At 46.9% G+C, this 71,928-nt stretch overlaps 4 protein-coding genes across 6 annotated transcripts in view; all 4 read left to right on the top strand.

Annotated features, from left to right (window-relative positions):
- Window positions 1–3,644, top strand: part of LOC135388980 (endothelin-converting enzyme homolog) — a 21,812-nt gene extending 18,168 nt beyond the window's left edge. For both annotated transcript variants that reach the window (XM_064618874.1, XM_064618873.1), the window contains one exon: window positions 1,359–3,644. In XM_064618874.1, coding sequence (XP_064474944.1) covers window positions 1,359–3,611 — 2,253 coding nt within the window. In that variant the 3' untranslated portion in view covers window positions 3,612–3,644. The remainder of the gene's footprint in view (window positions 1–1,358) is intronic.
- Window positions 3,645–19,363: 15,719 nt separating this feature from the next.
- LOC135388981 (neprilysin-1-like) lies at window positions 19,364–47,121 on the top strand. Of its 2 annotated transcripts, XM_064618875.1 has the most exons (3): window positions 19,364–19,573; window positions 36,032–36,309; window positions 44,828–47,121. In XM_064618875.1, exons 2-3 carry the CDS (start codon window positions 36,217–36,219, stop codon window positions 47,084–47,086), a joined length of 2,352 nt encoding a protein of 783 aa, XP_064474945.1. In that variant the 5' UTR covers window positions 19,364–19,573; window positions 36,032–36,216; the 3' UTR covers window positions 47,087–47,121. The 2 variants fall into 2 exon arrangements, 1 of the variants encoding a protein (XP_064474945.1); XR_010421553.1 differs by lacking the exons at window positions 36,032–36,309; window positions 44,828–47,121 and adding an exon at window positions 31,287–33,563.
- A 2,401-nt stretch (window positions 47,122–49,522) lies between these two features.
- Window positions 49,523–56,224, top strand: LOC135387543 (endothelin-converting enzyme homolog). The gene is made up of 2 exons (XM_064616695.1): window positions 49,523–49,854; window positions 53,940–56,224. Exons 1-2 carry the CDS (start codon window positions 49,762–49,764, stop codon window positions 56,187–56,189), a joined length of 2,343 nt encoding a protein of 780 aa, XP_064472765.1. The 5' UTR covers window positions 49,523–49,761; the 3' UTR covers window positions 56,190–56,224.
- A 2,141-nt stretch (window positions 56,225–58,365) lies between these two features.
- Window positions 58,366–64,659, top strand: LOC135387541 (endothelin-converting enzyme homolog). Its single transcript, XM_064616694.1, has 2 exons — window positions 58,366–58,579; window positions 62,374–64,659. The coding sequence occupies exons 1-2, from the start codon at window positions 58,487–58,489 to the stop codon at window positions 64,624–64,626; spliced, it is 2,346 nt and encodes a 781-aa protein (XP_064472764.1). The 5' UTR covers window positions 58,366–58,486; the 3' UTR covers window positions 64,627–64,659.
- The last annotated feature ends 7,269 nt before the right edge of the window (window positions 64,660–71,928 follow it).

Raw genomic sequence — 71,928 nt, 5'->3', positions numbered from 1 at the left:
CACGGGCGAGATATTTTGGACAACCATGTCCCAAACAATACGTTCAGGTCTCAGTGGCGATGCGTCTAATGACTACTCACAATTCTGCTATCTTGTATTTTCTAGAAGGCACGTAATTAATGAATTAATTCATAAAGATTCATAAATTTTGCCTTATTAGAATGGGTTGCGCACGCTGTCGTATACACGAGTGGTTCACGAAATATGAGAAGTAATGGAATGGGTAATCGCACGCCACATAGCAGGATTGGATAGTGTTGCCAGTGGTGACCGGTAACACAAAAGAACTGGAAGTAACATAACGACAAAAACAGAAAATCGGCGCGGGGCCTGTCCGCGCAGGGAATAAAGCCAAAATGCTAGTCAGGAATGTGGCTAGTCTTCGTTCAATGATCGTACGCTCGGGGGCGCCACCATGATCCGACGATCTTGGCGCGTCATTGGCGAGTCCCACGTCGATTTGTTGCAATCCCGAGAAAGTTTCGTGTCGTTGCATCTCCCAACCTTCTGATTTACATTGGGGCTCTAAAAGATACGAAACTGGCTAATTTCACTAGTCAATTAATTACAAAATAAAAATGTTTGCGTATTCCACGCACCGCTGGTAACACTATGCTGTTCGTGTTGTTGGTGTGCCATGCACCATTTGTTAGCAAATTAAGAAAACGACAACTTAGGTGCGTCGAGCACGGTCCTATTGTCACTCTGCGCGGGAGAGTAGAATAAACCTAGTTATCTGGTTCCCTGTCACTGATCTGATCTGCTAGCACTTACATCACCATTCTGTTTTTAACTTTGGCTAACTTTTCGTGAGCTCGCCATACACTCGCCATACCTGCCAGTCTTGTCGCATGACACTGCTGCGAAGACCAAGTCAGCACTGCTCTTCTCTGTATTGAATAGCAACTTGTACGCATGGTTGGTGTGTAGATGTCACTTCAGAGCAATAAGAGCGAATGTCAGCCGAGCGTCGATTCTGTCACCATGAAATAACTTAACGGAACGAATGATATCGTGCATGGCTCAGAATCCCGCCAGTTGATCCGGTGCGGTAGCCGCAGTACTGCAGGAACCATATTATCCACGGTCTTCTCAGACACGCTAAACTATCAGTCGCACTTGATTTCACATCATCTGGTGTAATTGCACTCTGTTATTTGCAAGCAATGCGTGCTCGAGCAAATCATTCTTGGATGGAGGAAATAATAAATTAATAAAAAAGTAACCGCGTATCTTTCAATAGCTCAGAGTTCAGCGAAATTACAGAAACAGGTCCTTACGTGGGAAAGACATTCAACCCGAAAAGGCCAGGTGCTTATTATATTATGATGAACAAAGTATATTTTTCTTAATTTCAGGTGGAGGACGAAACTTCTTACGCCTTGCTGGGAAAGGTACTCCTTGTGACTCTTGTTCTGGGGACGTTTGGAGCAGCATATTGGGTTGCACGTCATGAATGGAGACACACGCCGGACGGCGAAGATATCACCACCTCCACCCCTGTGTTTGTCGGGATACCCAAACTTCCGCCCAAGTACCCATTTCCCGATGCCAGTTATGAAGACTATGAAGACACTCCTCACTGGCTCACGACGTCAACGGCAGAGATACCTCAGACGACGGCGGAGGCGACAATGTCAACACGCATCACGCAACATCCATTCACTGACAAAGAATGTGATACGGAAGATTGTCAATACATGCGTTGGCTTATTGGCGTGTCCGTGGACACAGGGAAAGATCCTTGCGAAAATTTTTACAGTTACGTCTGTAACGGAGCTCTGAGGTCTTTATCTCACTGGTATGATGTGAATACGAATTTCAATTTGAAAGTCATCCAGCGCAACATCACCTTAAATATGGCCAGGAATTTACAAGACGTAAAGGTCCCAAGAAGAGGGCAAACGGGATATCAAAAAGTAGCGGCCTTCTACCAGGACTGCATCAATGTTGATAACGTTAGGACGACTGAAGCAATGCGACAGTTTTTAAAGCAGCAAGGAATGACTTTTGCAAGTGACATGCAATTCGACCTACTGCATGCTATGGTGAAATTCAGTTTTTGTTTCAACATTGACCTGATATTTAGAATACAAGCCCGCTGGGTAGGCGAACAGGTTGTGCTATACATGGGGCAAGATATCTACATAAGATTCGCCGTCCACGAAGACCGAGAGGCGAGGAAAGAGACGATTACGCAAATTTTATCGGCAATCCTTTCCATAGACCTCCGCGATCTCGCAAATGAGATTATTGCAGTGGAGAATAATTTAGCCTATCTGTCGCAAGTTCAGTACACTGGCAACGAAACCTCAGGAAGAAAGAAGCTTATGTTCCTCTTCTCGAAGTTAGGCCTTTTGGTAAACAACGACACGACCTTGTCAGAACGATGGAATCAAGCCCTGGAGGATAATACAGACTCGAGACTTCCGAAAGACGTAAAAGTCAGTATGGCAGTGAACGATGTTCATTTCTTCCACAATTTATTCGGCAAATTCAGGAATGCAACGGCAAATGAATTAAGGATATTCTTTGCATGGAGGACTGCCCGTTACCTCTATCAAGAGTCCTTGTTCAACCCATCGTATCGCGATCGGTCTAGTGTTCCGGATGTTATTATGTGCCTGGACCGAACTGTGGACATGTTCCCGAATACTGCAGGTTCGGGTTTCCTGTTTCCCATAGTGAACAGTTCGAGGCTGTATCTCGCTAGGGACATGATTCAGACAATTGTCGACGAGATTAAGAAGTCCTTCGAATCTTCACATTGGTTGGACGAGACAACTCGCGTTGGAGCTCTGAAGAAACTTTCTGTGGTGAAAAAACATATTGGTTACTTGCCGGAATTTAGCTCCGCCTTGAAAATAGACGAGTTCTTCAAAGATCTCCCTGACCTAAACGGACCTTTCATTGAGAACTACATTCAGGTTCGGAAGTTTTGGACAAAGCAGAACTGGAATGGAATATTGAGCGACTCCTCCTCCGTGGATTCACCATACACGTTTCCTCCACACGTCGTCAATGGTGCTTACATAGCGACGCTAAATCGCATATTCATTACAGCCGCTCTATTGTTCACGCCTATCTTTTCGTATGGTGCTCCTCCAGAAGTGAACTATGGAGCCCTAGGCAGCGTAGTGACACATGAACTAATGCACGGCTACGATACTTTTGGCAGGAATTATGACGGTGCTGGGCATTTCAAACCGTGGTTTACCGGAAAAAGTATTGCGGAATACGACAAGATCATTCGTTGCCACAACGAGACTATTGAGAATGCTCCGAAAGCTAGAGCTTACGAAGATTATGACATAGAGTATCTAGCAGACACGATGGGTACTACGTCCCTGTTGAGGGCATATAAAAAAGCTTCGGAAAAGTCGCATGTCACTCTAGGGAACGTGAGGGATTTCACGAAGGACAAGATCTTCTACATTTCCAGGTGTCTGGTGTGGTGCGGAAAGGAATTCCCAGAAGTGAGGTCGCTAACTCATCCGCCTTTGGATGAAAGATGCAACGTGCCTCTTATGAATTCACAACATTTCAGCGAAACCTTTTCTTGCCCAAAGGACTCGCCAATGAATCCCTCGCACAAATGTGTCTTCTGGTAATAGCTCACTTCGTTATAAAGGAACTCTACACAATATGATGCCTGTGTCGTGCTTGGGAGTAAATTTCCTACATGTCACCTCAGCCACAACAAGCGATGACGAATGGAAATACGCTGCATTCCCTGCCATTCGCGGTGGGCGTTGGGTGGGGGGTGTACAGCTGAAATGTTAGGGGGCTGTAAGGGGGGGGGGGTCTAGATAAATCTGCTGCAACAAACTCCCACAGTTCACGTCGGCTGCTGTAACGCTTTGGATATTGAGAGTTACGCGTAGTATTGAGTTGCTGAGCGTTGCGTTGTTATTGAGTTGCGAAGGCGGACAGTGCAGTTGATCGTACTATAGGTACAGCGGGTATTAGACGAGCTGGCATGTTGTCTCTGAAGCGCCGCTTGTCTCGTTATTGAGGAGGGAAGAGCTGTGCGTGGTGTCGTGGTGGCGGTGACAACTACGGACAGGGCAGGAGGGCCTGGCCTCTCTCTGATCTTCTGCCGATGTCGTGGAGCCTATGAAACATTGGATGGAGCGTATTTTGACGTCAAAGTCTTACTGTAAGTAACCGTAAGTAATGCTGCGCACCAATATGGTGGCGGAACGCTGCATCGACGAATGCTGCTGCTGCTCAGGCAGTATTTACTGATGTAACACATCGTCGCCGGACTTTAACTGTAATTTGAACATTTACGTGTATTACTGCGTAGCGGACACATCAGTAACTGAGTACAATACGAAATATCCAAACTATATCCAAATACAATTTTTTAAAGAAAATTAAGTAATAGTATGGCCACTGTAAAATACGAAAAGCGTGCAGTTTAAAATCTTACCCGGTACCATCTCAGGTACCAGTGGAAGCTGCTGTGGTGGTGGTATTTCGGAGAAGCGGCTGTATGGTATGTACCACTGCGGCCATACACCATGTTGCAAGTCCATTGAGCGAGACTGTGCCGCGTTCCGATTAGTCTACAATGTTTTCAAGTTCCAACTTCGTTCCAGTGTATCCGCAACGCATTGGGCTTGTACGCACAATGCACCCATGTATCAGATCCTTGAATCAGTGATTTGTGTCAAATAAATGTTTTGTTTTAGCCAAAAATATGATAGTCGATATGGAAATGGATGGATATGGATAGTAGTTACGGATATAGTTATTTTGACTACTGAAACTGTGCCGGTGTGAAATCCAGTAGAAATCGATGGTATAGCCAAGACCGGCCGAAAAGGTAGCCGAACATTGAAGCTCCTGATTGGTTATGCATAACATCTAGCATATTGGACATCTAGCATATTATCTCAAACAATGGGCTGTACACTCTTAATAATGAACTTCACCGCATAGCACGCTCCTAGCCAACCATAATCTCGAATGATATCCTTATCTGCCCTGATTTGTTGAAAACGGGAGGCGTACGCCTTTTCTGTGACAATTATGAACAGCATAAGTGTCACAAAAAAGGCGTACGCCTCCCGTTTTCAACAAATCAGGGCAGATAACGATATCACTCGAGATTATGGTTGGCTAGGAGCGTGCTATGCGGTGAAGTTCATTTTTAAGAGTGTATGGGGAGCTGTTGGAGCCTGCACTCTTACAAATGAACTTCACCGTATAGCACGCTCCTAGCCAACCATCTCGAATGATATCGTTATCTGCCCTGATTTGTTGAAAACGGTAGGCGTACGCCTTTTTTGTGACATTATGAACAGCATAAGAGTCACAAAAAGCACGTACGCCTTCCGTTTTCAACAAATCAGGGCAGATAACGATATCATTCGAGATTATGGTGTGCTTGGAGCGTGCTATGCGGTGAAGTTGTTTTTAAGAGTGTGGTATTACGGAAAGTCTCTGAGCTAGCGGGAACCTGGTGGTGGTGATGAACGGTGCTCACCGTTGTCTGTCTCAGAGAGGTGCACTCTTAAAAATGATGTCCTTTGAGATTATGAAAGCGTCTGAGGAAAACACAGGAAAAACCCTAAAAACAGAACTTCACCGCATAGCACCCTGTGAGCCAACCAGTGCCACGAATGATATTTATCGCTTCTAATTTGAAGAGACAGGTGGGCGTACGCCTTTTTGTGGCAATTTGGATATGTGGAAATTGCTACAAAGAGGCGTACGCCCCCCTCTCTATTCGAACCAGAAGCGATAACCCAATCATTCTTGGCAATGGTTGGCGCACAGCGTGCAATGCGGTGAAGTTCTGTTTTTAGAGTGTAGAAAGCACAGCCGGCACAGGAATGCAAACACGTGTACCTCGTCGTCCGTCGTAGTAGCAGTCGTCCTGTCTTCCTTCTTTGTCCGCGTCTTTGTGCTGCTTAATCACGATGAATGTACACCAACTACCCCGCCTCCACACACTACCTCCCCAGTCTCGACGCGCCATAGGAAGAGCATGCTTTCAAGACCGCAATCCGATAACAGGCGACCCATGGACCAATCCTACACTCTAAAAACAGCACTTCACCTCATAGCATGCCAACCGTGCCAACTATGTGCCAACCGTTGCCGCGAATGATAGGGTTATCGCTTCTGATTGGAAGAGAAAGGGGGGCGTACGCCTCTTTGTGGCGTACGCCAACCTCTCTCTTACACTCTTAAAAATGAACTTCACCGCATAGCATTCTCTTAGCCAACCACTATCTCGAATGATATCGCTATGTGCCCTGATTTGTTCAAAGCGGTAGGCGTACGCCTTTTCTGTGACACTTATGCGGTTCATAATTGCCACAAAAATGGCGTACACCTCCCGTTTTCAACAAATCAGGGCAGATAACGATATCATTCGAGATGATGGTTGGCTAAGAGCGTGCTATGCCGTGAAGTTCATTTTTAAGAGTGTAGAATGAGAAGCGATAGCCCTATCCCACAGCGTGCTATGCGGTGAAGTTCTGTGGAAGTTCTGTGCATGCTGCTATTTTTACCCTTCTCATTGCTTTCACCTCATGAAGGGTATTTGTAAAAGTGCCCTCCCTCGCTAGATCATTCAGTGTGGGTCTTCTATCCCGCTGGACAGGCGTCTCAGTGGCAAAGGTGGGCGTTCGTCCTCACTAGCCTCGCCCTCACCTCAATTTTCTGGGAGAGAAATTTTCCTCACCTCACCTCAAAATTTTTCTTACAATTTTTTCTCACCTCACCTCATCTCAATTTTTTATTGAAAAATTTTCCTCACCTCACCTCAAAAATGTTTTTCGAAATTTTCCTTACCTCACCTCAAATTTTTTTGAAAATTTTTCTTCACCTCACCTCAATTTTTTCTTGAAAATTTTTCCTCAGCTCACCTCACCCCAAAGGAATTTCCTCACCTCACCTCAATTTTTTTTCGAAATTTTCCTCACATCACCTCACCTAAATTTTTTAAAGCTATTTGTGTATTCGATGTGAAGATTGCGTATTCGACGCGCGTTGGCTTTGAGTGACTACCAATGTAAATGCATATACCTCAAGCGTGAGTGCACACAGGGTGCGGCACGAAACGTGTCATTTGACCATTATAAGAAAACGGCTTAACGGAAAAATATGGGGTAAACAACTTTCTTCTGCACATTTAGTTTGCCACCAAATACAAATAGTTTCATCACGAGAGGATAGAGGGGTAGCAAGCGAGCTGGTGGTATAGATCCATAACTTAAAAACCCGAGACTAGGCGACAAAACACGACAAACACAGACAAGGTCTCAGTTTCATCAATTTGCCATTGAAATACAGTTTCGAAATTGAACTCATTAAATTGCTTAGTCAATGTAACGTTCTTTTCTTTTTTTTCTTGCTGGAGGATTTGGCCTAGTCAATCGCAGAAAACGCTTCGTGGAACGATTGTTATACCGATAAAAGTTGCGCGGAAATTGAGGTTCAATTGCGGGTATGCGAATGGCGCGCAAAGTCGGGTGTCAGAACAGCAGCGAGAGAGGAGGGCAGTCCCCGCCCAGATGAGAGACAGAAGCTGCGGAAAGAAAGAAAGATATCCCGTGTACGCACAGGAAAAGTTTTCAAAAAGTGTGCGTTCATAAATTTTTCCTCGCCTCACCTCAAAAAATTTTCCCATAGTGTTCCTCAGCTCACCTAAAAAATTGCAAAACTTCCTCACCTCATCTTACCTCAAAATTTTTTGAAAAGATTTTCCTCACCTCACCTCAAATTTTTGAAGATTTTCCTCACCTCACCTCACCTCAAAATTTTTGAAAATTTTTCTCACCTCACTTCACCTCAAACATCACCAGAAAAATTGGCCCTCACCTCACCTCAAATATTTTGAGGTGAGGGTGAGGAAACCCTCACCCTCGCACGCCCTCGTGAGGATGCCCACCGCTGCTCAATGGTTTACCCAGAAAAGTGCTCAAAGCCTCATTCATCGTTCCAAGCACGCTATCCCTCCAGAATTGCGCCTCCTTAGGCAATTGCACATGTCCCGTCTCCCGTCTGAAAGAGAAAGACAGTAAATAAGGTGTGTGGCTGTTTGAGCTGTGTGTGTGAGAGAGAAGTAGGGACAGAGGAAGGAACAGAGAGAGAGAGAGAGAGAGATGGCGAAGCCTCACTGAGACATGACACAGAAATTTGTTTCTTTGTTAGGATTTATTTCATAAAGGGCTGCCAACAGGTGGATAACGGCCTACATAGAGTAACGACCTACATATACAGGGTGCTCAAAATTAAGCTTTCACTAGCACTTTATAAATACGCGAACAAAAGAAAACTGGTGCTACTTTTTCTGTTCCTTGAGCAAGAAACAGGTGCTACATAATTAGCAGCACCGGTTTCTTACACAAGTAGCGTAAAGTTATCATCCGGTTTCCTGTCATCGCTGTGTTTGCGTAGCGCAAACACAGTGTAGTGTTGTGTTGTGCAAACACAGCGCAAACACAGTTCTGTTGCGTAAGCTTAATTTTGAACACCCTGTATCAGCTTCCCCGTTTTCGGTGCTCAAATTTTCATAGAGCCGGTGGGAGAAATCGGTGGCAATTTCGCTCACCAGAAATCGATGGCTTTCGGTGGTAATATTTGGAAAACTGACGACACCCGGTGGAAACCGACGAGGAACATAACGGGAGTTCCCCATGCGTCCTGTGAACCAACACTTGATATCCTTGTGTTTTGTCTTTTAATTACAATGCCAACTGTTAAAATAAGGGTTTGTTATGTTTGTGAGGTACATGTCAGCGATGCAGGTGACATCGCACACCGCTCTATTCAGTGTAAGGAATTGGCACCGGAGCTTTCTTGTGGAAGCCAAATCTTTCAGTCGGTTCGTGTCCTAGTTTTCCGTGCTTGTGGGATAGGTCAATAGTTCGCACTGGTACACTTCGTGGTCTCTAGGCTCTAGCTGGGGCATTTTCTCACTGAACAGACCAGCTGTCATTATGCAGATCTATTTGTAACTGGCCTGGACCCTGACCATTGGCAACATTAAAGACGAGATATCTGTTCTCTCCAGGATGACCTCATGTCCACATTCCGCTGCCAACCAGAACTAAGGGAGGGGAATGAAATCAATACATCTGAAGGTCTACATTTCGACGACAATCGGCGAATAATTATTTCAACCAAACTTGTAAAAACATTACCGGCGTATGATTATCGGTGTTTTTCGGTAAATACCGAAGCCCAGGAGACCTAGTTATATAGATGAGGAACAGCGTCTGTTCGAAATATTGGCCGCTCTCGTCCTTAGGTAATTATAACTTACTACATAGATATGTAGGAAGGGAGTTGCCTCAGGACAGAAATCGCCGATATTTCGAACAGAGACTGTTCTTCTTCTGGGCACCGTCCTCATCATTGGCATGGTATTTATGCCCTTTAAATACCATGCCAATGATGAGGACGGTGCCCAGAAGAAGAACAGTCTCTCTTCGAAATATCGGCGGCTTCTGTCCTGAGGCAACTCCCTTCCTACATCTCTACCGGTTCGCTGGATTTCTACCCATCTACATAGATACGTAGGTATGTGTGGACATGTAAAGGGGATATGAAGGTACAGGTAAGTAATTGATGCAATTAAAGGATAATTAAATGGATTCACATGTAGCAATTAAAAGTGTCAAACCGAAAGTGAAGTATATACTGGAGGTGGACAACCGGCAGTGAGGTAAAACCGGAAGTGGGGGACCGGAAGTCAGCGTTACACTGCGGTGAAGTTCGCTTTTAAGAGTGCATGCCATTTTGGCGTGACTGTGCCGTAGAAGATAACATCTTGCCCCGTGAATTATTTCAACGAATGAGGCGAGGGCAGAACGACAGCGGAATGCAAGGCTCGGTTCCTCACGCGGTTTCTTGGGCGTACACCAGTTGTTGGATATAGACGTCTCACAAGCCTGTCTCGAGCTGCCCTTCCACGACCTCAATATCAGCGTCTTTCCCTTTCGTGGAACCCTAACCTCTGCAGCTCTAGGCAGACGGAAGTCTGGGTGATGCGAGCTCCATGGCTGGCGCTGCGTTTTTACCTTCATCATGCTGGACGCTTGTTATCCCCGGTTTGCTCCCATTGTGGCCGGGATGAAACAGCTGAAAACTTTTTGCTCATCTGTTCACATTTTGGCAATCTACGCCAGAGGCATGTCTGGGCCGATTAGCGTTCGTTAGGAATCCCACGTTCGTTAGCGTCAGTGCTGTCTCTCGGAGCATCTCATACTGCGCTCTGTAATAGGTCTGTGGTTGCAGGCCTCGTGTCGTACATTGTGCTCTCCAGCCGCTTCTAGGCACTTTCTTCCTAATGTCATACATCTTCACGTACGCGCATCTTACATACCTACTTGTCCATGCATATTTGTCTTACGCACATTCCTACATACATGCATACATACTTGCGGGCGCATGGTCGTCATACGTCATATATATGTCATTAGTACGCGCGTCTAACCTGGCCCTACATCCCATCACTACCACCCAGACATAATTACGCCCTTTTGTCCTGGCCAATCTCCCTTAGTGGCTGACGGCCATCATTTCATTGGAAGAAGACGGAACGGAAACTCCACGCCTACGCTCTTCATCTAGTCCCAATCGCCCTTAGTAGATAACGGCCACTGCTCCGAGGACGAAGAAGAAGATTTGCTGTATCCTGCCCTCGTGATCCTCCCTGACACTCTCGTTATGTCCGATGACGCTGCGATGGCCCAGCTGGAAGATATCGCCAGGGGCCTTGCTCTCCGCTTCCAACGCTCTACTTCCTGCGCGCGGCAGCCTCCCGTGACGTCGTCGTCCGGCTTCTTTGCTGTTTCTGCAGAGGAGCTTGACTCAGTGGTGCGCGCTCTCCCAAGCTCGGCTCCCGGTCCGGACAGTGTCTCAGGCAGAATGCTGAGGTCCCTGTGGGACGCCCATAAACAGGAGCTCCTGAACATTGCGAACATCTCCATCGAACACTCGTGGATGCCGGATGACTGGAAGGTGTCTAAGGTGGTTATAGGTAAGAAGACCGCCTCGAGGGGCTTGGCCATGGATAACATTCGCCCGATTGCCCTGACATCCGTCCTCTGCAAAACTATTGAGCGGATTCTGCACCGCCGTCTGTCTTCCTTCTAGGAAGCTTCTTCCGCGCTTAATGATAGCCAGATAGGCTTTCGCCCCCGCTGCTCAATCTGGATGGCGCACGCCAACCAGGAAGTCGAATTTGCCTTGCGCGCGAGTGCGGGAAGATGTCTGCCCTGGTTACCTTGGATGTTGCGAAGGCCTACGATAGCGTGGAACACAACGTCCTCCTCCATTGCATGGCTGCTCTCAACATTCCCCCGTACATCGTTTCACTGGTTTGCAGCTTCCTTACCGGACAATCATTCTTTTGCTCGGACGGTCGCTTTGTCTCCTCTTCGCATCCGCAGCAGAGGGGCGTCCCTCAGGGGTCCGTCCTTTCGCCACTGCTGTTTAACATTTTGATGAATTCCCTACCTCTCGACCCGGGCATCCTCACTTTGACCTATGCGGACGATATTGCCGTCTTCTCCTGCTCTATCACTGCATACGATACTTGAGAAACTACAAGAATACCTGCTCGCGCTGTCGTCCTCGATGCGCTCTGTCCACCTCACGTTGAACGTCCAGAAATCTGCAGTCCTGATGTTCGCCCTTACCAACTGGACTGGAGAAGCTTTGACCATCGTTCTAGATGTTGCCCCTTGCATTTCCCAGGATCCTGCTTTTCTCCGACTCCCTATCGGTCATCACCGCCCTAGCCAGCCCCTCCAGCGAGTGGTTCGAGCTCCTGCAGGCCCTGAGTCCTAGCCACATCACGGAAGTGGTCCTGACATGGATTCCTGGTCACTGTGGCCTATCTCCCAACGGGTTGGCGGACAGCCTTGCAAAAATTTCCCTCTCTGGCCGTATCATTGACGTCCTTCCGCCCCTGCCCTCTATCACGCGGGTCAGGCATAGAAGGCTGCTGGAGCTCACCGCTCTCCGCTCACTGCCAGTCCGGTACGCCCACCTTTCCCACGTTTGGCAGGCTGACCGCCGCGTCTCCCGTCATGTTGAAGTTTCGCTGACTCGACTGCGCTGTCTAACCCTTCCACTGAACTTTTCTCTGCACCGCGCGGGTGTCAGCCGCTCTCCTGCGTGCGTCCACTGCGATAAAGAGGAAACTGTGGAGCGCTTTCTCCTGCACTGCCCCCTCTACGACCTCTCCCGCCTTAGCTACCTTGCCCAGCCGCTGGCTAGACAAGGGGTTCCCTTCTCCATGGTCACCATCCTCTCATTTGGAGCGTCCCACACCGAGAAATGGCAGTTTGAAATAGCGTCGAGAGCCGCCGCCTTTCTTACCATCTGCGGCCGCTTCTGAAACATCTTGCACCTTCCGCCTCCTTCCTTCCCTCTGCTATGGCTTCCTTCTACTGTCATGCGGTCCTACGATCCTCCTTGCCCCGCGTGTGAAGCCGTGGGTCTCATGAGTCTTTAGAGATTACTCTGCACAAAACCCTGGCCAATCGCCCTGTGTGGCTAGTGGCTACTGTACTTAGTGGTGGATAAAGAAGATGATGATCCTGCCTTCTGTTGTGCCATTCGAATTTGGCCTTGGACTTCGTACCACACCCTTCGCCCTCTCGTCCATCCATTCATAGACCCTGTCCCGTTGCCTTTAGCTGTGTGCCACACCGGCGAGACGAGTGTAAACATGCAGGTCGTCGACTTCTCGGATGGCAGCCGCATGCAATACCAAGAGCAATGGCCCAGAGAACACAAAACGAGAACACACACAGAATTCTAAAGATTCGAGATTCGTAAGATTCGTGGATGATGGATTCGTGGAAGATTCTTAACCTTCCTAGGATTCTGATCCGGATACAGATTCGCAAAATTCTGATTCGTCCCACCTATAGTTTAAACCTTGTGCTGCGACACGAAGAAACGGCGCACGGAGCTCCTAGAAGACAGTTCGTAACACGCTAGGCCTACCGAAGCGATCATGGCGAGATGCCCCCTTTCGCTGGATTTGTTTCTATTGTTATGTGTGTTCTATGCCCGACGGCAACCTGACCACGTTCCGTGTTTGCACGACGTGTCATGCTCACTGCGCGCCGGCGAGGTTCCGGCAATGGGACAAGGCTATGTCTATCTGCCCATGCGAACCGATTTGCCAGAGATCCACTTGTGGAGTGCACGACTGATCTTTCTGCGAATGCAGTTTATGCAGGTCTGGCGAACGGATCATGCCTCAGGTCAATACAGCATGAAGGTGGAGTCACTCGAATAGATGGCGTCACAAGCGATCATGTAATGTGATCTTTCCTCGGCGAGAAATCGGAAGTGACGTGTGCGTCTACGTCATTCGAAAACATCAAAGTTGTAAACAGAGATGGGAACTCTCGTCCTGAGATGTTGCTCTCTAACCAAATTTCGACTTCCGTGATCGGATATCGGACTACAAACATCTGTACGCTCTTCAAGGATTGCATGTGTTGGGATTTGTCAGCTGAGTACGTACTGCCAAGAGGGTCGCTCCGAAAAGCCACTTATTATTTTAATGGTTCCGTGACTTAGTCCCACGTTTCTTTAAACAGCGTTCAAAAAGTAACACACGTGGAACATTATATTTTAAACAAGGGAAATTTAGCTACGTGATTTGTCAAGAGAATGTCGTCGAAAAGGAACCCAAACAAGTAGACTTCAAATCCCTGCCTGAAGAAGGCTACACGCTGGAAAAGAAACAAGTACTGACATACTTAGTTTTGTCTGTGCTGCTGCTAAGGCACCACTAAATTTATTCCCCCCAAAATAGTTCGGTAGCAAACACGAAATGTGGAGGTGAGCCATGATACAAAACGAGGGAAACATATCACAAACGCGGCGTGTATATAGCTTCAATGCCAAATGTTTCGTCAACGTCAGCAAAACCCGACCGTTACGTTTTATTTATTTATTTTATTTTGTTTATTTTTTGTTCCGGAAGCATAGTGATAATGATAGTGATAATTGTAGAACAGCGGCTTCCTTCTTTGGGCGTGAGAAATAACTATATTCGGTTATAAGGAAGAAAAATCATCGAAGCTCTTCGGCTGCTACCATATATTATACCATATACCAGCATATGCCGGCACAGTTCCACCAGGGCGGCAGTCATGACGTTGCCCTCCTCTGTGGGGCAGACAAGGGCGAGCCCTTTCACGACCACCACCCCAACCATTCCAGCATTAGACACCTGCTTCGGCCTTATGGGGTCCTTTCGTTTGTGTGGACCAGCTCCCTGAGACAGAGTACCGGACGCACGTAGTCCGAGAGGCTACGCACGCACCCCTCTGGTTTCGTAAATTTTCTCCCGATGAAGGTTCTCGAGCCGAACGCCACAGATCCCAACACTTCCCGGCGTTCCATTAAAATTACACGCCTGCGAACTATATAGGCACACGCTTAGCCATTGTGCCCGGATATACAGACACACATGTGTCTTGTCTTTAGTGTCTTGTCTCTTTAATTGCCACAAGTGACACTTTTGGGACGGATTCATAGGCTCATTCTTGCGGCAAGAGAATGTTTTACTAAAGTGGTCAGAATTTCTTAGAGGCACATTGCTCCTGTCTACAGGTGGTGGATGGGTTGGATCTGTACCTGCCACCCCGCACAACATTCTTGCAAATCATTCTTGGATGGAGAAAAAAATGAATTAACAAAAAAGTAACCGGGTATCTTTCAATAGCTCGGAGTTCAGGTCCTTACGTGGAAAAGACATTCAACCCGAAAAGGCCAGGTGCTTATTATGTTCTGATGAACAAAGTATATTTTTCTTAATTTCAGGTGAAGGAGGACGAAACTTCTTACACCTTGCTGGGAAAGGTACTCATTTTGACTGTTGTTCTGGGGACGTTTGGAGCAGCATATTGGGTTGCACGTCATGAATGGAGACACACGCCGGACGGCGAAGATATCACCACCTCCACCCCTGAGTATGTCGGGGTACCCAAACTTCCGCCCAAGTACCCATTTCCCGATGCCTCGACTGGCTCACCACGTCAACGGCAGAGATACCTCAGACGACTTCCCAGGCGACAATGTCAACACGCATCCCGCAACATCCATTCACTGACAAAGTATGTGATACGGAAGATTGTCAATACATGCGTTGGCTTATTGACGTGTCCGTGGACACAGGGAAAGATCCTTGGGAAAACTTTTACAGTTACGTCTGTAACGGAGCTCAGAGGTCTTTATCTCACTGGTATGATCTGTCTACGAAATTCAATTTGGAAGTCATCCAGCGCAACATCACCTTAAATATGGCCAGGAATTTACAAGACTTAAGGTCCCAAGAAGAGGGCAAACGGGATATCAAAAAGTAGCAGCCGTCTATACCAGCACTGCATAGATATTGACAACGTTACGACGACTGAAGCAATGAGACAGTTTTTAAAGCAGCAAGAAAGGACTTTTGCAAGTGACATGCAATTCGTCCTACTGCATGCTATGGTGAAATTCAGTTTTGGTTACAACATTCCCCTGATATTTGAAATAGAAGCACGCTGGGTAAAAGGCGAACAGGTTATAGTATACATGAGTCAAGAGTACTTGATAAAATACGCCGTCACGGAAGACAGAGAGGCGAGGAAGGATGAGATTACGCTAATTTTATCGGCAATCCTTTCCATAGACCTCCGCGATCTCGCAAATGAGATCATTGCAGCGGAGAATAACAAGTTCAGTGCACTGGCAGTGAAACCTCAGGAAGCAAGAAGCTTCTGTTCCTCTTGTAGAAGTTAGGCCTTTTGGTAAACAACGACACGACCTGTCAGAACAGAGGAATGAAGCCGTGGAGGGTAGTACAGACCCGAGACTTCCGAAAGACGTAAAAGTCAGTATGACAGTGAACGATGTTCATTTCTTCCATAATTTATTCGACAAATTGAGGAATTTTACGGCAACTGAATTAAGGTTATTCTGTGCATGGAAGATTGCCCTGTACCTTGTTGAACCCATAGTACAGTGATTCGCCTAGTTATCCGGATGTTCCTATGTGCCTGGACGGAACTGCGAAAATGTTCCCGAAAACTGCAGGTTCGGGTTTCCTGTTGCCCATAGTGCACAGTTCGAGGCTGAATCTCGCTAGGGAGATGATTCAGACAATTGTCGACGAGATTAAGAAGTCCTTCGAGTCTTCACGTATGCTGGACGAGACAACTCGCGCTGGAGCTCTGAAGAAATTTTTTTGCTGAAAAGAGATATTGGTTTCCCGCCGGAATTTAGCTCCGCCTTGAAAATAGACGCGTTCTTCAAAGATCTCCCTGACCTAAACGGACCTTTCATTGAGGACTACATGCAGGTTCGGAAGTTTTGGACAAAGCACAACTGGAATGGAATATTGAGCGACTCCTCCTTCGTGGATCCACGATACACGTTTCTTCCATACCTCGTCAATGGTGCTTAGATACCGACGCTATATCGCATATTCATTGCAACCGCTCTTTTGCTCACGCCTATCTTTTCGTATGGTGCTCCTCCAGAAGTGAACTATGGAACCCTAGGCACCGCCGTGACACATGAACTAATGCACGGGTACGATACGTTTTGCAGGAATTATGACGGTGCTGTGCATTTCAAACCGTGGTTTACCGAAAGAAGGTATTGTGGAATACGACAAGATCGTTCGTTGCCACAACGAGACTATTGAGAAAGCTCCGAAAGCTAGAGCTTACAAAGATTATCCCCAAGAGTATCTAGCAGACAAGATGGGTACTACGTCTCGGTTGAGGGCGTCGGAAAAATTCGGAAAAAATCGGAGAAAAAGCTTCGGAAAATTCGCATGTCACTTTGGGCAACGTGAGGAATTTGACGAAGGACAAGATCTTCTACATTTCCGGGTGTCTAGTGTGGTGTGGAAAGGAATTCCCAGAACTGAGGTCGCTAAGTCATCCGCCTTTGGATGAAAGATGCAACGTGCCTCTTATGAATTCACAACATTTCAGCGAAACCTTTTCTTGCCCAAAGGACTCGCCAATGAATCCCTCGCACAAATGTGTCTTCTGGTAATAGCTCACTTCGTTATAAAGGAACTCTACACAATATGATGCCTGTGTCGTGCTTGGGAGTAAATTTCCTACAGGTCACTTCAGCCACAACAAGCGATGACGAATGGAAATACGCTGCATTCCCTGTCATTCGCGGTGGGGGTTGCGTGGGGGGTATACAGCTGAAATGTAAAGGGGCGTCACTGAAATTTTGGGGCGTTAGGGGGCTGCAAGGGGGGGGGGGTCTGGATAAACCTGCTGCGACAAACTCCCACAGTTCACGTCGGCTGCTGTAATGCTTGGGATACTGAGAGTTTCGCGTAGTATTGGGTTGCTGAGAGTTGCGTTGTTATTGAGTTGCGAAGGCGGACAGTGCAGTTGATCGTACTATAGGTACAGCGGGTATTAGACGAACTGGCATGCTGTCTCGGAAGCGCCGCTTGTCTCGTTATTGAGGAGGGGAGAGCTGTGGGTGGTATTGTGGTGGCGGTGACAACTACAGACAGGGCAGAGGGCCTGGCCTCTCTCTGATCTTCTGCCGATATCGTGGAGCCTATGAGATATTGGGTAGAGCGTATTTTGACGTCAAAGTCTTACTGTAAGTAACCGTAAGTAACGCTGCGCGCCTGTACGGCGGCGGAATGCTGCATCGCGGAATGCTGCGGCTCAGGCAGTATTTACTCTAATGTAACACATCGTCGCCGGACTTTTACTGTAATTTGAACATTTTTTACGTGTATTACTGCGTGACGGCACATCAGTAACCGAGTACAATACCAAAGATCAGTACAGTACTAAATATAATTTTTTTTAAAGAAAATTAAGTAAGAGTATGGCCACTGTAAAATAAATACGAAAAGCGTGCAGTTGAAAATCTTACCCGGTACCCCCTCAGGTACCAGTGGAAGCGGCTGAAACATTCAAATCATTCTGGTACAACCTTCAAACATATTTAGGTTCAAAATATAGGACGATGACTTGTCTTTAGGACGCGGTTAGTTCTAAAGACAAGCCCTAAGCCTTAAGTCCTAAAGTCAAGACAAGAAGTCATAGCAAAGACAAGACAAGTCCTGATGACAAGACAAGTAAAGTTGTGCTCTGTACTCTCGCTATCAGACGTGCACTGAGGGCACTCAAGAATGAACTCGTTTTAATACTTATTTAAATAGTGAGCGCCTCGCACTCACTAATAAGGTGCGCAGCCTGAAGGTAGTATCGGGCAGCTATTTATAAAAAAACAAAGTTATTCGATCGGTGCACTCGTTCACGAATTATTTAGACCGAAGATTTAACTCAGACACCCGGTACATGTAAGTTCACCCCCGCGCCTAACCAGCCTTACATCTCATATCACACTGGTTATACCAACATCCCGCCATACATGTATGACGAACGTGTATAACAAACATCCCTTGTCACATTGCTGTTTGACAAGGTCACACAGCTGACACACACTGTGGTGGTCACAGTGCTGCTGGTCACACTGCCCGCACACTACCCATCTATATCCCGTCATACATGTATGACGAACGTGTATAACAAACCTCCCTTAAACATGTATGATCATACAGTGCTGGTCACACTGCTTAAACACCGGCAAAACATGTTTTAAAACACGTGTGTATACCCAGTGTGACCGTGCCGTCATACAAGCAAATGCTCTGACTATGTTTGACAACATGTTGTCAAACACACGACGATGTATTTGGGCACTGCCGAAAAACGGTGACGGACAAGTTGTATAAACGGGCGTATTCGCCACGACAGTTTTCGTTTGCACGAGTCAGTGTCAACGACATCGTGATGCGCGTGAGTTATTTTGCACGAGTAAGTTGTAAGTCAGTGTTCGCGACATTGTGTTGCACGTACGTTCAAAATGGCGACCTCTTTGGCTGCGCACATGGAGCATGAAACAATCGAAAATCAGCCAGTACAGGCCCGTCTTCGTCGTCTTCGTACATTTTGAATTGCGATGTCCGCGAATGGAAGTTATATAAACTCCTGGATTGGTTGCTGTGACACTGACGTGTGTCATACATCAGTGTTTAAGCCACTCCGACTGTAGTTGTATAACCAGTGTGACCGATGTTTGAACGACACATGTTCGAGGCGATGTATAATCATACAAGCGTTTGAATCGAACGATGTTGTCAAACAAGAATTGTATGACCACTGTGACAGAGCATTATACATACGCCATACGTGTTTGAGGACATGTTGCCATACATGTTTGGAACACCTGTATAACCAGTGTGACATTTGCTCGGACAGGGAAGAAGTAGGAGGTTGGAAGAAGAAGAAGATTTGCTGTATCTTGCCCTCGTGATCGTGCCTTCTGTTCTGCCATTCGAATTTGGCCTTCGACTTCGTACATCACCCTTCATCCTCTCATCCATCCATAGATCCGTGGCCCGTTGCCTTTGGTTCTGTGCCACACTGACAAGACGAGTATAAACATGCAGGTCGTGGACTTCCCGGATGACAGCCATACGCAATACCAGGAGCAATGGCCCGGAGAACAAAGAACGAGCGAAGAAAAGCCGACATTGGTGAGTTTCTGCACTGATTCTACAGAGGCATTATTCTACAGGTGTTTGGTCGTGGAATACAGTTACAGCTACCGAAACCTGTAGCTGTGCATAACCATTCAGTTCAGCATTTAAAATTATAATTTCCACAGTCTGTTTCATAAAGTATTAACGGAGCATGCGCGAAACGGTGGCGTATCCTATCGGGACTTGGCGTTTGGTTGTCACATGCCTCCTAAATACTGAGTCAATAGGACCGAGCATATTTTGTAAGGCTCTAGCTGTCATTCGGCGTCCGTCATCCACATTATATCGGGTTGCACATTTCTGCGATAAGAGGCAATATTCTGTGAACCTGTGGAGTGACTTTTTGATAAAGACGGTAGTGGCATGTTCGTTCCGCATTTGCAAATCAAAGTACAACAAGGGGGAGAATTTTAGCTTGTTCCGGTTTCGGTGTAGACGAATGAACCCGCAGCAGTAGTAGTAGGAGTGTAGTTTTTGCTCACTTCTCGTGCACAGGTACCGGTAATAAACCGGACGCTCCATAAAGTACAGGTTATGTCCACTTAAACCTTTAGGACAAACGGGGACAGCACGTACATGGCTTTAGTTCACACCGCTATTGACAGCCACTCCATTTCGCTGCTTCCCGCGCGGTGGCACCAGCTCTTTCTGGAAAGGCAGATTGCAAAGACAGTTACTTGTCAATCCAACCTGCCTTTACAGAAAGAGCTGGTTCCACAGCGGGAATATCCGGAGAGTATGTGTCATAATATGTATGATACATAGCCCTAGTCATATACTGGGTGTCCCAGAAAACGTGTCATTGAATTACAATAAAAAAACTACACCACCTAGAGTCATGCGGTCAATGGCATTTGTTCTTAGTGTGTTTTTGCCACCTCCTCGTGTGAATGTCATGTAACGTAAGTTTAATTATGTAAATTTTTGCAAGCTTAAGTCGGAAATTTGCCTAGTAAAGGTCACTTTTTTACCCGACCAATGTGAAGAGCGTGTCTAATTTAGTCAAATTAATGATAATTGAAAGGGATATTCAGGAGCTCTCCCATCGGAAAAAATAGCCGAACATCATGCTCTGCGGAGGTCGCACAGAATAGCGCACGATGAATTTTTCAGCGCAATCCTCGTCAGTCCGACGAAAGGAGGTTGGAAACCCAGCCCTCCCCGACATCGCAGAAAGAGATAAACAGGCACGGCTAATCACGTCCGACTCTCGCTGGGATAATTCTTTCCCTCCCCGAATTTTAGGAACTGTTACTTTCTCTACTATCACTCTGTGGGCTGGCTTCGGGACCTCCTTTCGTCGCACTGAGAGCGATTGTGCTCAAAAAGTCGCGCGATCGCGCGCTATGGTCCGGTTCTCCGAAAAGCATGATATTCGGCTATTTTTTCCGATGGGATAGTTCGTGAATATCACTGTGAATTATCATGAATTTGAGTGAATTCGGCACGCTCTTCATATTGGCGGGGTGAAAAAGTGACCTTTACTTGGCAAATTTCCGAGTTCAGTTCGCAAATATTTACATAATTAAACTCGCCAATGAATCCCTCGCACAAATGTGTCTTCTGGTAATAGCTCACTTCGTTATAAAGGAACTCTACACAATATGATGCCTGTGTCGTGCTTGGGAGTAAATTTCCTACATGTCACCTCAGCCACAACAAGCGATGACGAATGGAAATACGCTGCATTCCCTGCCATTCGCGGTGGGCGTTGGGTGGGGGGTGTACAGCTGAAATGTTAGGGGGCTGTAAGGGGGGGGGGGGTCTACATAAATCTGCTGCGACAAACTCCCACAGTTCACGTCGGCTGCTGTAATGCCTTGGATATTGAGAGTTTCCCGTAGTATTGAGTTGCTGAGCGTTGCGTTGTTATTGAGTTGCGAAGGCGGACAGTGCAGTTGATCGTACTATAGGTACAGCGGGTATTAGACGAGCTGGCATGTTGTCTCTGAAGCGCCGCTTGTCTCGTTATTGAGGAGGGAAGAGCTGTGGGTGGTGTCGTGGTGGCGGTGACAACTACGGACAGGGCAGGAGGGCCTGGCCTCTCTCTGATCTTCTGCCGATGTCGTGGAGCCTATGAAACATTGGATGGAGCGTATTTTGACGTCAGTCTTACTGTAAGTAACCGTAAGTAATGCTGCGCACCAATATGGCGGCGGAACGCTGCATCGACGAATGCTGCTGCTGCTCAGGCAGTATTTACTGATGTAACACATCGTCGCCGGACTTTAACTGTAATTTGAACATTTACGTGTATTAATTGCGTAGCGGACACATCAGTAACTGAGTACAATACGAAATATCCAAACTATATCCAAATACAATTTTTTAAAGAAAATTAAGTAATAGTATGGCCACTGTAAAATACGAAAAGCGTGCAGTTTAAAATCTTACCCGGTACCATCTCAGGTACCAGTGGAAGCTGCTGTGGTGGTGGTATTTCGGAGAAGCGGCTGTATGGTATGTACCACTGCGGCCATACACCATGTTGCAAGTCCATTGAGCGAGACTGTGCCGCGTTCCGATTAGTCTACAATGTTTTCAAGTTCCAACTTCGTTCCAGTGTATCCGCAACGCATTGGGCTTGTACGCACAATGCACCCATGTATCAGATCCTTGAATCAGTGATTTGTGTCAAATAAATGTTTTGTTTTAGCCAAAAATATGATAGTCGATATGGATATGGATGGATATGGATAGTAGTTACGGATATAGTTATTTTGACTACTGTAACTGTGCCGGTGTGAAATCCAGTAGAAATCGATGGTATAGCCAAGACCGGCCGAAAAGGTAGCCGAACATTGAAGCTCCTGATTGGTTATGCATAACATCTAGCATATTGGACATCTAGCATATTATCTCAAACAATGGGCTGTATGGGGAGCTGTTGGAGCCTGCACTCTTACAAATGAACTTCACCGTATAGCACGCTCCTAGCCAACCATCTCGAATGATATCGTTATCTGCCCTGATTTGTTGAAAACGGTAGGCGTACGCCTTTTTTGTGACATTATGAACAGCATAAGAGTCACAAAAAACACGTACGCCTTCCGTTTTCAACAAATCAGGGCAGATAACGATATCATTCGAGATTATGGTGTGCTTGGAGCGTGCTATGCGGTGAAGTTGTTTTTAAGAGTGTGGTATTACGGAAAGTCTCTGAGCTAGCGGGAACCTGGTGGTGGTGATGAACGGTGCTCACCGTTGTCTGTCTCAGAGAGGTGCACTCTTAAAAATGATGTCCTTTGAGATTATGAAAGCGTCTGAGGAAAACACAGGAAAAACCCTAAAAACAGAACTTCACCGCATAGCACGCTGTGAGCCAACCAGTGCCACGAATGATATTTATCGCTTCTAATTTGAAGAGACAGGTGGGCGTACGCCTTTTTGTGGCAATTTGGATATGTGAAAATTGCTACAAAAAGGCGTATGCCCCCCTCTCTATTCGAACCAGAAGCGATAACCCAATCATTCTTGGCAATGGTTGGCGCACAGCGTGCAATGCGGTGAAGTTCTGTTTTTAGAGTGTAGAAAGCACAGCCGGCACAGGAATGCAAACACGTGTACCTCCCCAGTCTCGACGCGCCATAGGAACAGCATGCTTTCAAGACCGCAATCCGATAACAGGCGACCCATGGACCAATCCTACACTCTAAAAACAGCACTTCACCGCATAGCATGCCAACCGTGCCAACTATGGGCCAACCGTTGCCGCGAATGATAGGGTTATCGCTTCTGATTGGAAGAGAAAGGGGGGCGTACGCCTCTTTGTGGCGTACGCCAACCTCTCTCTTACACTCTTAAAAATGAACTTCACCGCATAGCATGCTCTTAGCCAACCACTATCTCGAATGATATCGCTATGTGCCCTGATTTGTTCAAAGCGGTAGGCGTACGCCTTTTCTGTGACACTTATGCGGTTCATAATTGCCACAAAAATGGCGTACACCTCCCGTTTTCAACAAATCAGGGCAGATAACGATATCATTCGAGATGATGGTTGGCTAAGAGCGTGCTATGCCGTGAAGTTCATTTTTAAGAGTGTAGAATGAGAAGCGATAGCCCTATCACACAGCGTGCTATGCGGTGAAGTTCTGTTGAAGTTCGGTGCATGCTGCTATTTTTACCCTTCTCATTGCTTTCACCCCATGAAGGGTATTTGTAAAAGTGCCCTCCCTCGCTAGATCATTCAGTGTGGGTCTTCTATCCCGCTGGACAGGCGTCTCAGTGGCAAAGGTGGGCGTTCGTCCTCACTAGCCTCGCCCTCACCTCAATTTTCTGGGAGAAAAATTTTCCTCACCTCACCTCAAAATTTTTCTTACAATTTTTTCTCACCTCACCTCAAAAATGTTTTTCGAAATTTTCCTCACCTCACCTCAAATTTTTTTGAAAATTTTTCTTCACCTCACCTCAATTTTTTCTCAGCTCACCTCACCCCAAAGGAATTTTTTAGACTTTTCCTCACCTCACCTGCATTTTTTTTCGAAATTTTCCTCACATCACCTCACCTAAATTTTTTAAAGCTATTTGTGTATTCGATATGAAGATTGCGTATTCGACGCGCGTTTGCTTTGAGTGACTACCAATGTAAATGCATATACCTCAAGCGTGAGTGCACACAGGGTGCGGCACGAAACGTGTCATTTGACCATTATAAGAAAATGACTTAACGGAAAAATATGGGGTAAACAACTTTCTTCTGGACATTTAGTTTGTCACCAAATACAAATAGTTTCATCACGAGAGGATAGAGGGGTAGCAAGCGAGCTGGTGGTGTAGACACATAACTTAAAAACCCGAGACTAGGCGACAAAACACGACAAACACAGACAAGGTCTCAGTTTCATCAATTTGCCATTGAAATACATTTTCGAAATTGAACTCATTAAATTGCTTAGTCAATGTAACGTTCTTTTTTTTTTTTTTTTTCTTGCTGGAGGATTTGGCCTAGTCAATCACAGAAAACGCTTCGTGGAACGATTGTTATACCGATAAAAGTTGCGCGGAAATTGAGGTTCAATTGCGGGTATGCGAATGGCGCGCAAAGTCGGGTGTCAGAACAGCAGCGAGAGAGGAGGGCAGTCCCCGCCCAGATGAGAGACGGAAGCTGCGGAAAGAAAGAAAGATATCCCGTGTACGCGCAGGAAAAGTTTTCAAAAAGTGTGCGTTCATCCTCGCCTCACCTCAAAAAATTTTCCCATAGTTTTCCTCACCTCACCTAAAAAATTGCAAAACTTCCTCACCTCATCTTACCTCAAAATTTTTTGAAAAGATTTTCCTCACCTCAAATTTTTGAAGATTTTGCTCACCTCACTTCACCTCAAACATCACCAGAAAAATTGGCCCTCACCTCACCTCAAATATTGTGAGGTGAGTGTGAGGAAACCCTCACCCTCGCACGCCCTCGTGAGGATGCCCACCGCTGCTCAATGGTTTACCCAGAAAAGTGCTCATAGCCTCATTCATCGTTCCAAGCACGCTATCCCTCCAGAATTGCGCCTCCTTAGGCAATTGCACATGTCCCGTCTCCAGTATAGCTCAGACGGAGGAGCGCATGCAGTCTGGAAGAGAAAGGCAGTAAATAAGGTGTGTGGCTGTTAATGCTTTAGCGTTAGGAGAGCGTTAGGAGCTGTGTGTGTGTGAGAGAAGTAGGGACAGAGGAAGGAACAGAGAGAGAGAGAGAGATGGTGAAGCCTCACTGAGACATGACACAGAAATTTGTTTCTTTGTTAGGATTTATTTCATAAAGGGCTGCCAACAGGTGGATAACGGCCTACATAGGTGATATACAGGGTGTTCAGAATTAAGCTTTCACTAGCACTTTATAAATAGGCGAACAAAAGAAAACTGGTGCTACTTTTTCTGTTCCTTGAGCAAGAAACAGGTGCTACATAATTAGCAGCACCTGTCTCTTACACAAGTAGCGTAAAGTTATCATCCGGTTTCCTGTCATCGCTGTGTTTGCGTAGCGCAAACACAGTGTAGTGTTGTGTAGTGCAAACACAGCGCAAACACAGTTCTGTTGCGTAAGCTTGATTTTGAACACCCTGTATCAGCTTCCCCGTTTTCGGTGCTCAAATTTTCATAGAGCCGGTGGGAGAAATCGGTGGCAATTTCGCTCACCAGAAATCGATGGCTTTCGGTGGTAATATTTTGAAAAATGACGACACCCGGTGGAAACCGGCGAGGAACATAACGGGAGTTCCCCATGCGTCCTGTGAACCAACACTTGATATCCTTGTGTTTTGTCTTTTAATTACAATGCCAACTGTTAAAATAAGGGTTTGTTATGTTTGTGAGGTACATGTCAGCGATGTAGGTGACATCGCACACCGCTCTATTCAGTGTAAGGAATCGGCACCGGAGCTTTCTTGTGGAAGCCAAATCTTTCAGTCAGTGCTGTCTCTCGGAGCATCTCATACTGCGCTCTGTAATAGGTCTGTGGTTGCAGGCCTCGTGTCGTACATTGTGCTCTCCAGTCGCTTCTAGGCACTTTCTTCCTAATGTCATACATCTTCACGTACGCGCATCTTACATACCTACTTGTCCATGCATATTTGTCTTACGCACATTCCTACATACATGCATACATACTTGCGGGCGCATGGTCGTCATACGTCATATATATGTCATTAGTACGCGCGTCTAACCTGGCCCTACACCCCATCACTACCACCCAGACATAATTACGCCCTTTTGTCCTGGCCAATCTCCCTTAGTGGCTGACGGCCATCGTTTCATTGGAAGAAGACTGAACGGAAACTCCACGCCTACGCTCTTCATCTAGTCCCAATCGCCCTTAGTGGATGACGGCCACTGCTCCGAGGACGAAGAAGAAGATTTGCTGTATCCTGGCCTCGGGATCCTCCCTGACACTCTCGCCATGTCAGATGACGCTGCGATAGCCCAGCTGGAAGATATCGCCAGGGGCCTTGCTCTCCGCTTCCAACGCTCTACTTCCTGCGCGCGGCAGCCTCCCGTGACGTCTTCGTCCGGCTTCTTTGCTGTTTGTGCAGAGGAGCTTGACTCAGTGGTGCGCGCTCTCCCAAGCTCGGCTCCCGGTCCGGACAGTGTCTCAGGCAGACTGCTGAGGTCCCTGTGGGACGCCCATAAAGAGGAGCTCCTGAACATTGCGAACATCTCCATCGAACACTCGTGGATGCCGGATGACTGGAAGGTGTCTAAGGTGGTTATAGTCGAGAAGACCACCTCGAGGGGCTTGGCCATGGATAACATTCGCCCGATTGCCCTGACATCCGTCCTCTGCAAAACTATTGAGCGGATTCTGCACCGCCGTCTGTCTTCCTTCTAGGAAGCTTCTTCCGCGCTTAATGATAGACAGATAGGCTTTCGCCCCCGCTGCTCAATCTGGATGGCGCACGCCAACCAGGAAAGTCGAATTTGCCTTGCGCGCGAGTGCGGGAAGATGTCTGCCCTGGTTACCTTGGATGTTGCGAAGGCCTACGATAGCGTGGAACACAACGTGCTCCTCCATTGCATGGCTGCTCTCAACATTTCCCCGTACATCGTTTCATGGGTTTGCAGCTTCCTTACTGGACAATCATTATTTTGCTCGGACGGTCGCTTTGTCTCCTCTTCGCATCCGCAGCAGAGGGGCGTCCCCCAGGGGTCCGTCCTTTCGCCACTGCTGTTTAACATTTTAATGAGTTCCCTACCTCTCGACCCGGGCATCCTCACTTTAGCCTATGCGGACGATATTGCCTTCTTCTCCTGCTCTATCACTGCATACGATACGTGAGAAACTACAAGAATATCTCATCGCGCTGTCGTCCTGGATGCGCTCCGTCCACCTCACGTTGAACGTCCAGAAATCTGCAGTCCTGATGTTCCCCCTTACCAACTGGACTGGAGAAGGTTTGACCATCGTTCTAGATGATGCCGGCCAGACCATCCCCTAGAACAACCTGCTGCGCTACTTAGGCGTCTGGTATGATCACATGCTTCACTGGGACCATCATGTGGAAGTCATAAGCCAGTAGGCTTCGAAAGCAATTGGCACCATCCTCCGCAGCGCCAGCGCCCGCTGTAGTATGCGCAGGAGCACCCCACTGCTCTTCCTGTACAATTGCTACGTACGGCCAATTCTTGAGTTTGGATGTGCGTTTTCTCGCACCTCCCTGACTACCGTCTGAGCAGGCTATTCGCCGTCGAAAGAAGAGCTCTCCGCCTGTGCATGGGCCTCCCCAAGTATACGGCCAACCAGGCGCTGTATGCCGAAGCCCGTATTCCCCGTTTGAAGACTCGGTTCCGCCTACTCACTGTGAACACCTTCCTTTCGCTTTGCCAGAGCCTTTTAGCCACCAGACAGGACCAGTCTCTCAGGGATCGGACCCAGTGGATCGCCCGGAGATGGCGAAAATCCGACACCCCGCAGCTCGTCTTAGTCGAATCCCTTCTAGCCTCGCTGAATACCTATCTCACTGCCCTTCCTGTGCCCATCACGTCGTTGTCGCGACAGATGCCTCTGTCTCGGCTCGCGGCTCGGTTCGGCTAGCGGGTGCCGGCGGCGTCTTCCCTCAGCTCGACTGTCATTGCCGCATCCGCCTCCCTGACTACACTCCCGTGTTCGAGAGCGAACTCCTCGCCATGATACTGGCTTTCAGAATGGTGCCCCTTGCATTTCCCAGGATCCTGCTTTTCTCCGACTCCCTATCGGTCATCACCGCCCTAGCCAGCCCCTCCAGCGAGTGGCTCGAGCTCCTGCAGGCCCTGAGTCCTAGCCACATCACGGAAGTGGTCCTGACATGGATTCCTGGTCACTGTGGCCTATCTCCCAACGAGTTGGCGGACAGCCTTGCAAAAATTTCCCTCTCTGGCCGTATCATTGACGTCCTTCCGCCCCTGCCCTCTATCACGCGGGTCTGGCATAGAAGGCTGCTGGAGCTCACCGCTCTCCGCTCACTGCCAGTCCGGTACGCCCACCTTTCCCACGTTTGGCAGACTGACCGCTGCGTCTCCCGTCATGTTGAAGTTTTCGCTGACTCGACTGCGCTGTCTAGCCCTTCCACTGAACTTTTATCTGCACCGCGCGGGTGGCAGCCGCTCTCCTGCGTGCGTCCACTGCTATAAAGAGGAAACTGTGGAGCGCTTTCTCCTGCACTGCCCCCTCTACGACCTCTCCCGCCTTAGCTACCTTGCCCAGTCGCTGGCTAGACAAGGGATTCCCTTCTCCCTGGTCGCCATCCTCTCATTTGGAGCCTCCCACACCGAGAAATTGCGGTTTGAAATAGCGTCGAGAGGCGCCGCCTTTCTTACCATCTGCGGCCGCTTCTGAAACATCTTGCACCTTCCGCCTCCTTCCTTCCCTCTGCTATGGCTTCCTTCTACTGTCATGCGGTCCTACGATCCTCCTTGTCCCGCGTGTGAAGCCGTGGGTCTCATGAGTCTTTAGAGATTACTCTACACGAAACCCTGGCCAATCGCCCTGTGTCGCTAGTGGCCACTGTACCTAGTGGTGGAAGAAGAAGATGATGATCCTGCCTTCTGTTGTGCCATTCGAATTTGGTCTTGGACTTCGTACCACACCCTTCGCCCTCTCGTTCATCCATTCATAGACCCTGTCCCGTTGCCTTTAGCTGTGTGCCACCCCGGCGAGACGAGTGTAAACATGCAGGTCGTCGACTTCTCGGATGGCAGCCACATGCAATACCAAGAGCAATGGCCCGGAGAACACAGAACGAGAACACACACAGAATTCTAAAGATTCGAGATTCGTCAGATTCGTGGATTCGCTTAACCTTCCTAGGATTCTGATCCGGATACAGATTCGCAAAATTCTGATTCGTCCCACCTGTAGTTTAAACCTTGTGCTGCGACACGAAGAAACGGCGCACGGAGCTCCTAGAAGACAGTTCGTAACACGCTAGGCCTACCGAAGCGATCATGGCGAGATGCCCCCTTTCGCTGGATTTGTTTCTATTGTTATGTGTGTTCTATGCCCGACGGCAACCTGACCACGTTTCGTGCTTGCACGACGTGTCATGCTCACTGCGCGCCGGCGAGGTTCCGGCAATGGGACAAGGCTATGTCTATCTGCCCATGCGAATCGATTTGCCAGAGATCCACTTGTGGAGTGCACGACTGATCGTTCTGCAAATGCAGTTTATGCAGGTCTGGCGAACGGATCATGCCTCAGGTCAGCAGTCACTCGAATAGATGGCGTCACAAGCGATCAAGTAATGTGATCTTTCCCCGGCGAGAAATCGGAAGTGACGTGTGCGTCTACGTCATTCGAAAACATCAAAGTTGTAAACAGAGATGGGAACTCTCGTCCTGAGATGTTGCTCTCTAACCAAATTTCGACTTCCGTGATCGGATATCGGACTACAAACATCTGTACGCTCTTCAAGGATTGCATGTGTTGGGATTTGTCAGCTGAGTACGTACTGCCAAGAGCCACTTATTATTTTAATGGTTCCGTGACTTAGTCCCACGTTTCTTTAAACAGCGTTCAAAAAGTAACACACGTGAAACATTATATTTTAAACAAGGGAAAATTAGCTACGTGATTTGTCACAAGAATGTCGTCGAAAAGGAACCCAAACAAGTAGACTTCGAATCCCTGCATGAAGAAGGCTACACGCTGGGATAGAAACAAGTACTGACATACTTAGTTTTGTCTGTGCTGCTGCTAAGGCACCACTAAATTTATTCCCCCCAAACTAGTTCGGTAGCAAACACGAAATGTGGAGGTGAGCCATGATACAAAACGGGGGAAACATATCACAAACGTGGCGTGTATATAGCTTCAATGCCAAATGTTTCGTCAACGTCAGCAAAACCCGACCGTTACGTTTTATTTATTTTATTTTGTTTATTTTTGTTCCGGAAGCATAGTGATGATGGTGATAATTGTAGAACAGCGGCTTCCTTCTTTGGGCGTGAGAAATAACTATATTCGGTTATAAGGAAGAAAAATCATCGAAGCTCTTCGGCTGCTACCATATATATACCATATACCAGCATATGCCGGCACAGTTCCCCCAGGGCGGCAGTCATGACGTTGCCCTCCTCTGTGGGGCAGACAAGGGCGAGCCCTTTCACGACCACCACCACAACCATTCCAGCATTAGACACCTGCTTCGGCCTTATGGGGTCCTTTCGTTTGTGTGGACCAGCTCCCTGAGACAGAGTACCGGACGCACGTAGTCCGAGAGGCTACGCACGCACCCCTCTGGTTTCGTCAATTTTCTCCCGATGAAGGTTCTCGAGCCTAACGCCACAGATCCCAACAGTTCCCGGCGTTCCATTAAACTTACACGCCTGCGAACTATATAGGCACACGCTTAGCCATTGTGCCCGGATATACAGACACACATGTGTCTTGTCTTTAGTGTCTTGTCTCTTTAATTACCACAAGTGACACTTTTGGGACGGATTCATAGGCTCATTCTTGCGGCAAGAGAATGTTTTACTAAAGTGGTCAGAATTTCTTAGAGGCACATTGCACCTGTCTACAGGTGGTGGATGGGTTGGATCTGTACCTGCCACCCCGCACAACATTCTTGCAAATCATTCTTGGATGGAGAAAAAAATAAATTAACAAAAAAGTAACCGGGTATCTTTCAATAGCTCGGAGTTCATCGAAATTACAGAAACAGGTCCTTACGTGGAAAAGACATTCAACCCGAAAAGGCCAGGTGCTTATTATGTTCTGATGAACAAAGTATATTTTTCTTAATTTCAGGTGAAGGAGGACGAAACTTCTTACGCCTTGCTGGGAAAGGTACTCCTTGTGACTCCTGTTCTGGGGACGTTTAGAGCAGCATATTGGGTTGCACGTCATGAATGGAGACACACGCCGGGCGGCGAAGATATCACCACCTCCACCCCTGAGTATGTCGGGGTACCCAAACTTCCGCCCAAGTACCCATTTCCCGATGCCTCGACTGGCTCACCACGTCAACGGCAGAGATACCTCAGACGACTTCCGAGGCGACAATGTCAACACGCATCCCGCAACATCCATTCACTGACAAAGTATGTGATACGGAAGATTGTGAATACATGCGTTGGCTTATTGACGTGTCCGTGGACACAGGGAAAGATCCTTGGGAAAACTTTTACAGTTACGTCTGTAACGGAAACGGAGCTCTGGAGTCTTTATCTCACTGGTATGATCTGACTACGGCAATCACTTTGGATGTCATCCAGCGCAACATCACCTTAAATATGGCCAGGAATTTACAAGACTTAAGGTCCCAAGAAGAGGGCAAACGGGATATCAAAAAGTAGCAGCCGTCTATACCAGCACCGCATAGATATTGACAACGTTACGACGACTGAAGCAATGAGACAGTTTTTAAAGCAGCAAGGAAGGACTTTTGCAAGTGACATGCAATTCGTCCTACTGCATGCTATGGTGAAATTCAGTTTTGGTTTCAACATTCCCCTGATATTTGAAATAGAAGCACGCTGGGTAAAAGGCGAACAGGTTGTAGTATACATGAGTCAAGAGTACTTGATAAAATACGCCGTCACGGAAGACAGAGAGGCGAGGAAGGATGAGATTACGCTAATTTTATCGGCAATCCTTTCCATAGACCTCCGCGATCTCGCAAATGAGATCATTGCAGCGGAGAATAACTTTGCCAATCTGTCGCAAGTTCAGTGCTCTGGCAGTGAAACCTCAGGAAGCAAGAAGCTTCTGTTCCTCTTGTCGAAGTTAGGCCTTTTGGTAAACAACGACACGACCTGTCAGAACAGAGGAATGAAGCCGTGGAGGGTAGTACAGACCCGAGACTTCCGAAAGACGTAAAAGTCAGTATGACAGTGAACGATGTTCATTTCTTCCATAATTTATTCGACAAATTGAGGAATTTTACGGCAACTGAATTAAGGTTATTCTGTGCATGGAAGATTGCCCTGTACCTTGTTGAACCCATAGTACAGTGATTCGCCTAGTTATCCGGATGTTCCTATGTGCCTGGACGGAACTGCGAAAATGTTCCCGAAAACTGCAGGTTCGGGTTTCCTGTTGCCCATAGTGCACAGTTCGAGGCTGAATCTCGCTAGGGAGATGATTCAGACAATTGTCGACGAGATTAAGAAGTCCTTCGAGTCTTCACGTATGCTGGACGAGACAACTCGCGTTGGAGCTCTGAAGAAATTTCTTTGCTGAAAAGAGATATTGGTTTCCCGCCGGAATTTAGCTCCGCCTTGAAAATAGACGCGTTCTTCAAAGATCTCCCTGACCTAAACGGACCTTTCATTGAGGACTACATGCAGGTTCGGAAGTTTTGGACAAAGCACAACTGGAATGGAATATTGAGCGACTCCTCCTTCGTGGATCCACGATACACGTTTCCTGCATTCCTTGTCAATGGTGCTTACATACCGGTGGTAAATCACATATTCATTGGAACCCCTCTTTTGCTCACGCCTGTCTTTTCGTATGGTGCTCCTCCAGAAGTGAACTATGGAACCCTAGGCACCGCCGTGACACATGAACTAATGCACGGCTACGATACGTTTGGCAGGAATTATGACGGTGCTGGGCATTTCAAACCGTGGTTTACCGAAAGAAGGTAGTGTGGAATACGACAAGATCGTTCGTTGCCACAACGAGACTATTGAGAAAGCTCCGAAAGCTAGAGCTTACAAAGATTATCCCCAAGAGTATCTAGCAGACAAGATGGGTACTACGTCTCGGTTGAGGGCATCGGAAAAATTCGGAAAAAATCGGAGAAAAAGCTTCGGAAAATTCGCATGTCACTTTGTGCAACGTGAGGAATTTGACGAAGGACAAGATCTTCTACATTTCCGGGTGTCTAGTGTGGTGTGGAAAGGAATTCCCAGACCCGACGCCTCGAACTCATCCGCCTTCGGATGAAACATGCAACGTGCCTCTTATGAATTCACAGCATTTCAGCGAAACCTTTTCTTGCCCAAAGGACTCGCCAATGAATCCCTCGCACAAATGTGTCTTCTGGTAATAGCTCACTTCGTTATAAAGGAACTCTACACAATATGATGTCTCTGTCGTGCTTGGGAGTAAATTTCTTACAGGTCACCTCAGCCACAACAAGCGATGACGAAGGCGAATACGCTGCATTCCCTGTCATTCGCGGTGGGGGTTGGGTGGGGGGTGTACAGCTAAAATGTTAGGGGGCGTCACTGAACATTTGGGGGCGTTAGGGGGCTGTAAGGGGGGGTCTGGATAAATCTGCTGCGACAAACTCCCACAGTTCACGTCGGCTGCTGTAATGCCTTGGATATTGAGAGTTTCCCGTAGTATTGGGTTGCTGAGCATTGCGTTGTTATTGAGTTGCGAAGGCGGACAGTGCAGTTGATCGTACTATAGGTACAGCTGGTATTAGACGAGCTGGCACGCTGTCTCGGAAGCGCCGCCTGTCTCGTTATTGAGGAGGGGAGAGCTGTGGGTGGTATTGTAGTGGCGGTGGCGGTGGCAACTACAGACAGGGCAGAGGGCCTGGCCTCTCTCTGATCTTCTGCCGATATCGCGGAGCCTATGAGATATTGGGTAGAGCGTATTTTGACGTCAAGGTCTTACTGTAAGTAACCGTAGGTTACGCTGCGCGCCTGTATGGAGGCGGAATGCTGCATCATGGAATGCTGCTGCTCAGGCAGTATTTACTCTAATGTAACACATCGTCGCCGGATTTGTACTGTAATTTGAACATTTTTTACGTGTATTACTGCGTAGCGGCACATCAGTAACCGAGTACAATACCAAATATCAGTACAGTACTAAATATAAATTTTTTTAAAGAAAATTAAGTAATAGTATGGCCACTGTAAAATAAATACGAAAAGCGTGGAGTTGAAAATCTTACCCAGTACCCCCTCAGGTACCAGTGGAAGCGGCTGAAACATTCAAATCATTCTGGTACAACCTTCAAACATATTTAGGTTCAAAATATAGGACGATGACTTGTCTTTAGGACGCGGTTAGTTCTAAAGACAAGCTTAAGTCCTAAAGTCAAGGCAAGAAGTCATAGCAAAGACACAGTGGGGTATCTAGGGTGTGGCAGGTGTTGACAGGTGCCATGGGCGCCAAGTGAACAGGGGCGCTATTATGTGGTCGGATGTGAATGTGCCAGGTCGGGTACTCAACCTGGCACATTCATAGTTGATCTAAAGCACCCGCCATTAGAGAGGTTATAGTGTGAAACCTAGTGCGGACAACACGAAAACGCATCCCCAAGGACATCATGTTAACCATGTTGCCATGGGCGCAGGTAACTCTAGATACGCCACTGCAAAGACAAGACAAGTCCTGAAGACAAGACAAGCAAAGTTGTCCTCTGTACTCTCGCTATCAGACGTGCACTGAAGGCACTCAAGAATGAACTCGTTTTAATTCTTATTTAAATAATGAGCGCCTCGCACTCACTAACAAGGTGCGCAGTCTGAAGGTAGTATCGGGCAGCTATTTATAAAAAAGAGAAAGTTATTCGATCGGTGCACTCGTTCACGAATTAATTAGACCGAGGATTTAACTCAGACACCCGGTACATGTAAGTTCACCCCCGCGCCTAACCAGCCTTACATCTCATATCACACTGGTTATACATTATACATTATACACCAACAGGACGGTGCCCAGAAGAAGAACAGTCTCTGTTCGAAATATCGGCGGCTTCTGTCCTGAGGCAACTCCTTCCTACATTCTACCGGTTCGCTGGATTTCTACCCATCTATATCCCGCCATACATGTATGACGAACGTGTATAACAAACATCCCTTAAACATGTATGATCATACAGTGCTGGTCACACTGCTTAAACACCGGCAAAACATGTTTTAAAACACGTGTGTATAACCATGCAGTGTGACCGTGCCGTCATACAAGCAAGCGCTCTGACTATGTTGACAACATGTTGTCAAACACACGACGATGTATTTGGGGACTGCCGAAAAACGGTGATGGGCAAGTTGTATAAACGGGCGTATTCGCCACGACAGTTTTCGTTTGCACGAGTCAGTGTCAACGACATCGTGATGCGCGTGAGTTATTTTGCACGAGTAAGTTGTAAGTCAGTGTTCGCGACATTGTGTTGCACGTACGTTCAAGATGGCGACCTCTTTGCCTGCGCACATGGAGCATGAAACAATCGAAAATCAGCCAGTACAGGCCCGTCTTCGTCGTCTTCGTACATTTTGAATTGCGATGTCCGCGAATGGAAGTTATATATACTCCTGGATTGGTTGCTGTGACACTGACGTGTGTCATACATCAGTGTTTAAGCCACTCCCACTGTAGTTGTATAACCAGTGTGACCGATGTTTGAACGACACATGTTCGAGGCGATGTATAATCATACAAGCGTTTGAATCGAACGATGTTGTCAAACAAGAATTGTATGACCAGTGTGACAGAGCATAATACATACGCCATACGTGTTTGAAGACATGCTGTCATACATGTTTGGAACACGTGTATAACCAGTGTGACATTTGTTTGGACAGGGAAGAAGCAGGAGGTTGGAAGAAGAAGAAGATTTGCTGTATCTTGCCCTCGTGATCGTGCCTTCTGTTCTGTCATTCGAATTTGGCCTTCGACTTCGTACATCACCCTTCACCCTCTCATCCATCCATAGATCCGTGGCCCGTTGCCTTTGGTTGTGTGCCACACTGACAAGACGAGTACAAACATGCAGGTCGTGGACTTCCCGTATGACAGCCATACGCAATACCAGGAGCAATGGCCCGGAGAACAAAGAACGAGCGAAGAAAAGCCGACATTGGTGAGTTTCTGCACTGATTCTACCGAGGCATTATTCTACAGGTGTTTGGTCGTGGAATACAGTTACAGCTATCGAAACCTGTAGCTGTGCATAACCATTCAGTTCAGCATTTAAAATTATAATTTCCACAGCCTGTTTCATAAAGTATTAACGGAGCATGCGCGAAACGGTGGCGTATCCTATCGGGACTTGGCGTTTGGTTGTGACATGCCTCCTAAATACTGAGTCAATAGGACCGAGCATATTTTGTAAGGCTCTAGTTGTCATTCGGCGTCCGTCATCCACATTATATCGGGTTGCACATTTCTGCGATTACAGGCAATATTCTGTGAACCTGTGGAGTTGACTTTTTGATAAAGACGGTAGTGGCATGTTCGTTCCGCATTTGCAAATCAAAGTACAAAAAGGGGGAGAATTTTAGCTTGTTCCGGTTTCGGTGTAGACGAATGAACCCGCAGCAGCAGTAGTAGTAGTAGTGTAGTTTTTGCTCACTTCTCGTGCACAGGTACCGGTAATAAACCGGACGCTCCATAAAGTACAGGTTATGTCCACTTAAACCTTTAGGACTAACGGGGACAGCACGTACATGGCTTTAGTTCACACCGCTATTGACAGCCACTGCATTTCGCTGCTTTCCGCGCGGTGGCACCAGCTCTTTCTGGAAAGGCAGATTGCAAAGACAGTTACTTGTCATTCCAACCTGCCTTTACAGAAAGAGCTCGTTCCACCGCGGGAATAGCCGGAGAGTATGTATCATAATATGTATGATACATAGCCCTAGTCATATACAGGGTGTCCCAGAAAACGTGTCATTGAATTACAATAAAAAAACTACACCACCTAGAGTCATGCGGTCAATGGCATTTGTTCTTAGTGTGTTTTTGCCACCTCCTCGTGTGAATGTCATGTAACGTAAGTTTAATTATGTAAATTTTTGCAAGCTTAAGTCGGAAATTTGCCTAGTAAAGGTCACTTTTTTACCCGACCAATGTGAAGAGCGTGTCTAATTTAGTCAAATTAATGATAATTGAAAGGGATATTCAGGAGCTCTCCCATCGGAAAAAATAGCCGAACATCATGCTCTGCGGACGTCGCACAGAATAGCGCACGATGAATTTTTCAGCGCAATCCTCGTGTTATATACTGGTTTATGGAGCTCCGGGACAGCCACACTGGCATCGCGGGATGCGCGTGCGACAGTTCGATATTCGCTTGTACAACACGCATGGTGCGGAATAAACTCCATCCCTACTAACAGTCTCCTCACTGCCTTGGACATTGATACTGGCGACGAGCGTTAAGAACCTTCGTGCTATTCAACCAGAAGTCGTCTGGCTTCACCATGTCTGTTGGACGCGTGTCGCAGTTCGTTCCCGGAGGCAACTGGTCATCATGGGTGGAACGCCTCGAATTTTACTTCGAGGCCAACGAAATCACGGATTCCGGTAAACGCCGAGCATCCCTGCTAAGCTTATGTGGTGAAGAGGTCTACGACACATTGAGGTCGCTCCTGGTTCCACGACGTCCTTCTGAGGTGTCCTACGCTGACATAGTCAAAGTTCTTACTGAGCACTACAACCCGAGACCTTCAGAGCTACTTGCAAGATGCATTTTCTACAAGCGGGACCAATGGCCCACGGAATCGATTGCAGATTACGTGGCAGCGTTGCGCGCGCTGGCCAAAGACTGCAATTTTGGTACTTCTCCAGCACCAACGCCCGAGTCTGCTGCTTTGGAAGCCGGAGAGCAGACACATACGACAGGTGCAACATCAACTTCAGGTACAACGACTTCCACTGTTTTACCACTGGACATTATGCTACGCGATAGATTCGTTTGCGGCGTGGCTGATTCCCATTTACAACAACGACTCTTGGCAGAGAGAGGAGGTATCACTTTTCAACAGGCACTGCAAATTGCATTAACGGCAGAAACGGCACTGCGTGAGCAAACGCAGCTTCGACGAGAATGTCTAGACACTAAGGTGCACAAGACGTCAGCGACAACGTCGTCCAAGACAAAGAAAGCAAAGAATAAGAAGATCGCTTGTTACAGATGTGGAGGTGAGCATAGCATGCCAGACTGCACTTTTCCGGACTCTATTGTGTGCAATTATTGCCACAAAAAAGGTCATATGGAACGAGTTTGTTTCTCGAAGAAGAAACGTACAAAGAAAGGCGGACAGGCCAAGCAAGTAGCGCTACAGGACACTCATGATCTGTCAGAAGACGAAAATCCCGAAACATTGTATACATTGTACAATATGCGTGGGAAATCGAGCACACCTACGTTTGCGGTTACCGTTCACCTGAATGATCAACCACTACGCATGGAAGTGGATTCGGGCGCTACGTTCTCCATCATAAGTGAGAAGACATTTAATAAGCTCTGGCCTGCAGGTCAAAGTCAGCCCATACTTGTGCAGGACGACTTGCACCTCCGAACTTGGTCAGGTCACAAACTAAGCGTTCTTGGGAAGGCAACGGTAGAAGCAAGGTTGAAGGATAAACGCGCCAAGGTCCTTGTCAGAGTAATAGAGGGTTCAGGCACAAGCCTACTGGGTAGAGATTGGTTTAACCCTCTCGGCATACAACTGGCTGGAATCCATAACATGAAGTGTGAGTCATTGGCCCAGCTACTGGAAGAGTTTTCGTCGGTTTTTGATACAACTCTAAATGGACACATTGGACCTCCAGTGCATATTGACCTAAAGTCAAATGCCGTTCCTCGCTTCTTGAAGAGCCGTCCTGTGCCTTTTGCATTACGAGATGCGGTTATCCGTGAACTGGATCGTCTTCAAGATCAAGGCATTATTGAGCCAACACAATCTTCAGCATGGGCAACACCAATAGTCGTGGTGCGCAAGAAAGACGGTTCGTTACGCCTGTGTGGCGATTACCGTAGCACAGTAAACGTTTCAGTGGCTACGAGCGCGTATCCTTTGCCAACCGCAACGGAGATACTTAGTAGCCTAAAAGGTGGCTCCGTATTCTCCAAGATCGACTTAGCCCAAGCATATCAACAGCTTCTGTTGGACCAAGAATCATCGCATCTTTTGTGCATTAACACAATCAAAGGACTTTACAGATTACGACGCCTTCCGTTTGGAGTGTCCGTAGCACCAACCTTGTTCCAGCGATTCATGGACAATCTGCTAGCTGGACTTTCAGGAGTTAATGTTTATCTCGATGATATTCTCATATGCGGAAAGGATCCAAAGGAGCACCTCCAACGCTTACGACAGGTATTGACAAGACTTCAACAGGCTGGGTTGAAGGCAAAAAAAGGCAAATGTCTTTTCGCGGTGAAGGAAATTGAATTCCTTGGCTACAAAGTGTCTGCATCGGGTGTGCAGCCGACCGCTGAAAAGATAACAGCTATAAAGAAGGCCCCTGCTCCAACATGCAAAGCAGAATTGCAATCTTTTTTGGGAATGGTATCATTCTATATTTTCATCAAGGACCGGGCGACCATTGCAGAACCCTTGTACCGCTTGTTAGACAAAGGTGCCGACTGGTCATGGGAACACGACCATGAGCAAGAAAAGTTCTGTGCCTTGAAAGACCGTATAGCAAGCAGTCCAGTACTTGCACATTTCGACGAAGAACGACCACTTCATTTGTCGTGTGATGCGTCGCCCTACGGGATTGGAGCTGTGCTGGCACAACCAGACGACAAGGGACTCGAGGCTCCAATTGCCTTCGCGTCACGCACATTGGGAGCTAGTGAGCGTAACTACTCACAGCTTGATAAAGAAGGACTGGCAATTGTATTCGGAGTAACGCACTTTCATCGTTACATCGCAGGCCGTCAAGTGGTCATTTTTACAGACCACAAGCCTCTTTTGGGTATTTTTGGTCGGTCAAAACCGATGCCATCTATTCTGTCACCCCGAATGATCCGTTGGTGCGTTACCCTTGGAGCGTATGACTACGACCTCCAGTATCGACCAGGTGTCAAACATGCCAATGCGGCCGCGTTCAGCCGTCTACCTCTTCCAAGTTCAGGTGATGAATTCGAACCTCCCGGTGACGTGTTAATGATTGAGGCGCATACAGCGCTACCTCTGACCGCTGCGCAGATAAGTCAGTTTACGAAGACGGACCCGGTACTGAAACTACTGCTCACAGTTTTGCAGTCAGCGGAAGATACTGACTGGTCGAGCCCGGAACTTTCACCATATCGGAGTAGGAAACAGGAGCTGTCGTTACATAAAGGCTGTGTATTATGGGGAACTAGGGTCGTTATCCCCGAGGAAGCTCGTCCTTCGGCATTACAGTTACTGCATGCTAATCATGTCGGTATGACTGCAATGAAGAGATGTGCACGTAGTCACATGTGGTGGCCCAGCATGGATCACGAAATAGAAAGGACAGTCAGGAGCTGTACGCAGTGTCAGCTGAACTCCAGAATGCCACGGGCGGCTCCTTCACCTGTTTGGCAACGTAGTCACGTTCCATGGGACACTGTGCATATGGATTTTGCTGGTCCTGTGGACGGGACTACATACTTGATCGTTATAGACGCTTTTTCTAAATGGTTGGAAGTACGGATAATGACATCTACAACGACAACAGCACTTATCGAGACCTTGCGGCCCATTTTCGCTACCTTTGGAATACCACGACTACTGGTGACGGACAACGGTACAGCGTTCACTTCGCGAGAAATGGCTGTCTTCTGTCAAAAGAATGGCATTCGTCACATCACCTCAGCGCCCTTCCATCCTGCCACAAATGGACAAGCTGAACGGATGGTGGCGGAGACGAAGTTGGCGCTCAGGAAGCTCACAAAGGGCAGTATCGTGTGCCGTCTCGCTCGATTCCTGTTTCGACAGCACACCACCCCGCACACCACGACGGGAAGATCTCCAGCAGAACTAATGTTCGGCCGTCAACTGAAAACAGCACTCCACGCTATTCACCCAACGAGCAACAACTCGGGTGACCACGAACAGCCCCCAATGCACGCAAAGGTGTACACCGTCAACCAGCGAGTGATAATGCGAGATTTTCAGGGCAAACCCCATTGGGTGCAAGCGGTAGTGTTGCGACGTGTAGGACCTCGCTCATACCTTCTCCGTACAAAGGATGGCAAGCTACGTCGAAGACATATTGACCATTTACGAGACTTTGAGGATGTACCAACGCAGTGCAGCGCTGCGGAAATGACAGCTGCACACACCATTCCTCTGCCGGCTACATCAGTCTCTCCGACCACCAACGAACCGACAGCGGAACACCACAGACAGACTGCAGACAGGATTGCCGAGCCCACTGGTAGAGTTCGCACAAATCGACAATCTAAACTTCCAACCCGTTTCAGAGACTTTGTTTTGTACTAAAGGGTGAAAGCGTGTCTTGTTTACACTAAAAGGGGGGAGTGTGTCATGTTTATACTAAAAGGAGGGAGTGTTATATACTGGTTTATGGAGCTCCGGGACAGCCACACTGGCATCGCGGGATGCGCGTGCGACAGTTCGATATTCGCTTGTACAACACGCATGGTGCGGAATAAACTCCATCCCTACTAACAGTCTCCTCACTGCCTTGGACATTGATACCTCGTCAGTCCGACGAAAGGAGGTTGGAAACCCAGCCCTCCCCGACATCGCAGAAAGAGATAAACAGGCACGGCTTATCACGTCCGACTCTCGCTGGGATAATGCTTTCCCTCCCCGAATTTTAGGAACTGTTACTTTCTCTACTATCACTCTGTGGGCTGGCTTCGGGACCTCCTTTCGTCGCACTGAGAGCGATTGTGCTCAAAAAGTCGCGCGATCGCGCGCTATGGTCCGGTTCTCCGAAAAGCATGAAATTCGGCTATTTTTTCCGATGGGATAGTTCGTGAATATCACTGTGAATTATCATGAATTTGAGTGAATTCGGCACGATCTTCATATTGGCGGGGTGAAAAAGTGACCTTTACTTGGCAAATTTCCGAGTTCAGTTCGCAAATATTTACATAATTAAACTTGGAGGACACGACATTCACATTAGGAGGTGGCAAAAACCATTTAATAAGAACAAATGCTGTTGACCGCATGATTCTAGGTGGCGTAGCATTTTTACTATAATTCAATCCCACGTTTTCTGGGACACCCTGTATATGTAGCCCTCTAACACTAACCGGCCTTTATTTGTCTACACTGGGTCACGCATGGGGGACTGTCAATCTATCCAGAACGTAGCTTTCTCTTCCTTTGCCTCCTCTTCTTCCTCTAGGTCCCCGACCTAGTTCGCTTCGTGCTCCCGAGCTTTCAGTTCGTTCCTCCGCGAACGGTAAGGGACCACGGGCGCAATAGCGGCTGTTAAAAGGGTTCCCTATTCCCTATTGAAAAAAATCTATTCCTCAAAGCTTGAGGTCTTAAGATATCATGGGACATTTGGGGTTGCCCTAGGACCTGCACTCTTAAAAATGAACTTCACCGCATAGCACGCTCCTAGCCAACCATCATCTCGAATGATATCGTTATCTGCCCTGATTTGTTGAAAACGGGAGGCGTACGCCTTTTTTGTGACACTTATGCTGTTCATAATCGTCACAGAAAAGGCGTACGCCTCCCGTTTTCAACAAATCAGGGCAGATAACGATATCATTTGAGATGATGGTTGGCTAGGAGCGTGCTGTGCGGTGAAGTTCATTTTTAAGAGTGTGGAGACGCCCCAAGACGTAGGTGCACGGCTGGGTCGCAAGAATTCTGCTTTAGGACATTTCGGTAGAGGACGTTTCGATACATAGATGTTTCGATGCACGGACATTCCAGTACACGGATCTTTCGAAGCGTAGATGTGTCGACAGGGCTATCCACACGCTGCCGCGTCGAGGACTGTGTGACGACACAACTATACAGGGTGTTTTTTCGATGTTACAGAATTTTCATCGGAAAACTACGTACTTGCACTCTTAAAAATGAACTTCACCACATAGGGGTATAGAGGAAGCTCAGACGGGATAATCCAAGATGCAACTATGGGACCTTGGGAAGCACTTTCGTGTCCTAGATGATGTCGGTGATGGTGGTAGATGGTGGTAGGCGTTCCCTCGGCCGTACTTGGCCGCCTGGTTGCGGTACAGTTCATTCTTGTGTGACACCTCCGGTAGGGGACCGCTCCATCACGGGCGAGATATTTTAGACAACAATGTCCCAAACAATACGTTCAGGTCTGAGGGGCGATGCGTGTAATGACTACTTAAAAATCTGCTATCTTGTATTTTCTAGAAAGCATGTAATTAATGAATTAATTCATAAATATTCATAACCTTTGGCTTATCCGAGTGGGTTGCGCACGCTGTCGTATACACGGGTGGTTCACGAAATATGAGAAAAGTTAAAAAATGGAATGGGTAATCGCACACCACATAGCAGGATTGGATAGTGTTACTAGTCACCACTGGTAACACTATCCAATCCTGCTATGTGGTGTGGTAACACAAAAGAACTGAAAATAACGTAACGACAAAAACATAAAATCGGCGCGGGACCTATCAAAGACGCGCAGGGAATAAAGCCAAAATGCAAAAATGTTAGTCAGGAATGTGCCTAGTCTTCGTTCAATGACCGTACGCTCGGGGGCGCCACCATGATACGACGCTCTTGGCGCGTCAGCGGCGAGTCCCACGTCGATTTGTTGCAATCCCGAGCAAGTTTCGTGTCGTTGTATCTCCCAACCTTCTCATTGACATTGGGGTTCTAATCCTAATGAACACGAAACTGACACATTAATTTTACTAATCAATTAATTGCAAAATAAAAATGTTTGTGTGCTCCCCGCGCCACTGGTAACACTACGCTGTTCGTGTTGTTGGTGTGCGATGCACCATTTGTTAGCAAATGAAGAAAACGACAACTTCCGTGCATCGAGCACGTCCCACTGTCATTCTGCGCGGGACAGTAGAATAAACCATGTTCGCTGGTTCCCTGTCACTGGCCTGATCTGCTAGCACTTACATCACCATTCTGTTTTAAAACTTTGGCTCACTTTTCGTGAAACACTCGCCATACCTTCCAGTCTTGTCACATGGCACTGCTACGAAGACGAAGTCAGCACCGGTCTTCTCTGTATTGAATAGCAACTTGTACGCATGGTTGGTGTAGATGTCACTTCAGAGCAATATGAGCGAACGTCAGCCGAGCGTCGATTCCGTCACCATAAAGTCATCCTACTTAACGGAACGAATGACAGCGTGCATGGCTCAGAATCCCGCCAGTTGATCCGGTGCAGTAGCCGCGGTACTTCGGTAACCGCATTATCCACGGTCTTCTACGACACGCTAAACTATCAGTCGCACTTGATGTCACATCTGGTTTTGTTACTCTGTTATTTGCAAGCAATACGTGTTTAAGCAAATCATTCTTGGATGGAGGAAAAACTAAATTAACAAAAAAGTAACCGTGTATCTTTCAATAGCTCGGAGTTCATCGAAACAGATCCTTACGTGGGAAAGACATTCAACCCGAAAAGGCCAGGTGCTTATTATATTCTGATTCAACAAAGTATATTTTTCTTAATTTCAGGTAAAGGAGGACGAAACTTCTTACGCCTTGCTGGGAAAGGTACTCCTTGTGACTCTTGTTCTGGGGACGTTTGGAGCAGCATATTGGGTTGCACGTCATGAATGGAGACACACGCCGGACGGCGAAGATATCACCACCTCCACCCCTGCGTATGTCGGGATACCCAAACTTCAGCCCAAGTACCCATTTCCCGATGCCAGTTATGAAGACTATGAAGACACTCCTCACTGGCTCACGACGTCAACGGCAGAGATACCTCAGACGACTTCCGAGGCGACAATGTCAACACGCATCACGCAACATCCATTCACTGACAAAGTATGTGATACGGAAGATTGTCAATACATGCGTTGGCTTATTGACGTGTCCGTGGACATAGGGAAAGATCCTTGCGAAAACTTTTACAGTTACGTCTGTAACGGAGCTCTGAGGTCTTTATCTGACTGGTATGATATGTCTACGACATTCAATTTGGAAGTCTTCCAGCGCAACATCACCTTAAATATTCTCAGGCATTTACAAGACGAAAAGGTCCCAAGAAGAGGGCAAACGGGATATCAAAAAGTAGCGGCCTTCCACCAGCACTGCATGGATATTGATAACGTTACGACGACTGAAGCAATGGGACAGTTTTTAAAGCAGCAAGGAATGACTTTTGCAAGTGACATGCAATTCGACCTACTGCATGCTATGGTGAAATTCATGTTTGGTTTCGACATTCCCCTGATATTTGAAATAGAAGCACGCTGGGTAAAAGGCAAGCAGCTTTTACTATACATGAGGCAAGAGTACTGGGTAAAATACGCCGTCACGAAAGACCGAGAGGCGAGGAAAGATGAGATTACGCTAATTTTATCGGCAATCCTTTCCAGAGACCTCCGCGATCTCGCAAATGAGATCATTGCAGTGGAGAATAATTTATCCAATCTGTCGCAAGTTAAGTACACTGGCAGCGAAACCTCAGAAAGCAAGAAGCTTCTGTTCCCCTTGTCGAAGTTGGGCCTTTTGGTAAACAACGACACGACCCTGTCAGAACAGTGGAATGAAGCCGTGGAGGATAATACAGACCCGAGACTTCCGAAAGACTTAAAAGTCAGTATGACAGTGAACGATGTTCATTTCTTCCATAATTTATTCGGCAAATTCAGGAATGCTACGGCAAATGAATTAAGGATATTCTGTGCCTGGAAGATTGCCCTTTACCTGTATAAAGCTTCCTTGTTGAACCCATCGTACATTGGTCCGCCTGGTTATCTGAATCTTCCTATGTGCCTGGACCAAATTGTGAAAATGTTCCCGAATACTGTAGCTTCGGGTTTCTTCTTCTCCATACTGAACAGTTCGAGGCTGAATCTCGCTAGGGAGATGATTCAGACAATTGTCGACGAGATTAAGAAGTCCTTCGAGTCTTCACATTGGCTCGACGAGACAACTCGCGTTGGAGCTCTGAAGAAACTTTCTATGCTGAAAAGAGATATTGGTTTCCCGCCGGAATTGAGCTCCGCCTTGAAAATAGACGCGTTCTTCAAAGATCTCCCTGACCTAAACGGACCTTTCATTGAGGACTACATGCAGGTTCGGAAGTTTTGGACAAAGCACAACTGGAATGGAATATTGAGCGACTCCTCCTTCGTGGATCCACGATACACGTATCCTTCATTCCTTGTCAATGGTGCTTACATACCGGTGGTAAATCACATATTCATTGGAACCCCTCTTTTGCTCACGCCTGTCTTTTCGTATGGTGCACCTCCAGAAGTGAACTATGGAACCCTAGGCAGCGGCGTGACGCATGAACTAATGCACGGCTACGATACGTCTGGCAGGAATTATGACGGTGCTGGGCATTTCAAACCGTGGTTTACCGAAAAAAGTATTGCGGAATACGACAAGATCGTTCGTTGCCACAACGAGACTATTGAGAAAGCTCCGAAAGCTAGAGCTTACAAAGATTATCCCCTGGAGTATCTAGCAGACACGATGGGTACTACGTCTCGGTTGAGGGCATATAAAAAAGCTTCGAAAAAGTCGCATGTTACTCTGGGCAACGTGAGGGATTTGACGAAGGACAAGATCTTCTACATTTCCGGGTGTCTACTGTGGTGCGGAAAGGAATTCCCAGAGCGGAGGCCGGTAGATCATCCGCCTTCGGATGAAAGATGCAACGTGCCTCTTATGAATTCACAACATTTCAGCGAAACCTTTTCTTGCCCAAAGGACTCGCCAATGAATCCCTCGCACAAATGTGTCTTCTGGTAATAGCTCACTTCGTTATAAAGGAACTCTTCACAATATGATGTCTCTGTCGTGCTTGGGAGTAAATTTCCTACAGATCACCTCAGCCACAACAAGCGATGACGAAGGCGAATACGCTGCATTCCCTGTCATTCGCGGTGGGGGTTGGGTGGGGGGTGTACAGCTGAAATGTTAGGGGGCGTCACTGAACATTTGGGGGCGTTAGGGGGCTGTAAGGGGGGGTCTGGATAAATCTGCTGCGACAAACTCCCACAGTTCACGTCGGCTGCTGTAATGCCTTGGATATTGAGAGTTTCGCGTAGTATTGGGTTACTGAGCATTGCGTTGTTATTGAGTTGCGAAGGCGGACAGTGCAGTTGATCGTACTATAGGTACAGCGGGTATTAGACGAGCTGGCACGCTGTCTCGGAAGCGCCGCCTGTCTCGTTATTGAGGAGGGGAGAGCTGTGGGTGGTATTGTGGTGGCGGTGACAACTACAGACAGGGCAGAGGGCCTGGCCTCTCTCTGATCTTCTGCCGATATCGCGGAGCCTATGAGATATTGGGTAGAGCGTATTTTGACGTCAAGATCTTATGTAAGTAACCGTAAGTTACGCTGCGCGCCTGTATGGAGGCGGAATGCTGCATCAGGGAATGCTGCTGCTCAGGCTGTATTTACTCTAATGTAACACATCGTCGCCGGATTTTTACTGTAATTTGAACATTTTTTACGTGTATTACTCCGTAGCGGCATATCAGTAACCGAGTACAATACAAAATATCAGTACAGTACTAAATATCATTTTTTAAAGAAAATTAAGTAATAGTATGGCCACTGCAAAATAAATACGAAAAGCGTGCAGTTGAAAATCTTACCCGGTACCACCTCAGGCACCAGTGAAACACAGGCTGAAACATTCAAATCATTCTGGTACAACCTTCAAACACATTTATGTTCAAAATATAGGACGATGACTTGTCTTTAGGACGCGGTTAGTTCTAAAGACATGCTTAAGTCCTAAAGTCAAGACAAGAAGTCATAGCAAAGACAAGACAATTCCTGAAGACAAGACAAGTAAAGTTGTGCTCTGTACTCTCGCTATCAGACGGGCACTGAAAACACTCAAGAATGAACTCGTTTTAATACTTATTTAAATAATGAGCGCCTCGCACTCACTAACAAGGTGCGCAGCCTGAAGGTAGTATCGGGCAGCTATTTATAAAAAACAAAGTTATTCGATCGGTGCACTCGTCCACGAATTATTTAGACCGAGGATTTAACTCAGACACCCGGTACATGTAAGTTCACCCCCGCGCCTAACCAGCCTTACATCTCATATCCCACTGGTTATACATTATACACCAACATCCCGCCATACATGTATGACGAACGTGTATAACAAACATGCCTTGTCACACTGCTGTGTGACAAGGTCACACAGCTGACACACACTGTGGTGGTCACAGTGCTGCTGGTCACACTGCCCACACACTACCCATCTATGTCCCGTCATACATGTATGACGAACGTGTATAACAAACATCCCTTAAACATGTATGACCATACAGTGCTGGTCACACTGCTTAAACACCGGCAAAACATGTTTTAAAACACGTGTGTATACCCAGTGTGACCGTGCCGTCATACAAGCAAGCGCTCTGACTATGTTTGACAACATGTTGTCAAACACACGACGATGTATTTGGGCACTGCCGAAAAACGGTGATGGACAAGTTGTATAAACGGGCGTATTCGCCACGACACGAACGAAACGAAACGAAACGAAACGTGCAAACGAAAACGTTTGCACGAGTCAGTGTCAACGACATCGTGATGCGGGTGAGTTATTTTGCACGAATTATTTGTAAGTCAGTGTTCGCGACATTGTGTTGCACGTACGTTCAAAATGGCGACCTCTTCTTCTTCTTCTTCTTCTTCTTCTTCTTCTTCGTCTTTCTCCGCAGTGGAGCATAGCACGGGGCAATTGGCCACGGATCGTGACATGAGGGCCCAGTTAATGACGGTTACGTGAAGCGATGAGAGGATGAGATGAATGAAATGACTGAATAAAAGATGAGCGGGGGAATGGAATGACGACCTGACAATCTACCAAAAGACAGAATGGAAGATGCCGACAGTGGAACATCGTGGGCACGGAGCGGGACCGCTAGGAACATGACGCGTTGGGATGAGTAGCGCGAACAGTGGAGAAAAAAGTGTTCAATAGTGCGCACATGGAGCATGAAACAATCGAAAATCATCCAGTACAGGCCCGTCTTCGTCGTCTTTCATACATTTTGAATTGCGATGTCCGCGAATGGAAGTTATATAAACTCCTGGATTGGTTGCTGTGACACCGACGTGTGTCATACATCAGTGTTGAAGCCACTCCCACTGTAGTTGTATAACCAGTGTGACCGATGTTTGAACGACCCATGTTCGAGGCGATGTATAATCATACAAGCGTTTGAATCGAACGATGTTGTCAAACAAGAATTGTATGACCAGTGTGACAGAGCATAGCTTGGAAGAAGAAGAAGATTTGCTGTGTCTTGCACTCGTGATCGTGCCTTCTGTTCTGCCATTCGAATTTGGCCTTCGACTTCGTACATCACCCTTCACCCTCTCATCCATCCATTCATAGATCCGTGGACCGTTGCCTTTGGTTGTGTGCCACACTGACAAGACGAGTATAAACATGCAGGTCGTGGACTTCCCGTATGACAGCCATACGCAATACCAGGAGCAATGGCCCGGAGAACAAAGAACGAGCGAAGAAAAGCCGACATTGGTGAGTTTCTGCACTGATTCTACCGAGGCATTATTCCACAGGTGTTTGGTCGTGGAATACAGTTACAGCTATCGAAACCTGTAGCTGTGCATAACCATTCAGTTCAGCATTTAAAATTATAATTTCCACAGTCTGTTTCATAAAGTATTAACGGAGCATGCGCGAAACGGTGGCGTATCCTATCGGGACTTGGCGTTTGGTTGTCACATGCCTCCTAAATACTGAGTCAATAGGACCGAGCATATTTTGTAAGGCTCTAGTTGTCATTCGGCGTCCGTCATCCACATTATATCGGGTTGCACATTCCTGCGATAACAGGCAATATTCTGTGAACCTGTGGAGTTGACTTTTTGATAAAGACGGTAGTGGCATGTTCGTTCCGCATTTGCAAATCAAAGTACAAAAAGGGGGAGAATATTAGCTTGTTCCGGTTTCGGTGTAGACGAATGAACCCGCAGCAGTAGTAGTATAGTAGTGTAGTTTTTGCTCACTGCTCGTGCACAGATACCGGTAATAAACCGGACGCTCCATAAAGTACAGGTTATGTCCACTTAAACCTTTAGGACAAACGGGGACAGCACGTACATGGCTTTAGTTCACACCGCTATTGACAACCACTCCATTTCGCTGCTTTCCGCGCGGTGGCACCAGCTCTTTCTGGAAAGGCAGATTGCAAAGACAGTTACTTGTCATTCCAACCTGCCTTTACAGAAAGAGCTCGTTCCACCGCGGGAATAGCCGGAGAGTATGTATCATAATATGTATGATACATAGCCCTAGTCATATACAGGGTGTCCCAGAAAACGTGTCATTGAATTACAATAAAAGAACTACGCCACCTAGAGTCATGCGGTCAATGGCATTTGTTCTTAGTGTGTTTTTGCCACCTCCTCGTGTGAATGTCATGTAACGTAAGTTTAATTATGTAAATTTTTGCAAGCTTAAGTCGGAAATTTGCCTAGTAAAGGTCACTTTTTTACCCGACCAATGTGAAGAGCGTGTCTAATTTAGTCAAATTAATGATAATTGAAAGGGATATTCAGGAGCTCTCCCATCGGAAAAAATAGCCGAACATCATGCTCTGCGGAGGTCGCACAGAATAGCGCACGATGAATTTTTCAGCGCAATCCTCGTCAGTCCGACGAAAGGAGGTTGGAAACCCAGCCCTCCCCGACATCGCAGAAAGAGATAAACAGGCACGGCTTATCACGTCCGACTCTCGCTGGGATAATGCTTTCCCTCCCCGAATTTTAGGAACTGTTACTTTCTCTACTATCACTCTGTGGGCTGGCTTCGGGACCTCCTTTCGTCGCACTGAGAGCGATTGTGCTCAAAAAGTCGCGCGATCGCGCGCTATGGTCCGGTTCTCCGAAAAGCATGATATTCGGCTATTTTTTCCGATGGGATAGTTCGTGAATATCACTGTGAATTATCATGAATTTGAGTGAATTCGGCACGCTCTTCATATTGGCGGGGTGAAAAAGTGACCTTTACTTGGCAAATTTCCGAGTTCAGTTCGCAAATATTTACATAATTAAACTTGGAGGACACGACATTCACATTAGGAGGTGGCAAAAACCATTTAATAAGAACAAATGCTGTTGACCGCATGATTCTAGGTGGCGTAGCATTTTTACTATAATTCAATCCCACGTTTTCTGGGACACCCTGTATATGTAGCCCTCTAACACTAACCGGCCTTTATTTGTCTACACTGGGTCACGCATGGGGGACTGTCAATCTATCCGGAACGTAGCTTTCTCTTCCTTTGCCTCCTCTTCTTCCTCTAGGTCCCCGACCTAGTTCGCTTCGTGCTCCCGAGCTTTCAGTTCGTTCCTCCGCGAACGGTAAGGGACCACGGGCGCAATAGCGGCTGTTAAAAGGGTTCCCTATTCCCTATTGAAAAAAATCTATTCCTCAAAGCTTGAGGTCTTAAGATATCATGGGACATTTGGGGTTGCCCTAGGACCTGGAGACGCCCCAAGACGTAGGTGCACGACTAGGTCGCAAGAATTCTGCTTTAGGACATTTCGGTAGAGGACGTTTCGATACATAGATGTTTCGATGCACGGACATTCCAGTACACGGATCTTTCGAAGCGTAGATGTGTCGACAGGGCTATCCACGCACTGCCGCGTCGAGGACTGTGTGACGACACAACTATACAGGGTGTTTTTTCGATGTTACAGAATTTTCATTGGAAAACTACGTACCTGCTCTCTTAGAAATGAACTTCACCACATAGGGGCGTAGAGGAAGATCAGACGGGGTAATCCAAGATGCAACTATGGGACCTTGGGAAGCACTTTCGGATCCTACACTCTTAGAAATGAACTTGGCCGCATAGCACGCTCCTAGCCAACCACATTATCGAATGATATCGTTATCTGCCCGAATTTGCTGAAAACGGGAGGAGTACGCCTTTTTTGTGACACTTTTGCTGTTCATAATTGTCACAAAAAAGGCGTACTCCTCCCGTTTTCGAAAAGTCAGTGCAGCTAACGGTATCATTCGAGATGATGGTTGGTTAGGAGCGTGCTATGCGGTGAAGTTCATTTCTAAGCGTGTAGATGATGTCGGTGATGGTGGTAGATGGTGGTAGGCGTTCCCTCGGCCGTACATGGCCGTCTGGTTGCGGTACAGCTCATTCTTGTGTGACACCTGGGGTAGGGGACCGCTCCATCACGGGCGAGATATTTTAGACAACCATGTCCCAAACAATACGTTCAGGTCTCAGAGGCGATGCGTGTAATGACTACTAACAAATCTGCTATCTTGTATTTCCTAAGAGGCATGTAATTAATGAATTAATTCATAAATATTCAAAAACTTTGCTTTGTCCGAGTGGGTTGCGCACGCTGTCGTATACACGGGTGGTTCACGAAATATGAGAAAAGTTAAAAAATGGAATGGGGTAACCGTACACCACATAGCAGGACTCGATAGTGTTACTAGTCACCACTGGTAACACTATCCAATCCTGCTATGTGGTGTGGTAACACAAAAGAACTGAAAATAACGTAACGACAAAAACAGAAAATCGGCGCGGGACCTATCAAAGACGCGCAGGGAATCAAGCCAAAATGCCAAAATGTTAGTCAGGAATGTGGCTAGTCTTCGTTCAATGACCGTACCTTCGGAGGCGCCACCATGATACGACGCTCTTGGCGCGTCAGCGGCGAGTCCCACGTCGATTTGTTGCAATCCCGAGAAAGTTTCGTGTCGTATCTCTCAACCTTCTCATTGACATTGGGGCTCTAATCCTAATGAACACGAAGTTGACAAATTAATTTTACTAATCAATTAATTGCAAAATAAAAATGTTTGTAACACTCTGGTAACACTCTGCTGTTTGTGTTGTTGGTGTGCGATGCACCATTTGTTAGCAAATGAAGAAAACGACAACTTACGTGCATCGAGCACGGTCCCACTGTCATTCTGCGCGGGACAGTAGAATAAACCTTGTTCTCTGGTTCCCTGTCACTGGCCTGATCTGCTAGCACTTACATCACCATTCTGTTTTAAAACTTTGGCTCACTTTTCGTGAAACACTCGCCATACCTTCCAGTCTTGTCACATGGCACTGCTACGAAGACGAAGTCAGCACCGGTCTTCTCTGTATTGAATAGCAACTTCTACGCATGGTTGGTGTAGATGTCACTTCAGAGCAATAAGAGCGAACGTCAGCCGAGCGTCGATTCCGTCACCATAAAGCCATCCTACTTAACGGAACGAATGACAGCGTGCATGGCTCAGAATCCCGCCAGTTGATCCGGTGCGGTAGCCGCGGTACTTCGGTAACCGCATTATCCACAGTCTTCTAAGACACGCTAAACTATCAGTCGCACTTGATGTCACATCTGGTTTTGTTGCACTCTGTTATTTGCAAGCAATACGTGTTTAAGCAAATCACTCTTGGATGGAGGAAAAAATAAATTAACAAAAAAGTAACCGTGTATCTTTCAATAGCTCGGAGTTCATCGAAATTAGAGAAACAGGTCCTTACGTGGGAAAGACATTCAACCCGAAAAGGCCAGGTGCTTGTTATATTCTGATTGAACAAAGTATATTTTTCTTAATTTCAGGTGAAGGAGGACGAAACTTCTTACGCCTTGCTGGGAAAGGTACTCCTTGTGACTCTTGTTCTGGGGACGTTTGGAGCAGCATATTGGATTGCACGTCATGAATGGAGACACACGCCGGACGGCGAAGATATCACCACCTCCACCGCTGCGTATGTCGGTATACCCAAACTTCCGCCCAAGTACCAATTTCCCGATGCCAGTTATGAAGACTATGAAGACACTCCTCACTGGCTCACGACGTCAACGGCAGAGATACCTCAGACGACTTCCGAGGCGACAATGTCAACACGCATCACGCAACATCCATTCGCCGACAAAGTATGTGATACGGAAGATTGTCAATACATGCGTTGGCTTATTGACGTGTCCGTGGACACAGAAAAAGATCCTTGCGCAAACTTTCACAGTTACGTCTGTAACGGAGCTCTGAGGTCTTTATCTCACTGGTATGACCTGTCTACGAAATTCAATTTGGAAGTCATCCAGCGCAACATCACCTTAAATATTGCCAGGCATTTACAAGACGTAAAGGTCCCAAGAAGAGGGCAATCGGGATATCAAAAAGTAGCGGCCTTCCACCAGCACTGCATGGATATTGATAACGTTACCACGACTGAAGCAATTAGACAGTTTTTAAAGCAGCAAGGAATGACTTTTGCAAGTGACATGCAATTCGACCTACTGCATGCTATGGTGAAATTCATGTTTGGTTTCGACATTCCCCTGATATTTAAAGTAAAACCAAGCTGGGTAGAAGGCAAGCAGCTTTTACTATACATGAGGCAAGAGTACTGGGCCGTCACGGGAAACAGAGAGGCGAGGAAAGATGAGATTACGCTAATTTTATCGGCAATCCTTTCCATAGATCTCCGCGATCTCGCAAATGAGATTATTGCAGTGGAGAATCATTTATCCAATCTGGCGCAAGTTAAGTACACTGGCAGCGAAACCTCAGGAAGAAAGACGCTTCTGTTCCCCTTGTCGAAGTTAGGCATTTTGGTAAACAACGACACGACCCTGTCAGAACAGTGGAATGAAGCCGTGGAAGATAGTACAGACCCGAGACTTCCGAAAGACGTAAAAGTCAGTATGACAGTGAACGATGTTCATTTCTTCCATAATTTATTCGGCAAATTCAGGAATGCTACGGCAAATGAATTAAGGGTATTCTGTGCCTGGAAGATTGCCCTTTACCTGTATAAAGCTTCCTTGTTGAACCCATCGTACATTGGTTCGCCTGGTTTACCGAACGTTCCTATGTGCCTGGACCAAACTGCGACAATGTTCCCGTATACTGCAGGTTCGGGTTTCTTCTTTCCCATAGTGAACAGTTCGAGGCTGAATCTCGCTAGGGAAATGATTGAGACAATTGTCGACGAGATTAAGAAGTCCTTCGAGTCTTCACATTGGCTGGACGAGACAACTCGCGTTGGAGCTCTGAAGAAACTTTCTGTGCTGAAAAGAGATATTGGTTACTCGCCGGCATTTAGCTCCGCCTTGAAAATAGACGCGTTCTTCAAAGATCTCCCTGACCTAAACGGACCTTTCATCGAGGACTACATCCGGGTTCGAAAGTTTTGGACAAAGCACAACTGGAATGGAAGATTGAGCGACCCCTCCTTCGTGGATCCACGATACACGTTTCCTCTATTCTTCGTCAATGGTGCTTACATACCGACGCAAAATCGCATAGTCATTGGAACCGCTCTTTTGCTCACGCCTATCTTTTCGTATGGTGCTCCTCCAGAAGTGAACTATGGAACCCTAGGCAGCACCGTGACGCATGAACTAATGCACGGCTACGATACGTCTGGCAGGAATTATGACGGTGCTGGGCATTTCAAACCGTGGTTTACCGAAAAAAGTATTGCGGAATACGACAAGATCGTTCGTTGCCACAACGAGACTATTGAGAAAGCTCCGAAAGCTAGAGCTTACAAAGATTACCCCCTGGAGTATCTAGCAGACACGCTGGGTATTACGTCTCGGTTGAGGGCATATAAAAAAGCTTCGGAAAAGTCGCATGTCACTCTGGGCAACGTGAGGGATTTGACGAAGGACAAGATCTTCTACATTTCCACGTGTCTAGTGTGGTGTGGAAAGGAATTCCCAGACCCGACGCCTCGAACTCATCCGCCTTCGGATGAAAGATGCAACGTGCCTCTTATGAATTCACAGCATTTCAGCGAAACCTTTTCTTGCCCAAAGGACTCGCCAATGAATCCCTCGCACAAATGTGTCTTCTGGTAATAGCTCACTTCGTTATAAAGGAACTCTACACAATATGATGTCCCTGTCGTGCTTGTGAGTAAATTTCCTACAGGCCATCTCAGCAACAACAAGCGATGACGAAGGGGAATATGCTGCATTCCCTGCCATTCGCGGTGGGGGTTGGGTGGGGGGTATACAGCTGAAATGGGGCGTCACTGAACATTTGGGGGCGTCAGGGGGCTGTAAGGGGGGGGGGGTCTGGATAAATTCGCTGCGATAAACTCCCACCCGTTCACGTCGGCTGGTGTAATGCTTGGGATATTGAGAGTTTCGCGTAGTATTGGGTCGCAGCTCGTTGCGTTATTGACTTGCGAAGGCGGACAGTGCAGTTGATGGTACTATAGGTACAGCGGGTATTAGACGAGCTGGCATGCTGTCTCGGAAGCGCCGCTTGTCTCGTTATTGAGGAGGGGAGAACTGTGGGTGGTATTGTGGTGGCGGTGGCAACTACAGACAGGGCAGAGGGCCTGGCCTCTCTCTGATCATCTGCCGATATCGTGGAGCCTATGAGATATTGGGTAGAGCGTATTTTGACGTCAAAGACGTAAGTATGCGTAAGTAACGCTGCGCGCCTGTACGGCGGCGGAATGCTGCATCGCGGAATGCTGCGGCTCAGGCACTATTTACTCTAATGTAACACATCGTCGCCGGAGTTTTACTGTAATTTGAATATTTTTTACGTGTATTACTGCGTGGCGGCACATCAGTAACAGAGTACAATACCAAATATCAGTACAGTGCTAAATATAATTTTTTTAAAGAAAATTAAGTAATAGTATGGCCACTGTAAAATAAATACGAAAAGCGTGCAGTTGAAATGGAAGCGGCTGAAACATTCAAATCATTCTGGTACAACCTTCAAACATATTTAGGTTCAAAATATAGGACGATGAGTTGTCTTTAGGACGCGGTTAGTTCTAAAGACAAGCTTAAGTCCTAAAGTCAAGACAAGAAGTCATAGCAAAGACAAGACAAGTCCTGAAGACAAGACAAGTAAAGTTGTGCTCTGTACTCTCGCTATCAGACGTGCACTGAAGGCACTCAAGAATGAACTCGTTTTAATACTTATTTAAATAATGAGCGCCTCGCACTCACTAACAAGGTGCGCAGCCTGAAGGTAGTATCGGGCAGCTATTTATAAAAAAAGAGAAAGTTATTCGATCGGTGGACTCGTTCACGAATTATTTAGACCGAGGATTTAACTCACACCCGGTACATGTAAGTTCACCCCCGCGCCTAACCAGCCTTACATCTCATATCACACTGGTTATATATTATACACCAACATCCCGCCATACATGTATGACGAACGTGTATAACAAACATGCCTTGTCACACTGCTGTGTGACAAGGTCACACAGCTGACACACACTGTGGTGGTCACAGTGCTGCTGGTCACACTGCCCACACACTACCCATCTATATCCCGTCATACATGTATGACGAACGTGTATAACAAACATCCCTTAAACATGTATGACCATACAGTGCTGGTCACACTGCTTAAACACCGGCAAAACATGTTTTAAAACACGTGTGTATACCCAGTGTGACCGTGCCGTCATACAAGCAAGCGCTCTGACTATGTTTGACAACATGTTGTCAAACACACGACGATGTATTTGGGCACTGCCGAAAAACGGTGATGGACAAGTTGTATAAACGGGCGTATTCGCCACGACAGTTTTCGTTTGCACGAGTCAGTGTCAACGACATCGTGATGCGCGTGAGTTATTTTGCACGAGTAAGTTGTAAGTCAGTGTTCGCGACATTGTGTTGCACGTACGTTCAAAATGGCGACCTCTTTGCCTGCGCACATGGAGCATGAAACAATCGAAAATCAGCCAGTACAGGCCCGTCTTCGTCGTCTTCGTACATTTTGAATTGCGATGTCCGCGAATGGAAGTTATGTAAACTCCTGGATTGGTTGCTGTGACCCTGACGTGTGTCATACATCAGTGTTTAAGCCACTCCCACTGTAGTTGTATAACCAGTGTGACCGACGTTTGAACGACACATGTTCGAGGCGATGTATAATCATACAAGCGTTTGAATCGAACGATGTTGTCAAACAAGAATTGTATGACCAGTGTGACAGAGCATAGGTTGGAAGAAGAAGAAGATTTGCTGTATCTTGCCCTCGTGATCGTGCCTTCCGTTCTGCCATTCGAATTTGGCCTTCGACTTCGTACATCACCCTTCATCCTCTCATCCATCCATAGATCCGTGGCCCGTTGCCTTTGGTTGTGTGCCGCACCGACAAGACGAGTATAAACATGCAGGTCGTGGACTTCCCGGATGACAGCCATACGCAATACCAGGAGCAATGGCCCGGAGAACAAAGAACGAGCGAAGAAAAGCCGACATTGGTGAGTTTCTGTACTGATCCTACCGAGGCATTATTCCACAGGTGTTTGGTCGTGGAATACAGTTACAGCTATCGAAACCTGTAGCTGTGGATAACCATTCAGTTCAGCATTTCAAATTATAATTTCCACAGCCTGTTTCATAAAGTATTAACGGAGCATGCGCGAAACGGTCGCGTATCCTATCGGGACTTGGCGTTTGGTTGTCACATGCCTCCTAAATACTGAGTCAATAGGACCGAGCATATTTTGTAAGGCTCTAGTTGTCATTCGGCGTCCGTCATCCACATTATATCGGGTTGCACATTTCTGCGATAACAGGCAATAATCTGTGAACCTGTGGACTTTTTGATAAAGACGGTAGTGGCATGTTCGTTCCGCATTTGCAAATCAAAGTACAACAAGGGGGAGAATTTTAGCCTGTTCCGGTTTCGGTGTAGACGAATGAACCCGCTGCAGTAGTAGTAGTAGTGTAGTTTTTGCTCACTTCTCGTGCACAGGTACCGGTAATAAACCGGACGCTCCATAAAGTACAGGTTATGTCCACTTAAACCTTTAGGACAAACGGGGACAGCACGTACATGGCTTTAGTTCACACCGCTATTGACAGCCACTTCATTTCGCTGCTTCCCGCGCGGTGGCACCAGCTCTTTCTGGAAAGGCAGATTGCAAAGACAGTTACTTGTCATTCCAACCTGCCTTTACAGAAAGAGCTGGTTCCACAGCGGGAATAGCCGGAGAGTATGTGTCATAATATGTATGATACATAGCCCTAGTCATATACAGGGTGTCCCAGAAAACGTGTCATTGAATTATAATAAAAAAAAATACACCACCTAGAGTCATGCGGTCAATGGCATTTGTTCTTAGTGTGTTTTTGCCACCTCCTCGTGTGAATGTCATGTAACGCGAGTTTAATTATGTAAATTTTTGCAAGCTTAAGTAGGAAATTTTCCTAGTAAAGGTCACTTTTTTACCCCACCAATGTGAAGAGCGTGTCTAATTTAGTCAAATTAATGATAATTGAAAGGGATATTCAGGAGCTCTCCCATCGGAAAAAATAGCCGAACATCATGCTCTGCGGAGGTCGCACAGAATAGCGCACGATGAATTTTTCAGCGCAATCCTCGTCAGTCCGCCGAAAGGAGGTTGGAAACCCAGCCCTCCCCGACATCGCAGAAAGAGATAAACAGGCACGGCTTATCACGTCCGACTCTCGCTGGGATAACGCTTTCCCTCCCCGAATTTTAGGAACTGTTACTTTCTCTACTATCACTCTGTGGGCTGGCTTCGGGACCTCCTTTCGTCGCACTCAGAGCGATTGCGCTCAAAAAGTCGCGCGATCGCGCGCTATGGTCCGGTGCTACGAAAAGCATGATATTTGGCTATTTTTTCCGATGGGATAGTTCGTGAATATCACCGTCAATTATCATGAATTTGAGTGAATTCGGCACGCTCTTCATATTGGCGGGGTAAAAAAGTGACCTTTACTTGGCAAATTTCCGAGTTCAGTTCGCAAATATTTACATAATTAAACTTGGAGGACACGACATTCACATTAGGAGGTGGCAAAAACCATTTAATAAGTACAAATGCTGTTGACCGCATGATTCTAGGTGGCGTAGCATTTTTACTATAATTCAATCCCACGTTTTCTGGGACACCCTGTATATGTAGCCCTCTAACACTAACCGGCCTTTATTTGTCTACACTGGGTCACGCATAGGGGACTGTCAATCTATCCAGAACGTAGCTTTCTCTTCCTTTGTCTCCTCTTCTTCCTCTAGGTCCCCGACCTAGTTCGCTTCATGCTCCCGAGCTTTCAGTCCGTTCCTCCGCGAACGGTAAGGGACCACGGGCGCAATAGCGCCTGTTAAAAGGGTTCATCTTCCCTATTGAAAATCTATTCCTCAAAGCGTGAGGATCATGGGACATTTGGGGTTGCCCTAGGACCTGGAGACGCCCCAAGACGTAGGTGCACGGCTGGGTCGCAAGAATTCTGCTTTAGGACATTTCGGTAGAGGACGTTTCGGTACATAGATGTTTCGATGCACGGACATTCCAGTACACGGACCTTTCGAAGCGTAGATGTGTCAACAGGGCTATCCACGCGCTGCCGCGTCGAGGACTGTGTGACGACACAACTATACAGGGTGTTTTCGGAAAACTACGTACTTGCACTCTTAAAAATGAACTTCACCACATAGGGGTATAGAGGAAGCTCAGACGGGATAATCCAAGATGCAACTATGGGACCTTGGGAAGCACTTTCGATTCCTAGATGATGTCGGTGATGGTGGTAGATGGTGGTAGGCGTTCCCTCGGCCGTACTTGGCCGCCTGGTTGCGGTACAGTTCATTCTTGTGTGACACCTCCGGTAGGGGACCGCTCCATCACGGGCGAGATATTTTGGACAACCATGTCCCAAACAATACGTTCAGGTCTGAGGGGCGATGCGTGTAATGACTACTTAAAAATCTACTATCTTGTATTTCCTAGAAAGCATGTAATTAATGAATTAATTCATAAATATTCATAACCTTTGGCTTATCAGAGTGGGTTGCGCACGCTGTCGTATACACCGGTGGTTCACGAAATATGAGAAAACTTAAAAAATGGAATGGGTAATCGCACACCACATAGCAGGATTGGATAGTGTTACTAGTCACCAGTGGTAACACTATCCAATCCTGCTATGTGGTGTGGTAACAGAAAAGAACTGAAAATAACGTAACGACAAAAACATAAAATCGGCGTATCAAAGACGCGCAGGGAATAAAGCCAAAATGCCAAAATCTTAGTAAGGAATGTGGCTAGTCTTCGTTCAATGACCGTACGCTCGGGGGCGCCACCATGATACGACGCTCTTGGCGCGTCAGCGGCGAGTCCCACGTCGATTTGTTGCAATCCCGAGCAAGTTTCGTGTCGTTGTATCTCCCAACCTTCTCATTGACATTGGGGCTCTAATCCTAATGAACACGAAACTGACAAATTAATTTTACTAATCAATTAATTGCAAAATAAAAATGTTTGTGTGTTCCCCGCGCCGCTGGTAACACTCCGCTGTTCGTGTTGATGGTGTGCGATGCACCATTTGTTAGCAAATGAACAAAACGACAACTTCCGTGCATCGAGCACGGCCCACTGTCATTCTGCGCGGGACAGTAGAATAAACCTTGTTCGCTGGTTCCCTGTCAGTGGCCTGATCTGCTAGCACTTACATCACCATTCTGTTTTAAAACTTTGGCTCACTTTTCGTGAAACACTCGCCATACCTTCCAGTCTTGTCACATGGCACTGCTACGAAGACGAAGTCAGCACCGGTCTTCTCTCTATTGAATAGCAACTTGTACGCATGGTTGGTGTAGATGTCACTTCAGAACAATAAGTGCGAACGTCAGCCGAGCGTCGATTCCGTCACCATAGTCATCCTACTTAACGGAACGAATGACAGCATGCATGGCTCAGAATCCCGCCAGTTGATCCGGTGCGGTAGCCGCGGTACTTCGGTAACCGCATTATCCACGGTCTTCTAAGACACGCTAAACTATCAGTCGCACTTGATGTCACATCTGGTTTTGTTGCACTCTGTTATTTGCAAGCAATACGTGTTTAAGCAAATCATTATTGGATGGAGGAAAAAATAAATTAACAAAAAAGTAACCGTGTATCTTTCAATAGCTCGGAGTTCATCGAAATTAGAGAAACAGGTCCTTACGTGGGAAAGACATTCAACCCGAGAAGGCCAGGTGCTTATTATATTCTGATTGAACAAAGTATATTTTTCTTAATTTCAGGTGAAGGAGGACGAAACTTCTTACGCCTTGCTGGGAAAGGTACTCCTTGTGACTCTTGTTCTGGGGACGTTTGGAGCAGCATATTGGGTTGCACGTCGTGAATGGAGACACACGCCGGACGGCGAAGATATCACCACCTCCACCGCTGCGTATGTCGGGATACCCAAACTTCCGCCCAAGTACCCATTTCCCGACGCCAGTTATGAAGACTATGAAGACACTCCTCACTGGCTCACGACGTCAACGGCAGAGATACCTCAGACGACTTCCGAGCCGACGATGTCAACACGCATCACGGAACATCCATTCACTGACAAAGATTGTGATACGGAAGATTGTCAATACATGCGTTGGCTTATTGACGTGTCCGTGGACACAGAAAAAGATCCTTGCGAAAACTTTTACAGTTACGTCTGTAACGGAGCTCTGAGGTCTTTATCTCACTGGTATGATTTGAATACGAATTTCAATTTGAAAGTCATCCAGCGCAACATCACCTTAAATATGGCCAGGAATTTACAAGACGTAAAGGTCCCAAGAAGAGGGCAAACGGGATATCAAAAAGTAGCGGCCTTCTACCAGCACTGCATCAATATTGATAACGTTAGGACGACTGAAGCAATGCGACAGTTTTTAAAGCAGCAAGGAATGACTTTTGCAAGTGACATGCAATTCGACCTACTGCATGCTATGGTGAAATTCAGTTTTTGTTTCAACATTGACCTGATATTTAGAATACAAGCCCGCTGGGTAGGCGAACAGGTTGTGCTATACATGGGGCAAGATCTCTACATAAGATTCGCCGTCCACGAAGACCGAGAGGCGAGGAAAGAGACGATTACGCAAATTTTATCGGCAATCCTTTCCATAGACCTCCGCGATCTCGCAAATGAGATTATTGCAGTGGAGAATAATTTAGCCTATCTGTCGCAAGTTCAGTACACTGGCAACGAAACCTCAGGAAGAAAGAAGCTTATGTTCCTCTTGTCGAAGTTAGGCCTTTTGGTAAACAACGACACGACCTTGTCAGAACGATGGAATCAAGCCCTGGAGGATAATACAGACTCGAGACTTCCGAAAGACGTAAAAGTCAGTATGGCAGTGAACGATGTTCATTTCTTCCACAATTTATTCGGCAAATTCAGGAATGCAACGGCAAATGAATTAAGGATATTCTTTGCATGGAGGACTGCCCGTTACCTCTATCAAGAGTCCTTGTTGAACCCATCGTATCGCGATCGGTCTAGTGTTCCGGATTTTAATTGCCTGGACAGAACGTCGAAAATGTTCCCGAATACTGCAGGTTCGGGTTTCCTGTTCCCCATAGTGAACAGTTCGAGGCTATATCTCGCTAGGGACATGATTCAGACAATTGTCGACGAGATTAAGAAGTCCTTCGAGTCTTCACATTGGTTGGACGAGACAACTCGCGTTGGAGCTCTGAAGAAACTTTCTGTGGTGAAAAAACAGATTGGTTACTTGCCGGAATTTAGCTCCGCCTTGAAAATAGACGCGTACTTCAAAGATCTCCCTGACCTAAACGGACCTTTCATTGAGAACTACATTCAGGTTCGGAAGTTTTGGACAAAGCACAACTGGAATGGAATATTGAGCGACTCCTCCTCCGTGGATTCACCATACACGTTTCCTCCACACGTCGTCAATGGTGCTTACATAGCGACGCTAAATCGCATATTCATTACAGCCGCTCTATTGTTCACGCCTCTCTTTTCGTATGGTGCTCCTCCAGAAGTGAACTATGGAGCCCTAGGCAGCGTAGTGACACATGAACTAATGCACGGCTACGATACTTTTGGCAGGAATTATGACGGTGCTGGGCATTTCAAACCGTGGTTTACCGAAAAAAGTATTGCGGAATACGACAAGATCATTCGTTGCCACAACGAGACTATTGAGAATGCTCCGAAAGCTAGAGCTTACGAAGATTATGACATAGAGTATCTAGCAGACACGATGGGTACTACGTCCCTGTTGAGGGCATATAAAAAAGCTTCGGAAAAGTCGCATGTCACTCTAGGGAACATGAGGGATTTCACGAAGGACAAGATCTTCTACATTTCCAGGTGTCTGGTGTGGTGCGGAAAGGAATTCCCAGAAGTGAGGTCGCTAACTCATCCGCCTTTGGATGAAAGATGCAACGTGCCTCTTATGAATTCACAACATTTCAGCGAAACCTTTTCTTGCCCAAAGGACTCGCCAATGAATCCCTCGCACAAATGTGTCTTCTGGTAATAGCTCACTTCGTTATAAAGGAACTCTACACAATATGATGCCTGTGTCGTGCTTGGGAGTAAATTTCCTACATGTCACCTCAGCCACAACAAGCGATGACGAATGGAAATACGCTGCATTCCCTGCCATTCGCGGTGGGCGTTGGGTGGGGGGTATACAGCTGAAATGTTAGGGGGCTGTAAGGGGGGGGGGGGGGGGGGGTCTAGATAAATCTGCTGCAACAAACTCCCACAGTTCACGTCGGCTGCTGTAACGCTTTGGATATTGAGAGTTACGCGTAGTATTGAGTTGCTGAGCGTTGCGTTGTTATTGAGTTGCGAAGGCGGACAGTGCAATTGATCGTACTATAGGTACAGCGGGTATTAGACGAGCTGGCATGCTGTCTCTGAAGCGCCGCTTGTCTCGTTATTGAGGAGGGAAGAGCTATGGGTGGTGTCGTGGTGGCGGTGACAACTACGGACAGGGCAGGAGGGCCTGGCCTCTCTCTGATCTTCTGCCGATGTCGTGGAGCCTATGAAACATTGGATGGAACGTATTTTGACGTCAAAGTCTTACTGTAAGTAACCGTAAGTAATGCTGCGCACCAATATGGCGGCGGAACGCTGCATCGACGAATGCTGCTGCTCAGGCAGTATTTACTCTGATGTAACACATCGTCGCCGGGCTTGAACTGTAATTTGAACATTTACGTGCATTACTGCGTAGCGGACACATCAGTAACCGAGTACAATATGAAATATCCAAACTATATCCAAATACAATTTTTTAAAGAAAATTAAGTAATAGTATGGCCACTGTAAAATAAATACGAAAAGAGTGCAGTTTAAAATCTTACCCGGTACCATCTCAGGTACCAGTGGAAGCTGCGGTGGTGGTGGTATTTCGGAGAAGCGGCTGTATGGTATGTACCACTGCGGCCATACACCATGTTGCAAGTCCATTGAGCGAGACCGTGCCGCGTTCCGATTCGTCTACAATGTTTTGAAATCTCATTTTCTAAGCGGGCATGTGCATGCGGCCTCTCGCCCGTCACGGTACCATTATTTTAGCATAGCTATTATAGCATTAAGGCAAGATTACGTGACACTCAAGCGCGTTCGGTTTCGCTGTAATGTATGATGACCCTCAAGTAGAGCAAAACATGCTCAACATGAAATGGTACGCACTCGTGAGACTGGCTAGGTGTTAGGAGTTCTGCTTCAAGTTCCAACTTCGTTTCAGTGTATCCGCAACGCATTGGGCTTGTACGCACAATGCACCCATGTATCAGATCCTTGAATCAGTGATTTGTGTCAAATAAATGTTTTGTTTTATAATATGATAGTCGATATGGATATGGATGGATATGGATTGTAGTTACGGATATAGTTATTTTGACTACTGAAACTGTGCCGGTGTGAAATCCAGTAGAAATCGATGGTATAGCCAAGACCGGCCGAAAAGGTAGCCGAACATTGAAGCTCCTGATTGGTTATGCATAACATCTAGCATATGGGACATCTAGCATATTATCTCAAACAATGGGCTCTATGGGGAGCTGTTGGAGCCTGCACTCTTACAAATGAACTTCACCGTATAGCACGCTCCTAGCCAACCATCTCGAATGATATCGTTATCTGCCCTGATTTGTTGAAAACGGTAGGCGTACGCGTTTTTTGTGACATTATGAACAGCATAAGAGTCACAAAAGACACGTACGCCCTCAGTTTTCAACAAATCAGGGCAGATAACGATATCATTCGAGATTATGGTGTGCTTGGAACGTGCTATGCGGTGAAGTTGTTTTTAAGAGTGTGGTATTACGGAAAGTGTCTATGAGCTAGCGGGAACCTGGTGGTGGTGATGAACGGTGCTCGCCGTTGTCTGTCTCAGAGAGGTGCACTCTTAAAAATGATGTCCTTTGAGATTATGAAAGCGTCTGAGGAAAACACAGGAAAAACCCTAAAAACAGAACTTCACCGCATAGCACGCTGTGAGCCAACCAGTGCCACGAATGATATTTATCGCTTCTAATTTGAAGAGACAGGTGGGCGTACGCCTTTTTGTGGCAATTTGGATATGTGGAAATTGCTACAAAGAGGCGTACGCCCCCCTCTCTATTCGAACCAGAAGCGATAACCCAATCATTCTTGGCAATGGTTGGCGCACAGCGTGCAATGCGGTGAAGTTCTGTTTTTAGAGAGTAGAAAGCACAGCCGGCACAGGAATGCAAACACGTGTACCTCCCCAGTCTCGACGCGCCATAGGAAGAGCATGCTTTCAAGACCGCAATCCGATAACAGGCGACCCATGGACATATCCTACACTCTAAAAACAGCACTTCACCTCATAGCATGCCAACCGTGCCAACTATGTGCCAACCGTTGCCGCGAATGATAGGGTTATCGCTTCTGATTGGAAGAGAAAGGGGGGCGTACGCCTCTTTGTGGCGTACGCCAACCTCTCTCTTACACTCTTAAAAATGAACTTCACCGCATAGCATGCTCTTAGCCAACCACTATCTCGAATGATATCGCTATGTGCCCTGATTTGTTCAAAGCGGTAGGCGTACGCCTTTTCTGTGACACTTATGCGGTTCATAATTGCCACAAAAATGGCGTACACCTCCCGTTTTCAACAAATCAGGGCAGATAACGATATCATTCGAGATGATGGTTGGCTAAGAGCGTGCTATGCCGTGAAGTTCATTTTTAAGAGTGTAGAATGATAAGCGATAGCCCTATCACACAGCGTGCTATGCGGTGAAGTTCTGTTGAAGTTCTGTGCATGCTGCTATTTTTACCCTTCTCATTGCTTTCACCTCATGAAGGGTATTTGTAAAAGTGCCCTCCCTCGCTAGATCATTCAGTGTGGGTCTTCTATCCCGCTGGACAGGCGTCTCAGTGGCAAAGGTGGGCGTTCGTCCTCACTAGCCTCGCCCTCACCTCAATTTTCTGGGAGAAAAATTTTCCTCACCTCACCTCAAAATTTTTCTTACATTTTTTCTCACCTCACCTCATCTCAATTTTTTATTGAAAAATTTTCCTCACCTCACCTCAAAAATGTTTTTCGAAATTTTCCTCACCTCACCTCAAATTTTTTGAAAATTTTTCTTCACCACACCTCAATTTTTTCTTCAAAATTTTTCCTCAGCTCACCTCACCCCAAAGGAATTTCCTCACCTCACCTCAATTTTTTTTCGAAATTTTCCTCACATCACCTCACCTAAATTTTTTAAAGCTATTTGTGTATTCGATGTGAACATTGCGTATTCGACGCGCGTTGGCTTTGAGTGACTATCAATGTAAATGCATATACCTCAAGCGTGAGTGCACACAGGGTGCGGCACGAAACGTGTCATTTGACCATTATAAGAAAACGGCTTAACGGAAAAATGTGGGGTAAACAACTTTCTTCTGGACATTTAGTTTGTCACCAAATACAAATAGTCACGAGAGGATAGAGGGGTAGCAAGCGAGCTGGTGGTATAGATCCATAACTTAAAAACCCGAGACTAGGCGACAAAACACGACAAACACAGACAAGGTCTCAGTTTCATCAATTTGCCATTGAAATACAGTTTCGAAATTGAACTCATTAAATTGCATAGTCAATGTAACGTTCTTTTTTTTTTCTTGCTGGAGGATTTGGCCTAGTCAATCGCAGAAAACGCTTCGTGGAACGATTGTTATACCGATAAAAGTTGCGCGGAAATTGAGGTTCAATTGCGGGTATGCGAATGGCGCGCAAAGTCGGGTGTCAGAACAGCAGCGAGAGAGGAGGGCAGTCCCCGCCCAGATGAGAGACAGAAGCTGCGGAAAGAAAGAAAGATATCCCGTGTACGCACAGGAAAAGTTTTCAAAAAGTGTGCGTTCATAAATTTTTCCTCGCCTCACCTCAAAAAATTTTCCCATAGTGTTCCTCAGCTCACCTAAAAAATTGCACAACTTCCTCACCTCATCTTACCTCAAAATTTTTTGAAAAGATTTTCCTCACCTCACCTCAAATTTTGAAGATTTTCCTCACCTCACCTCACCTCAAAATTTTTGAAAATTTTTCTCACCTCACTTCACCTCAAACATCACCAGAAAAATTGGCCCTCACCTCACCTCAAATATTGTGAGGCGAGGGTGAGGAAACCCTCACCCTCGCACGCCCTCGTGAGGATGCCCACCGCTGCTCAATGGTTTACCCAGAAAAGTGCTCATAGCCTCATTCATCGTTCCAAGCACGCTATCCCTCCAGAATTGCGCCTCCTTAGGCAATTGCACATGTCCCGTCTCCCGTCTGAAAGAGAAAGACAGTAAATAAGGTGTGTGGCTGTTAATGCTTTAGCGTTAGGTGAGCGTTAGGAGCTGTGTGTGTGAGAGAGAAGTAGGGACAGAGGAAGGAACAGAGAGAGAGAGAGAGAGATGGTGAAGCCTCACTGAGACATGACAAAGAAATTTGTTTCTTTGTTAGGATTTATTTCATAAAGGGCTGCCAACAGGTGGATAACGGCCTACATAGGGTAACGACCTACATATACAGGGTGCTCAAAATTAAGCTTTCACTAGCACTTTATAAATACGCGAACAAAAGAAAACTGGTGCTACTTTTTCTGTTCCTTGAGCAAGAAACAGGTGCTACATAATTAGCAGCACCGGTTTCTTACACAAGTAGCGTAAAGTTATCATCCGGTTTCCTGTCATCGCTGTGTTTGCGTAGCGCAAACACAGTGTAGTGTTGTGTAGTGCAAACACAGCGCAAACACAGTTCTGTTGCGTAAGCTTAATTTTGAACACCCTGTATCAGCTTCCCCGTTTTCGGTGCTCAAATTTTCATAGAGCCGGTGGGAGAAATCGGTGGCAATTTCGCTCACCAGAAATCGATGGCTTTCGGTGGTAATATTTGGAAAACTGACGACACCCGGTGGAAACCGACGAGGAACATAACGGGAGTTCCCCATGCGTCCTGTGAACCAACACTTGATATCCTTGTGTTTTGTCTTTTAATTACAATGCCAGCTGTTAAAATAAGGGTTTGTTATGTTTGTGAGGTACATGTCAGCGATGCAGGTGACATCGCACACCGCTCTATTCAGTGTAAGGAATTGGCACCGGAGCTTTCTTGTGGAAGCCAAATCTTTCAGTCGGTTCGTGTCCTAGTTTTCCGTGCTTGTGGGATAGGTCAATAGTTCGCACTGGTACACTTCGTGGTCTCTAGGCTCTAGCTGGGGCATTTTCTCACTGAACAGACCAGCTGTCATTATGCAGATCTATTTGTAACTGGCCTGGACCCTGACCATTGGCAACATTAAAGACGAGATATCTGTTCTCTCCAGGATGACCTCATGTCCACATTCCGCTGCCAACCAGAACTAAGGGAGGGGAATGAAATCAATACATCTGAAGGTCTACATTTCGACGACAATCGGCGAATAATTATTTCAACCAAACTTGTAAAAACATTACCGGCGTATGATTATCCGCGTTTTTCGGTAAATACCGAAGCCCAGGAGACCTAGTTATATAGAAGAGGAACAGCGTCTGTTCGAAATATTGGCCGCTCTCGTCCTTAGGTAATTATAACTTACTACATAGATATGTAGGAAGGGAGTTGCCTCAGGACAGAAATCGCCGATATTTCGAACAGAGACTGTTCTTCTTCTGGGCACCGTCCTCATCATTGGCATGGTATTTATGCCCTTTAAATACCATGCCAATGATGAGGACGGTGCCCAGAAGAAGAACAGTCTCTCTTCGAAATATCGGCGGCTTCTGTCCTGAGGCAACTCCCTTCCTACATCTCTACCGGTTCGCTGGATTTCTACCCATCTACATAGATACGTAGGTATGTGTGGACATGTAAAGGGGATACGAAGGTACAGGTAAGTAATTGATGCAATTAAAGGATAATTAAATGGATTCACATGTAGCAATTAAAAGTGTCAAACCGAAAGTGAAGTATATACTGGAGGTGGACAACCGGCAGTGAGGTAAAACCGGAAGTGGGGGACCGGAAGTCAGCGTTACACTGCGGTGAAGTTCGCTTTTAAGAGTGCATGCCATTTTGGCGTGACTGTGCCGTAGAAGATAACATCTTGCCCCGTGAATTATTTCAACGAAGGAGGCGAGGGCAGAACGACAGCGGAATGCAAGGCTCGGTTCCTCACGCGGTTTCTTGGGCGTACACCAGTTGTTGGATATAGACGTCTCACAAGCCTGTCTCGAGCTGCCCTTCCACGACCTCAATATCAGCGTCTTTCCCTTTCGTGGAACCCTAACCTCTGCAGCTCTAGGCAGACGGAAGTCTGGGTGATGCGAGCTCCATGGCTGGCGCTGCGTTTTTACCTTCATCATGCTGGACGCTTGTTATCCCCGGTTTGCTCCCATTGTGGCCGGGATGAAACAGCTGAACACTTTTTGCTCATCTGTCCACATTTTGGCAATCTACGCCAGAGGCATGTCTGGGCCGATTAGCGTTCGTTAGGAATCCCGCTTTCGTTAGCGTCAGTGCTGTCTCTCGGAGCATCTCATACTGCGCTCTGTAATAGGTCTGTGGTTGCAGGCCTCGTGTCGTACATTGTGCTCTCCAGCCGCTTCTAGGCACTTTCTTCCTAATGTCATACATCTTCACGTACGCGCATCTTACATACCTACTTCTCCATGCATATTTGTCTTACGCACATTCCTACATACATGCATACATACTTGCGGGCGCATGGTCGTCATACGTCATATATATGTCATTAGTGCGCGCGTCTAACCTGGCCCTACATCCCATCACTACCACCCAGACATAATTACGCCCTTTTGTCCTGGCCAATCTCCCTTAGTGGCTGACGGCCATCGTTTCATTGGAAGAAGACTGAACGGAAACTCCACGCCTACGCTCTTCATCTAGCCCCAATCGCCCTTAGTGGATGACGGCCACTGCTCCGAGGACGAAGAAGAAGATTTGCTGTATCCTGCCCTCGTGATCCTCCCTGACACTCTCGTCATGTCCGATGACGCTGCGATGGCCCAGCTGGAAGATATCGCCAGGGGCCTTGCTCTCCGCTTCCAACGCTCTACTTCCTGCGCGCGGCAGCCTCTCGTGACGTCTTCGTCCGGCTTCTTTGCTGTTTCTGCAGAGGAGCTTGACTCAGTGGTGCGCGCTCTCTCAAGCTCGGCTCCCGGTCCGGACAGTGTCTCAGGCAGAATGCTGAGGTCCCTGTGGGATGCCCATGAAGAGGAGCTCCTGAACATTGCGAACATCTCCATGGAACACTCGTGGATGCCGGATGACTGGAAGGTGTCTAAGGTGGTTATAGGTAAGAAGACCGCCTCGAGGGGCTTGGCC

The sequence above is a fragment of the Ornithodoros turicata genome, chromosome 3, assembly GCF_037126465.1.
Source record: "Ornithodoros turicata isolate Travis chromosome 3, ASM3712646v1, whole genome shotgun sequence".
Classification (NCBI taxonomy): domain Eukaryota; kingdom Metazoa; phylum Arthropoda; class Arachnida; order Ixodida; family Argasidae; genus Ornithodoros; species Ornithodoros turicata.
Note: the sequence above shows the minus strand (reverse complement) of the source record. Positions and strands in the feature narration are given on the sequence as shown.

What these genes read in the sequence shown, in the direction of transcription:
- LOC135387541 (XM_064616694.1), top strand. Translation starts at nt 58,487, where the DNA reads ATGCAGGTCGTGGACTTCCCGGATGACAGCCATACGCAATACCAGGAG. An exon ending in GCGAAGAAAAGCCGACATTG is followed by an intron (nt 58,580 to 62,373) that starts GTGAGTTTCTGT and finishes TCTTAATTTCAG; the next exon opens with GTGAAGGAGGACGAAACTTC.
- LOC135387543 (XM_064616695.1), top strand. Translation starts at nt 49,762, where the DNA reads ATGCAGGTCGTGGACTTCCCGTATGACAGCCATACGCAATACCAGGAG. An exon ending in GCGAAGAAAAGCCGACATTG is followed by an intron (nt 49,855 to 53,939) that starts GTGAGTTTCTGC and finishes TCTTAATTTCAG; the next exon opens with GTGAAGGAGGACGAAACTTC.
- LOC135388981 (XM_064618875.1), top strand. Translation starts at nt 36,217, where the DNA reads ATGCAGGTCGTGGACTTCCCGTATGACAGCCATACGCAATACCAGGAG. An exon ending in GCGAAGAAAAGCCGACATTG is followed by an intron (nt 36,310 to 44,827) that starts GTGAGTTTCTGC and finishes TCTTAATTTCAG; the next exon opens with GTAAAGGAGGACGAAACTTC.